This window comes from Amyelois transitella, chromosome 9, assembly GCF_032362555.1.
Source record: "Amyelois transitella isolate CPQ chromosome 9, ilAmyTran1.1, whole genome shotgun sequence".
In the NCBI taxonomy this organism is placed as follows: domain Eukaryota; kingdom Metazoa; phylum Arthropoda; class Insecta; order Lepidoptera; family Pyralidae; genus Amyelois; species Amyelois transitella.
The window spans coordinates 2,374,454-2,446,542 of NC_083512.1; the positions used below are offsets into that span (position 1 = coordinate 2,374,454).

The following is a 72,089-nucleotide window of genomic DNA, read 5'->3' on the forward strand; positions in this document are numbered from 1 at the left end:
CTTTATTTTTATCTCTGACAACTGAAACTACAAATATAAATAAATAAATATATACGGAACATATTAGGTAAACAGATTAAGTTAGCCTCGTAGTAAGGTCGAGACTTGTGTTACGAGATATTAAGTCAACGATACCATATTTAATAATAAATAAACATGCAAGACGAATAGCTGAACGTGGGCTATCAGTCTTTTCAAGACTGTTGGCTCTGTCTACCCCGCAAATGATATATACATGATTATATGTATGTATATAATACTCGCTCGGTGACAATAGATCATTGTAATACGATTTGAAACGTCCGAGACAAAACAAGTAGGTACGTTACGTGCGCGTTTAATACCTGTATTATTGACGAAATTAAAGTCAATGGTTTTGAGAAGTCCCAATAATATGAATGAATAATTTATTATGATGCAAACATAAATTTTGTGAATAGCTTTTGTGCTAAGTAGTCGTCCAGTTTCTGGACAGACTAAGCTGGGTTTAGGTCGAGATAAGGTGCGAAGCCAGGGTCTTATTGCAAGCATTTAGCTTACTCTGTGGTTTGTGAGCTGTCGGCAAAGCTATGAAAATAATTGCACTATAAAACTCACAAAATGGAGGCGACAGGCTAACAACTTTTTTCTATTTGTATCTAAATTCCATCTTTAATAAACCATACAGCTAGACGTCGCCTTTCAGACTTTTTGGTTCTGTCTATCTTCTGAGAGATAAGACGTGAATGTACGTATGTGTGTAATAAATATACATGTTAATGCACATTGTACAATATAAGCTGTCTACGTCGAGACATATCGACTGTACATTGTATATCAGTCACTAATTAATAAAAATTAAAAAAAAAAACCGGCAAAGTGCGAGTCGGTGCACGATGGATTCCGTACCATCAATATGTTAATTACTTAAATATTTATTTTTATTCACGCTCAAAACTGTTTTTTAAAATCATCAGTTTATGGCATGGGGACTTAACATTTTATTTTTTATTATTTCTTGTTATACGCAACAAAATACATAATTTGTGAAAAAAGGAAGGTTTATGATGTACAGTCTGGTGACACATAGCGGAGGCTTACTAATAGGGTTCCGATTATACCTTTTTCAGTACGGAACCCTAAAAAGAATATTACATTTTTGTATTTGTTTGTTGGAAACACAGGTTGTAATTTATTCCACTTTTGTCGCAGCTAAGCCTCAGAAAATGTCAACTGGTCTACTTTTTCTATTAATTTTCCTCGTAGCAACCGCTGGCGACTCAAATTAATTACGATAGCCCAACTTCACCAATTGAACACGGACCCAAAAAGTTTCTCTTTTACTTAGAAAGTATTATACAAGTAATATTTTCTAAGTAAACGTTTTAGCATTCTTTTGTATTTTGTGTCGATAATGTTTTTTTTCTCATATATAAGTACTACTATATTTTATAATTAATACTTTTATAGATATTTATCGTTTAAAGTATCGTTGAGTTAGTATCTCGTAACACAAGTTTTGAACTTACATAGAGGCTAACTCAGTCTGTGTAATTTGTCTTGCATATATTAATTTATTGTAATTATTCAGATATTTATAACATATTGTTGTTATAATGGTGTGTAATTTCTTCCAACAGGTATTTACCTGTTGGAAGAAATTACACACCACACGAAAGGAGATATAGAACACATACAGACCTACATAAAATCTAGTACGAGTACCTACTAAGTGAGCTAACACTGAGTGTGTCAAGTGCGTGTTAAGTATTCAAATTAACACAAAGTTATGTAGTTTCCCTTATACCAAGGGTCAACTTGAACTATAAACCTTCAATATGGAAGTTTTATGTGATAAGTGGCAATTCAGTTAAGTTTATGGTTAACTTGCTTTTGCCAGGATTTAGGTTATGTACTTAAACACTGGTTAAAGTGTTTTTAAAACTATTTTATGGCAACTTCGATATAAAAGCTATGTCTGAGTTAAATGAAAAATATAGTTTACGAGTTATTAAGTTAACTCGCAGTTACGCTTACGCGAATATAGCGCCACCTACACGGGCGAATTTAGCGCGTCCTACATACGCGAATTTAGCGCCACTTTCATAAGAATACTGGTTTTTCGGGACTTGCGAGAAACTTGTATTTTTTACTGGGGTTAAAAGTATCCTACGTTCTTATTCCTTGTCTTCTCTTCGAGCGCTATCTACTTAACCAATCATCATGAAATTTTGCGTATACATAATAAGGAGTTCCATACTCTTCGGCAGACTATTCAAATGCAGATATAGGGTACATACTATTTATCCCGATAAAAACTACAGCGCCCGTGCGAATTTGCGAAAACCCTGTATCCTTTTGTAGGTGGCGCTAAATTTGCGCGGGCGTACTTGCGGGTAATAGCTAGAATAAAAATAAATTACGAATAAATAAATTGAATATAACGTAACATTACACACAGATACATAAAATTCATTACCAGAAAATGGAGGAACACATTTCCAGCGTATTTTTCCCCGACGACGTTAAACTTGCATTTTCACCTTCCACGCCTGATGGAAAAATGAGTACAGATGTAGAAAAGTTCGTGACATCTCGACGCGAGGCAAGATGGATGGCCATAATTTTTTTTGCTGTAAATAATATATTACGGCCAAGATAAAGGAAGGAACTCCCACCTTGTTTTAAGCCGGGCGTCCATAAATCTGCGGGCTGGATCGAGGCACAGAACATAAATTGTACAGAAATAAAACTCACTAAGGGATAGGCTTTGACTTTGATAAACTTGAGATTCTTTTTTCGGCAATGGGCTAGCAACCTGTCGCTATTTGAATCTCAATTCTATCATTAAGCCAAATAGCTGAACGTGGCCATTCAGTCTTTTCAAGACTGTTGGCTCCGTCTACCCCGCAAGGGATATAGACGTGACCATATGTATATAGGTACGTATAAATGTATAAAACTCACACAAACATACGCTATGTTGAGATTTAATCAATAGGTTGTATTTATTTCATCTCAGTACTGATAAAAGTGAGTCAATTCCATCATTAGTCATACATCTGAACGTGGCCTTCGTGTGTTTGCAAGACTCTGTCTACCCCATATGGGATAAAGACGTGATTATATGTATTTATGTATGCATTGATCGTGATCCGTGTCGTCTATGCCTAGTCCTCCGAGTCATAAATCATACTGTAATCGATATTTTGATGACCTTGTTAAATTTTTACGAAATTGCATCTGCTTTAGCAAAATCTTTATTGTAAGGTGCCGTGTGATTTTCGGCACATTACAATATTTTTTATAAATGTCTGTAAAAGCTGTAACAGGAGAGATAGCCTTATAAACTTGTGAGATTTTTGTAGGCGACGGGCTTGCAACCACTGTTTGAATCTTAATGCCAGGTGAACGTAGCCTTTCAGTAATTACAAGACTGTTGGCTCTGTCTACCCCGCAAGGAATAGACTATATGTATGTATAGCAAAATCTTTAAGTATCCAAGCAAGACAGTTCGCAAATTGCCTGCGCTCTAAATAGCTGCTATTCTATACTATTTATAATTTGTAACAGCCGGCTGGATCGAGTTAACTGTAGCAACAAATGGACGCGTCTAAAATTTTCTGCATCAACTTTTTCAGTGTCCAGTGTCTTGGAGTTTAATATTTTTGTTTAGTTTCAATGTTGTTTATCGATATAAGTAAACCAGTATGTATATATTTCACGAAGATATTATTTATGTATGTAATTTTGAACTAAACAAAAATGAGACTTTTTTCAGCTGAACGTGGCGCCTACCAGTCTTTCAAGGCTACTGGCTCTGTCTACCCCGCAAGGGATATAGACGTGATAATTTGAATGAATGAGTATCTGTTTAAAACAATTTTCGCCTCGTTTGCTTATCGGAAAAAAATAAAGATTAAATATAACACGAGAAATGTATGTATGTCTTTACTAAACTATGAACATGACTCCGCCCGAAAATTGTCATATTAATTTCATTTCCCGCGGGAATTACGTATAATCCTATCTTAGTCTAACCTCTTCATTATATACGCTACATTTGGCTGTGCGTTGATAAGTCAATCAGTCAGTCAGTATTCTCTTATGTTTAATACTAGCATTTAGCGCGAATTAAACGCTACCTACTATGTATTTGCGAAATTTCAAGAAGATCGGTTTAGTAGATAACGTGTTAAGAGATGACAAACAAACTAACTTACTTTCGCATTAATAATGTAAATACGGATAGATTTTAGCAGTATTTTAGGTCATCTATATCTACCGGAAAGCAGCTGATTTCTGTAACAACAGCTTAATGGAATATACTAGTCAAGTAGAGCGAATATGCCGATTAATAGTATTGAGGGTGCGTTGTACGAGATATATTGACATATTGGATATATGCAAAATGCAATATTGAGGCAATCAATATAGAATTTAACATACATACATATAATCACGTATATATCCCTTGCGGGGAAGACAGAGCCAATAGTCTTGAAGAGACTGAAAGGCCACGTTTTTTCAGCTGAACGTGGCGTCTTCTTTCAAGACTACTGGCTCTGTCTACACCGCAAGGGATAGAGATGTAATTATATGTATGCAGGTATGTAATTTTTGGACATTAGGATTTAAATAATGTCAATGTTTCTGCCTGTCATTTCTCAATATCAATAAGCTTAATGTTATCATAGTTTTGTAACTATTGTCTTTGATTTTGAAGAAAAAATACAGTTATGTGTGTGTGTGAGTTATTTTGTGCCTTATATGATTAATGAAGCCCTCAAGGAATGAGATCGCTTATACATATATATGTATGTATGTTTAGTGTGGTTTTTAGGTATATATTATGTATAGGTTTAAAGCATATATGGTGTAGTAAGTATGTTTGTTATACATTATTATTATCACCCCCACAAAGGTTCTCCACTTAACTCAATGGTAGACTGTTTTATAATGCTATTAGCATTAAGTCCGCCTATTGTACTTTACAAATTGTAATTGTTACAATAAAGAATAAATAAATAAATAGACCACGAGAGAGAAAAGTAAGTTATATGACATTACACTTAAGCTCTAATTTTCTAGAAGGTTATCAAAAATATCGCAAAGGTATCATTTCAGATTATGATTACTCTCATACATAATTAAAGTATCGTCGAATCGGACGGACTTGAACAGAATAATTAATTTGTTTTGTATTTCACTAAATACACCGGTGACATTCGAAACGAATTAATTTATGATTTATAAATATCAACCTGATTAACTTTATTCATTCGAAACATTAATTAATGCTATTTTGAGGTCTTAACTCACATTTTAATAGGAATGATCTGGTTAGTATCAGTGCCGTGTGGTAAGTTAATTTGGGATTCTTCTTTTAGGCGATGGGCTAGCGACCTGTCACTATTTGAACTCAATTCTATCGTCAAACCAAGTAGCTGACTCTGTCTTCTGACTCTGTCTTCTGACTCTGTCTACCCCGCAAGGTATATAGATGTGATTATATGTATGTATGAAATTTCACGTATATTTAATTAAGAGCCTGGAGATGTACCATACATCCTGGTTAAAATATATAATTAGTTCCCGTGGGAATTTGTGTATTCTTGTATCCTTATGTAGGTGGCGCTAAATTCGTCGCGTTTTGTTAATGGCGTTTAATTCGATGCTTCTTGCTAAGTGGTGCTTTTAAGTTTTTGTTAAATGGCGTTAAATTTGATTTCGTCACTTTTTATAAGTGGCGCTAAATTCACGCGAGCAAAGCTACGGATGAGAGCTAGTTTCAAATAACATTCAAGTCAATTATTGTATCTCAAAACATTAACAGATCAAATTACTAATTGTATCTCTGTTTTTAAGGGCGTATTTAATATTAAGAGGGTAGATATTCAATACTTTAATAATGAAAGCTAAGACGAAGTGTCGCTAATGGCAATTTTATGTCTGTATTCCTTGCCATTGTTCCCTAAAGTAAATATGAATACCAATTCTCGCAAAGTGGATGACGGGGAATGGTATTCTTTTCCCTCTTATACATTTGGCTTGCTAATACATAAGCCTTAGTTTTTACGTCATCCATATGATAGAGTGGTCCTATTATTTTTTCTATTGGTGCCGGGAACCACACGAGACTATTTAAATACATATAATCACGTCAATATCCCTTGCGGGGTAGACAAAGCAAACAGTCTTGAAAAGACTGATAGGCCACGTTCAGCCGCCTTTTACGACATTCATAGGAGAGAGATGGAGTGGTCATATTATTTTTTCTATTGGTGCCGGGAACCACACGGCACGACTATTTACTATAGTCTATTTACTATAGTATAGTACGACGAAGTTATTTATTGTCGAAATTTCAAGAAGATAAATTCCGTTGATAACACGTTAACATTGGTTGGGATTTTTGGGCGATGAGGGAGCGGATGTCGAATGGAGTCAGGAGTGTCTTTATCAAAGATTCAAGCTTGCATGAAAAGATTGATGACTGTGGATGTTGGTATTTGATGATTGGAAGAGATCAATTAATCATTTATCAATTCTATCATTAAACTAAACAGCTGAACGTGGCCTATCAGACTTTTCAAGACTATTGGCTCTGTTTACCCCACAAGGTATATAGATGTGATATATGTTTGTATGGAAGAGATAGAGTTTGGAAGGATCGATTGATTTTGAAAACCGGTACCCTGACGGTAAACTATAATGGTCCAGCTAAACTTAGACTATTGTAGGGACGATGCCTTCACAAAAGGTGATCAGACTGATGATCAATTTCTGATGAAATAATAATTGAAGATCTGGAATACCTGACGCAGAGTCGCTAGTTAGAAATATAGAAATAACTCTTTATCAAAAATCGTTCAGCCGAGCAAAAAAAGTAGTGGGTATAAGAATAGAATAGATTTATTTTCAAAATTGGTTACAAGGTATTATTATTGACGTCACATCACATAAGTCTAATTATAACTACTACCTACCGTTTCCAAAGCGCATGTGTAGAAGAAGCGGCGGAACAAACTACACTGTAGCATTTTCATCGGACGTTAATTTACAAATATATTTATATCTTGTATGTAATGTCCACTTTTCCATTTATTACAGTGTGAACGTATGGATTACAAAAGAAGATATTTATAACCTTAGTATTCTAAGGGACGAGACACCAGGATAATTTAGAAGACAGTTAATTTGTTTGATATATTAACCACGAGAGGCACTTTTGTTGTGGACGTATTATAAATCACCTTAGTACTGGACGCTTATATGTAATTTCTAGCTGATATTATTATTTAGTAGTTATACCTACGTGCCGTGTGGTTCCCGGCGTTTTAGAATAGGACCACTCCATCTCTTTCCCGTGTATGTCATATAAGGCGACTAAGGGATAAGCTAATAAGTAATGATTCACGTGGGATGAACATGGCCTTTCAGTCTTTGCGAAAAATCTGTATTCCATCGCTTTTTTGTAGACGGCGTTAATTGTGTTGTTTTTGTAGATGACGCTAAATTTAACCGAGCGAAGCTTCTGGCAAAAGCTAACCTTAATATAATTACTACAAAATTCTAAATCCTCATTAAATAAGCGAAAATTTCACCGGTACAAATTAAGAACACCGCCTCTAATAATTCACGTGCTCTATTAAAACGGGCGCTGTCTTAAAATAGTCGGGAACATTAAAATTAATGAGTGCACAATTTAAGAGTCCGACCAGATGCTTCCAACTGCAAATTTCACATGCACCAATTTCAACGCTCCTGTGTATTTCAAACTTGCACTTAATTTCGTTATGTTTTTAGAGCGAAACTTTGAAGCTGTTAAACTGCTTTCAAATACAAAAAAAAAACTTTAAATGAACTTTTTATATTATCCTTTGCGGGGTAGACAGAGCCGACAGTCTCGAAAAGACTGAAATGCCCGTTTAGCGTATTGATGGAATTGAGATTCAATCAGTGACAGTTTGCTAGCCTATCACCTACAAGAGATATCTCAAGTTTAGAAACATATTCTTCAGTCTTCTTTTACGACAATTATGGGAAAGATATGGAGTGAGTCTATTTACAAGTGCCGAAAACCACACGGAAATGTAAACAAATAATATAAGGTGTTTTATGGGTGAAGACTTCAGTTTTGCTGTGTGGTTTTTAGCACTTAAGAATAAGACCACTTAGATCACCATTTTTGAAATCAATGAAAGTACTAATTACTCTAACTGCCTACCTAAGTAAATTATAAAGTTCCTTAACTCATGACATTAAGTAATGTACAAATTTAACATAATTTCTTTTTCAAAAAATAAACTTACAGCCAGCCAGTATTAAACGCTATTATTGTAATTACACTTTATGGCTGTCTATAAAAAGCCGCAACATAAAGTTTATTCGAACAGTAATTAAGAAAGTAAACGTAATCCAATGAAACTTTTATAGCGCTTATAGTAAAATGAACGCATAAACCGGGCTTCATAATTTTTGCCGCACGCAATATTTTTTCAGCAATAATTTCTAGTCTGTGACAGTCATATTTTTTGGGATCTTGTGTTGAAAAGGATAAGGGTGAAAATCGAGTGATGTGAGAGGAAAGAATTTAATTGGTCAGTTTTCACTTCGCGTTTGATGTGTCGCGCGTGATGTTCGTGACACACGGATATAATGGATGAAACGAATAAATTTGTATCAGTTCTACCATTTTCTAACATTGATTATTTATCAAACTATTGGTGTTCTTTTTACAAGTCAGTGAGGCTAAATAAGTTTTGTTTTAAGTTAAATTAATTTGGGTATAACTATTTTATTATTATTAGAGTGCCGTGTGGTTCCCGGTACCAATACAAAAAAGAATAGGACCACTCCATCTCTTTCCCATGGATGTCGTAAAAGGCGACTAAGGGATAGGCTTACAAACTTGGGATTCTTATTTAGGCGATGGGCTAGCAACCTGTCACTAGTTGAATCTCAATTCTATCGTTAAGCCAAATAGCTGAACGTGGCCATTCAGTCTTTTCAAGACTTTTGGCTCTGTCTACCCCGCAAGGGATATAGACGTGACCATATGTATGTATGTATGTATTATTATTAGACCCAACTTGTTTAAATAACGTTTTGAATACAGTGTAAAAATAATGACTCATGAAAACTCAAACATTTTAGCTGCAATTTTGGTAAATTCTAAAGTTCGGAAACAAATTTCGGGCAATACCAAATTTTTGAGTGACTTTGTGAGTAGAATTATATTTTTTAGTAGTAGTAATTTTTCGTAATCATTTTTTTTTGCAACGAGCAGATTGAAATGTTCATGGTTTTTACTGAATGTCTGTATCATGTAATATCGCAGCAACCTCCTGTAATGTGTTTTGATATTAAACCTCCGTTTAATAGCTTTAGCAGATGCTCTTTCTTTTTGATTGGATTCTTCACTGGCTCAAATATAATAACTGGCAATCGTAAATTCTATCTTCATTTCGCTATCTCTTGATGGGAATCGACATTTTTGATGTTCAATGGATTTATTTTATCGAAATGCCACCGCTGTGTTTTATTTTTTAAATTAGATTTGTTTGAAACTGAAGATTTCTTTGTTTTAAATTTGATTTTTAAACAACAAGTTTGTTTCTTCTGTGATGTGATGACTGATCAACAGCCAAAACCGCTGAATAAAGTCGTAAAATTTTTCACATAATTAGTGGGTATAAAATAAGAAAAAAAATGGCAATACCCATATTTCGTCGTTATAACGGCAAAGAAATAGTTTATACATCACTAAACATCGTGTTAAAACAAATAGTTATTCAAACATCAAAGTGGTTAATTATATTAATACCTATTCATTACAGAGAAATGAAAATAAAAACGACGTCACAGTAAAAAAAAACATTTTCGTCGTAAAAATGTAAAAAGAACTGATTAAATTAAAATCGAGTGCAGCGGCGGTTTCATATTTAAAAATTCAGAAACTCTATGAAGAGCTTCATTGCTTTCAAGCAAAAAACGCGAACATTATTAATCCGAAAACTTCACTACCCACACTTTTTGTTGTATTTTTAGGGGAAATCAAATTAACTACGAAAACTCAGTGTTGCCGTCAATCTACACGCGTTTCCCAACTTTTGTCCTTGCGTCACCCTGCGCTCGTGATTAATGGTCCGCCATCTTGGATTTCGGTCCGAAAATCCTCCCTGTCATTTCCTGTTCCCGTTGCAAAAACACTTATTATCAGATTCATTTGTTTACGTTGAAAAAACCAACCGTGTTCAAGGTTGCTTTTTTTATCGTGCCATGTCAATTATGTATCCAATAATTTTTCATTGGAACACAACTCATTTAGGTGTCTTATTTTTTTTTGGGTTTTTACATTGTGTTTTTTGTAAGTAATTTATTTGAAATAAGCTTATTGGCTACTTAGCGCGAAGTCTTTATTACATTCTACTTGATAAGAATGATTTTAGTTAATATATTTAATATACCCAGAGGTTTCCTCATTTTCTATAAGGCATTTAAATTAAGCGAGATAGTAGAGAGAGAGAGAAAGAGCGAGAGGTAAAATATATACAATATGTTAAGAAAACCTTATATTTAGTGCAATACGTATAATATTAAATATAATTCCATCATTAAGCCACTCCAGCTGAACGTGGCCTTTAAGTCTTCTAGACTGTTGGTTCTCTTTACCCCATACGTGATAATTATGTATTCTGTATGCAGATTAAATATTTGTACTCAATTAATTCGGACCTTACAACTATTGTGTCCCAAAACTATTCTTCAAATCTTTTCATCGCCACCTGCGTCATGTAAGTCACGCCACTGGAATCCTTAAGATAATCTTTCCCGACCTCGCTTTTACGTTGGATGTCACTTAGATCTCCTTGGAGGAACAGGTCATTTGTCATTAGATTATTGTATACAGGCTTTTTAAGGGCTTTGCGCTAGTGGGATTCTGCCTTTCCTTAGACTTTATGTAATCATATTATAGGGTTAAATATTTTAACTGATTGAAACATTAAAACTAAATTTTAGCGATATTCTTTGAGTAGTTTGGTGTGATATATTAATTCAGTGTCAATTAGTACATTTTTTAAGCTAATTAAAATACATTAAAATTATAAGACATTACACGAAGCTATTTTTGTTTATAAATAAATTTTTTCCATACATTTGATAGAGATTCTTCTGGTTGATCTATTATACATAATATTATACGTAAGTTTTGTTCAAGAGATCTCTCATAAAAATAGTTAATTTATTAATTTTCAATTCACAGAAATAAGAATAATATGTCAGGATATGAAATTGCGTTATAAAGGAATGCTCTGATGTAAAAGTCTTGATCAGCGGAATCAAGTTTACGTTAACTGAATTGGATCACCACATGTGTGTGCTTTAGTACTTGCGAACACATTGCGGGTTTATTCTGAGTGTATCGTATATCTCAGAGAATATCTTTTGGAGACAGGTCACAGTGACACTGAACTGACTGTTACATCGTTTTAATCTATATTTCCGCAATAAAAAGATTCTTATTTGTATATATTTAAGAATAGAGATATATATAAGATAATATATAAGAAGAGAGATTAAATAGATAAATAAATATTAATATATACGGGACAAATTACACAGATACAGTTCGAGGTACGTTCGAAACTTGTGTCACGTATTATCACTTATTTCATACTAACTCATCGATACGATATTTTATAATGAATAATCCAGGCCAATCAGAGAAAGTTCGTTTCTCATCTTGCACTGGTCGAGATTCGAACCCGGGACCTCCGGTGTCACTGCCACTACGCCATATAGGCCGATTTACTATTCGTCCGTTTGTATGTACGGTGTAGCTAAGTTAGTTTGTTTATTGCGACCTCTGCTGTTCAAACTTGAACTGATGCATGGTAAATTTGCTAATCCAACTTGTGTAGTGTATATATTGATAGTTACAGACATCTTGTATCAGTATATTTGTTTATGGTACATCGGAAGTTTAGGGGATATATGTATGTTGGAGCTATGCAAACAAGTTGCTCACTGTTGTTTAATGTAAAGTGAGGGCTATCAAGTACAGTTGATGGCCTCTGTGGCGCAGCGGTAGTACGCTTGTCTGTGACACCGGAGGTCCCGGGTTCTAATCCCGGCCAGGGTATGATGCGAAAAGAACTTTTTCTGATTGGCCTGGGTCTTGGATGTACATCTATATAAATATAGTATCGTTGAGTTAGTATCTCGTAACACACGCCTGGCACTTACTTCGGGGCTAACTCAATCTGTGTAATTTGTCCAGTATATATTTAATTTCATTGTTTTATATTTAGTATGGGTTGTTATGGCAGCAATGTAAATACATAATTTGTGAAAATATCAGCTTTAATTTGTGAAAATATCAGGTTCATAAGATATATCCTCGTGACAGACCGACAGAGAGCGGAGGCTTAGCAATAGGGTTCCGTTTTTAACTTTTCAGTAGGGAACCCTAAAAGTAAAATCTCTTAAGAAAGTATAAAGTCCATCATCAATAAGTCAATCCCATAAGTAACCAAGTTGGAAGTCAATTAGTGTTATCGGAAAGTGCAATTGGTGAAAACCTTCTTTGAAATGTTTCTTTCAGATGCATTTTTAATTAAACTTTAAGCGGATCTCTGAAGAATCTATAGGGAGCGATTGCGCAGAGTTATGAATGAATAGATGTGGCAATTTATTTGAAGAGACACATTTGTGACTGTAATAGTTCTTTTTATATGAACTAGGTATTTCTTGCTTTTGTGGAACCTAACCTATATTGGATCATGTTTGCACATCCAGTTATCTGAATATGCAATTGTTCAAGTTTCTGTTCCTCTCACAATAAGAGCAAATCCATGTGAATAACTTAGAAAAAAGTAACTGTCTTATTCATTCATTCATTCATATAATCACGTCTATATTCCTTGCGGGGTAGACAGTGCCAACAGTCCTGAAAAGACCGAATGGCCACGCTCAGCTATTTGGCTTCATGATAAAATTGAGATTCAAATAGTGACAGGTTGCTAGCCCATCGCCTTAAAGAAGAATCCCAAAAATGGAGCAGCATTACATACATACATAAAACCACGCCTCTTTCCCGTAGGGGTAGGCACAGACGGGTTGAAGAGAGTTATAAATGTGGATGAAGCGAAGGAAGTATGCAGAGATCGTGGCAAGTGGAAAGAGTTAGTCTCTGCCTTATATCATTACCTGCTCCATTTTTATATAATTCCTGTGTAACCCAATAACAGCGCTTTCAGACAGAGTCTGCCTTCTGTACTCATTTAACTTGGACCACTCAGTCTTCATACAATTGTTACATTTAATTTCGTTATAACAATCTTGCAGATTTTGCATAACTTGTTAAATACCATTCGAAAACATTTGTAATTATATTTTACTAGAGGCCGCCCGCGACTTCGTCCGCAATGATCACTTGCGGGGTAGACAGAGCCAACAGTCTTCAAAAGACTTATAGGCCACGTTCAGATGCTTGGCTAAATGATATAATTGAGATTCAAATAGTGACAGGTTGCTAGCCCATCGCCTAAAGAAGAATCCAAATTTAAAAGCCCATCCCTTAGTCATCTTTTATGACATCCATATGAATGAGAGGGAGTGGTTCTATTCATTTTGTTTTATTGGTGCCACACGGCGCATTCCATACAAACCTACATAAATAAAAAAGGTATTTAAGTTCTACAGGAAAAGGTTTGTTTTTAATAATTTTCTCATTAAAAATATACGGTTAGCTTTTATTAACCATAACTGTTAACTACGAGTATGATCAGTTATATATGTGCAATTTCAAAAATACGGCTTTGCAGGTGTTGTAAAACGATAATTCGATTTGAATTTCTTAAGATTATATACATGTGACCATTTTTTTTAAAACAAACGCGTTTATCGTTATAACAAAAATGAAAGCATTCTTTAATTAACTGCCACAATTCTTAATCTTCCTCTCTCATGAAGAACTTCAATCCTTAAAGAAAATTGTTAGTGATGCTTAAATACTTTATCGAAAATAATATTTGATAGTATAATAGTCAACATACATACATACATATAATCACGTCTATATCCCTTGCGGGGTAGACAGAGCCAATAGTCTTGAAAAGACTGATAGGCCATAATCAGCTGTTTGGCTTAATGATAGAATTGAGTTCATCGCCTAAAATAAGAATTCCAAGTTTAAAAGCGATAGGGTTAATCACCTTTTACGATATCTATGGGAACGAGATGGAGTGGTCCTATAATAGTCTAGTCGTAATATTATAATAGTGGTTATATTCTAGTCTAGTTTATTAGTCTTCTCTGCGTCACATCAACTTACCAGAACAATAGAGAAATCTGATTACCTGTAATACAAGAAAACAAAATATCAATTCATATAAAGCATTTTCTAAGTTAGTTATATTGAAATAATGAACAATACGCTTATTGTCTCTTTAGCCTGTAAATTATGTTTAGTCTTTCAAAACTGTTGTCTTTGTCTACCGAGCGATAAGGGATATAGATGTGACTATATGTAGGTATGTATGTTAGCCTATAAAAGAGCACTACATAAGTACCTTGCACTTTTCGTTCCGTGTATATCCTCTTAATTTTTTACGATGATGAAAATTCATAATTCAGTAGGTAATATATTATTACAGTCATATTTATGATTTAATAAGGGCTTATGAATTAAATCTAAATGATTAATTCTTCTTTTTAGTAGTTGTAATTGTCAGAAAATCAGTTTAATGGACAAGTAATATAGGGATACGAGCAATTATTTATATTAAAAAGTATAAAAAATTGTAAAAACAAACAAAAAGGAACGGTTCATAAAAGGCGAGTGATATTTTAATTGTTTTTCTGTGTCTTCTATCGACGGAATAGTCTTAAACTTGGGATTCCTCTTGAAGGCTAGCAACCTGTCACTATTGGAATCTAAGTTCCATCGTAATACATGATTTTAAACAGCTGAACGCGGACTTTCAGTCTTTTTAAGAGTGTTGTCTCTGTCTAATACGTAAGAGATATAGACGTGACTACATGAGTATTTAGTCAAAAGCTCTCCAAAATCACCCAAAAATACTTAAATCTTTTCAACATAGAAAAACAACACACTATGTGTGTATTTATTGTTCTCAGCGCGAATAATAGTAACATGTTTCCAAGTAAACTTGTCCGCAGACCATTAGTAATTAAATAAAACAAGGTGCGGGCCGATTTATGGAGCCCTAGGGCGCCATTGGCCGGGTCGTCGCCTTTCAGTAAACAGATAGAAAACCGCTGAAGAAAAACTTAAGTTTCTGGTACATTAGTCTGTTCTTTTTGGGGTTAACCCTTTAAAATTACGTTCTGGTTATTCTACGATTTATTTAAGTACGTATTTGGTATTTCAATTGGTGGTTGATGGCCTGTGTGGCATAGATGCGTTTGTTTATGACACCATAGGTCCCGAGTTCGAATCCCGGCCAAGACAATGAGAAACGTACTTTCTCTAATTGGCCTGGGTCTTGGATGTTTATCTATATAAGTATTTATTATAAAATATAGTATCGTTGAGTTAGTATCTCGTAACACAAGTTTCGAACTTACTTCGAGGCTAACTCAATCAGTGTAATTTGTCCCGTATATATTTATTTTATTTATTTATTTATCTAATTGGCCCGAGTCTCGAATGTTTATCTATATAAATATTTCTAATCAAATATAGAATCGTTGAGTTATTATCTCGTAACACAGTCTTGACATTACTTCGAGGCTAACACAATCTGTCTAATCAGTCCCGTATATATTTATTTATTTGATTTACATTATCTCTACTCCGCCACAACTCTAAAATCCCACGACATGACTGTCTAAAAGATCTTATTATCTAGGTATATGACAATATGCTTCATTAACTGTTTGCACACAGTTTGAATCTTAATTAATGCAGGCTGCATATACGTGGTGCACCTTTGAAGGCTCCAGAGTTCATCATTTGCTGACTAATTGATTAAAGATAGCGCGTCTTGGCTAAAGCCTAAATGGTATTAGGTATTCACTATTTGAATCTCAATTCCATTTAGCCAAACAGTTGAATGAGGCCAATCAGCCTTTTTAAGTCTGTTGGCTCTGTCTACCCCGCATGGGATATAGACGTGAGTATAAGATGAGACATTGCAACAGACTAGCTTTTAACCGCAGCTTCGCCCGCGCGAATAAAGCGCCACCTACAAAAGAATACAGGTTTTTCGCAAATCCCGCGGGAACTTTAGTTTCAGTGCCAGGATTAAAGATACGTCCTCCTCCAGATTGTTAATTATTAATGTACAAAATTCCAAGAAAATCGGTTAAGTAGATAACGCGTGAAGAGACCAATAGTCAAACAAAGAAATAAACTTACATTCGCATATAAAATATTAGTTAATATGTTTATAGGTGATTCTGTAAATTGGTTCCTTGTTAAGCTTCCATTAAGCTGTACTTAAAGCTAATGGGAACTCACCACCACAATTTTTTTATGAAAATAAAAAGAAATATATTGAAAAAGAAAAATCGGACTTTAAAAAAATACTTTTATTTATTTCTGTTTTTTATAAATAGAAATAATCTTTATGCAGCAATCAGAATAACTTTGGTAGGCATGCTGCATGCACCTTTACCAGAAAATCGTACTCAGGACAACATTGCTTAAAATCGAGCATAATTTCACCACACCGCAAGAACGAACAAAGAGTAGGTATAAGTAGAATGAAGTAAATGTTTAAGTTTAAAACAACGTAAGTTTCAACGCAGGTGTAACCTAGTCTGCCGTAGGCGTTAACTTGTGACCTAACTTTAACTTACTTTATTTATAATACCTGAAGTTAAACGCTGAAGTTCTCTTTTTGGTTTTATGTAAAAAAGAAGCACGAATTTACTTATTTTGCTTCAAACTTTAGAATTATATCTATTTAGTTAATCATCTTTTTTTAGTTGCTAGCTTTGTCCGAGGCTTCGTTCGCGTGTGAATTTCTTCAACCATGCCTGTTTCCTGAAGGGCTAGGTAGAGACTACATCACTCTTTCACTTGCTACAATTTCTGCATATTATCAATTGACCGTTAATCTTAATGTTAATTGAAAATGAATCGTTATTTAAAGTAAAGCTAAAAATGGTACCGTGTGGTTCCCGGCTCTAATAAAAAAAAGAATAGGGCCACACCATCTCTCTCCCATGGATGTCGTAAAAGGCGATAAAGGGTTAGGCTTTAACTTCTTCTAGGTGACGGGCTAGCAACCTGTCACTATTTGAATCTCAATTCTATCATCAAGCCAAACAGCCAAACGTGGCTTATCAGTCTTTCAAGACTTCTGTCTACACCGCAAGGGATATAGACGTGATCGTGACGTATGTATGTATAAAAATATCGACAAACACCATTATTTTGGGAATCTTGATCATTAATCAAAAGAAATAACATGAAAGCAATAACTAAATTTGTCACCCTAGTCCTGCTGCAAACTTCGGGGGATTTATCTGAGTCTGGACTCCAAGTTGGGATCGCTGAGACAGCTCCCAGGTGCAATCTCTGTAACTATTGTAAGGAATAGAAATTTATAGTCCGGCCAAACTGCGGACTTAATTACACCGTTGTGTTCGGTAAAACAACTTACGTACTACATTTTATGCAAGAGAAATACTGTTATTAAGGTTAACTGAATATTTCAGAAAATAACCATACATGCATACATATGGTCACATCTATATCCCTTGTGGGGTAGATAGAGCCAACAGTCTTGAAAATACTGATAGGCCACGCTCAGCTAATTGGCTTAATGATAGAATTGAGATTCAAATAGTGACAGGTTGCTAGCCCATCGTCTAAAACAGAGTCCCAAGTTTGAAAGTCTATCCCTTAGTCGCGTTTTACGAAATCCATGGGAAAGAGATGGAGTGGCCCTATTCTTTTTTGTACTGGTGCCGGGAACCACACGGCAGAAAATAACCACAAATTATAATTTAAATGCTGACAAAATTTTCTTAACGTTTCGCGTACACAATATTGCAAAACTGACTGTTGAAACTTAGGGGGAGAGTATAATTGGGAATAGCGTCGGTGGTCGAAAGGTAAGGTTTAAATGCGTGTGGCGCAAAAAGGCACATGTACATTAGTTTGAATACTAACCGATGCTCCTACAGTGAGGGAAAATATCGTGAGAAAACCTGCACATTCAGGCAACTGGATGTGTAACCATGATCGATCCAATACGGGTTGGGTTTCCCTTAGTGTAAAAACCTGTCTCATGTAATTCAGGATCCACGGCATACCCCGGGCTCCTCTCCAGAGTGGTGAGGATGCAATTGGGACTAGAGCCAGGAGGAAGAAGGTACATTGGGAACACGTAATAAGGAGAGAGAGATCTTATTTATTTCATAAGTAAATTTTAACTTTATTGCACCTAAAATAACGTGAAATACGAGTAGATGGACTTAATGTCATAAGGTATTCTCGTCTCGTACGTAGTACAAATAACACGTATATTACTAGTTTTCGATATGTATACTCGTATAGTACAGGTCTCCTATTTTATGTCAACGCTTCGAATCATCCACCACCACTCCATCTCGTTCCTATGGATGTCGTAAAAGGCGACTAAGGGATAGGCTTATAAACTTGGGATTATTCTTCTAGACGATGGGCTAGCAACCTGTCACTATTTGAATCTCAATTCTATCATAAAGCCAAACAGCTGAACGTGGCCTATCAGTCTTTTCAAGATTGTTGGCTCTGTCTACCCAGCAAGGGATATAGACGTGATTATATATGTATGTATGCTTCGAATCATCGTACGTTACGTGCGCGTTTAATATCTGCAATTTCTTTATGTTACTGAACGGTGTGAACGCGTTCAGTTCAGACGTAGCATGTCAATTGGAGAATTTGGAATGCAAATCCTAGGTCTGTCGGACCGGCCTTACCACGTATTTGTTGGTGTACATCGATTTCTGGACTGTGTTGCTTATTCCTTGTTTTGAGGATCTATATTTTTAAATCGAATCAATGACGCACTAGCGAATGATCAGGTCAAGAGTACCCGAAATGCGACGAGCTTGCATAAATGAGTTATGAATGTGGATGAAGCGATAGAAGTAATGCAAGTGGAAAGATGAACTGAGACGTGATTTTATGTATACATACATACATACATATAATCACGTCTATATCTCTTGCGGGGTAGACAGAGGCAACAGTCTTAAAAAGACTGATAGGCCACGTTCAGCTGTTTGGCTTTATGATAGAATTGAGATTCAAATAGTGACAGGTTGCAAGCATGTCGCCAAAAAGAAGAATCCCAAGATTATAAGCACATCCCTTAGTCGCCTTTTACGACGTCCATGGGAAAGAGTGGTCCTATTCTTTTTTCTAATGGTGCCGGGAACCACACGGCACAATTTGTGTATGTTTGTATGTACCTATCCCTTCTTAAGTTGAAAAGATAACTGAAATACTATTTCAGATACAGACTATGATCGTGAATAAACATAGTAAATTGGGTCAGATTGATGAAGGATTTAAGTCGGCAGTTTTTTACTTAAGGTTCCTAAGTTGACCCCAAATCCTTCTCATAAAGATAACTAATTTGTATGTTGAAACCCATTTAGTTTTAAATGTGACATAAACAAATTATCCATGTATATATCGTCGGCCGACCATCACATACAATCATCAAAAAAATACATACATACATAAGTACTTGTAAAAACATAAAGTCATCTTAGGCAATTGAATAAATGGGAAAACATTTAAAACAACTCGAGAAAAACAATCACAAAAACAAGAGGCGGTATCGAAGCTCTTCTCAGATCTCATTAATTTCGCTTATCATTGCTCGCTCACAGTACCTACCTATCGTCAACACGACGCTCATTTCTTACGAAGGGCCACTAAATGAGAGAATTCTAAATGAAAAACAAAAACAAATTATTGCAACGAAAATACATTGATGAAAGAACAATTTCAATTTCACCATTAGCCATCTTGATTTAACATACATACCATACTTTATGTATCACGCCTCTTTCCCGGAGGGGTAGGCAGAGACTACATCTTTCCACTTGCCACGATCTCTGCATACTTCCTTCGCTTCATCCACATTCATAACTCTCTTCATGTAAGTCACGGCGATGTCGGGTACTCTTGACCTGACCCTTTGCCAGGACGTCCTTAATTTGATAAAGATAAGTTCGTCTTGATTTAAAAAATAATCATTTACCGTAGCAACATTAACATTTGCCGATTTTCATTGTCATTGCCAACTTCAGTCTTAAACTAGCTATTAATATAGGTTAATGATTATTTTTTTTATGTTTCGGTCATGAGAATAAAGAACACCTTTACTACATATGTGCGAAAATACAGAATTACTGAGTGTGAACTTTTATAGTTATCATGTAACTTAGAAAAAAGAATAGGACCACTCCATCTCTTTCCCATGGATATCGTAAAAGGCGACTAAGGGATAGGCTTACAAACTTGGGATTCTTTTTTTAGGCGATTGGTTAGCAACCTGTCACTATTTCAATCTCAATTCTATCATTAAGCCAAATAGCTGAACGTGGCCATTCAGTCTTTTCAAGACTGCTGGCCCTGTCTACCCCGCAAGGGATATACTTAGAGTTATATAAGGGTACGTATGTATAATGAATATGTAAACATAAAATGGTTCGTCACTTTATGCCGTACAATTACCTATCACTTTTCGCTACAGCTTCGCTTCTTCTCAAAAGATGGGTAGTGTTTTGGGAAACATTGGGCTACAAAATTATTAAATAATTATGAAATTGAGATTCAAATTGTGACAGCTTGCTAGCCTATCGCCTACAAGAAGAATCCCAAGTTTATTAGCCTATCCTTTAGTCGCCTTTAACGACATCTGTGGGAAACAAATGGAGTAGTAGGACTACTCCAATCTAAAGTGCTGGGAACCACACGGCACATCCTAGCCAACGAAAAAATACAAAAAATTACTACTACAATACCAACTTTGTCAAAAGAATAAATTTTTGACAGTAACTTACAATTGCAACACTAACTCGTGCCGAGTTTCTTTGTCTCGACTATTAGTCTCGAACTTACGATTAATATAGGTTAATGATTATTTATTTAAAGGTTCGGTCACGGCCCTCGTATACAGAGGAATTTAGAGTTATGAAAATATATAGGTATATATTATTTTGTAACGCTATATAAGAAAGAAATAGAATAAAGTACAAAACCATAGCAAAACTCAAACAACAATTATTAACTTAAAATTATAACATACATACATACATATAATCACGTCTATATCCCTTGCTGGGTAGACAGAGCCAATAGTCTTGGAAAGACTGATAGGCCACATTAAGCTATTTGGTAAAATTGTTTACCATGTAAATTCATATTTTGCAATTGTTACACTACCTATTTGATAGAAGGAACTAGAATACATAAAAAAGGCTTTTCTTAATGATTAATCACGTAGTATATTACATACGAGTAGGTACTTAAACTCTGACTTAATTGTTATTTATGCGTAATCTTCAAACTCTCTTCAATTTGCGCATATGAAACAGTTAGAAAGTTTTGCCACAAAATAGAAAAAACACAGAGCTAAAGCTTCCCATATTTTGGATTAATTTATTACTTATTTGGGACGAGAAAATAAAAACAATTATGATGCATATGTTAACGCTACATCAGGTACAAGTGTGTTTTTTCTTTTTATTTAAAGTAGCCAGTCACTTTTTAAAATATAGATCTCATATATTGTTTAATTATGCAAAACGACTCATAGTTAGTAGGTACTCCGACGTTATGTCGGATGAGATGCAATTTAAGTTATTAAAGAAAGCGTTTAAGTATTGTTTCTCTTTTGTATTATTTATTTTTTATTAATTAATTAAAATTAACTAAAATTAAAACTTAAACTAAAACTACTTATAAAAAAGAAAGAATAAAAGATGATTAAAAAACTAAAATTTAATTTACAAATTGTACATTCCCTGCATAGCATCAACTTGCATAATAATTTTTTAAAATAATAAATAATAATTTTATTAATTTTTTATTTTGCTTTCTACCTCATTATCATCTCAGTTACTGGATAACGTATAAAAACCTTTTTTGAAAAATTTATGAAAATATTTAATTTATTATTCCAAGTGTTCGGTATTAAGTTATTTTAAAACTAAACAAATAAATAATTCGCACATCATATTTTATTAAATTTTATTTTAAAACTCCTGAATGTTTACTTTTATTATTTCTCTGGTTTGTGACCGGAAGGGCTTGTCCCTAACACTGGTAACAAATGGGGTCAAATTGGGCCAATAAAGTCGGCTATGGTCCCAGAATGACTATTAGCTTGTGACCGCAGCCGCCCGGTCATTCGCGCATTAATTATTTAAATGGCTCCTCCCTTTGAGGCATTGTGCCCTTTTTTTTGTACGTTCTTAAGTTTTATATTTCTTTTTTTTTATTACATTTAATCTTACTCTTCTCATCTATATACATATAATAAATCTGTAGAAGGGTCAATTCTGTACATTGAAAAAATTGAAAAAATTAATAGCGGGGGGTGTTACTGGATCGATACCAAACACAAATATGTGATTAAAAAAATTTTTGTCTGTTTGTCTGTATGTTCAGGCATCACATGAAAACTAACGGTTCGATTTTGATGAAACTTGGTATAATTATACCTTATTATCCTGGGCATAAAATAGGATACTTTTTATCCTGGAAAAATACGAAGAAAAAAAAATCTTAATTTTTCAGTTTATCCATAGACGTTGTTCGGTAGAACCGCGAACACACGTTACGTTACCCGCAGTGGATTCAGCGCTTATAGCGCTGAAAGTCGGAATTAGCTTGAACCGTTTGCGGCACACGCGGGCCGCTACTAATTACTATGAAAAAAATACTTTAGTCCGGTCCATCTAGACATTCGAAGCTACATTAATTACCATCAAGCTGAAAATGAGTATAATCGTTTAAAACACAATCAAAAGTATTATTTCAAAATTCCCCATGATTCCGGTTTAAGGAAAAAACTTACCCAAGGCCAAAGGTAAAAAATGGTAAGTAGGTAAGTTTTTCAAATCGGAAAATTACCTCAGACATAAATTGTAGATCATAAAGTTATCTATAAAAAAGGTATCAATATATTTTTTTCAATAAAGCTATCGTTTCTGAGATATAACGATGCAAAAAGTTGCAAGCGTCATAATATGCACACGTTTCCACGCCACCTCTGAGGTTATGTACTATTAGCGCGTTTTTTTTAACATTTTTATTATTAAACTTGAAAAAGTCTGAAATAGGTTAAAATAAACACGTCTTTTCACTACGCAGTGGCACTCAAGACAAACTTTCGCATTTATTATTTTAAAAAATTAGAATAACCCTAAGTGAAAATAATCATCTTAGGGCAATAATAGAGATTACAATTAAATCAAATTAAAACTAAAACTACTTATAAAAAGAAAGAAAAAAGATGACTACAAACCAAAATTTAATTTATAAATTGTACAGTCCCTGCATAGTATCAACATGCGGGAGTGTGCCCAGAAGGCTGGCAGCATTGTCAATTTGAATGGCAATGCTGATTCTCTGAGCCAGATAATTTCCAGCCCTCCGGTCAAGAGATACCTCAATCAGCTTTTTCGACAATTGTCAGAAAAGCTGATGGGCAGATAGGCCCCCCGGTCCCAGAGTTTCCCAAAAGGTTCAAAAGTATAGGTATTACCGATACCTACATATTTGCGCTTTTTGAGGTTGTTTGCCTCATTTGAAGCAGAACCGGCCTTAGATTTAGTAACCTGAAGATGAGACGGTGCAAGTGTGTCGAAACAAGTAGCATCCCACACCAAAGGCCGCCCCAATCTCCAGGGTACCAAAGTCATACCATCAGGTCTCTTGGTATCATCCCGAGCCAGACCGTTTGGTTCTAGAACGACTGGAACATGGATGGTGGCAAGAGCACGGAGGATTATATTATTTAGGGCGACATGGAGCTTTATTGAAAAAAAATATTGATTCCTTTTTATAGATAACTTTATGATCTACAATCTATGTCTAAGGTAATTTTCCGATAAAACTTACCGTTTTGAAGAAAATCGTGAAAAACCCATTTTTTTACCTTTGACCTTGGGTAATTTTTTTTCCTTAATCCGAAATGCTTTTGATTGTGTTTTAAACAAATTTTACTCATTTTCAGCTTGATGGGAATTAATGTAGCTTCATTCTTATTTTTTGGTCTAAATTGACCGGACTACTTACTACAGAACGCGAACTCAACAGCAGTAGCTCAATAGAGGGGGCTCCTTAATTATTATAGGCCTAGCCGTAATTGGGTCCAATAGATATTTATAAGATGTCATTATCAGAGTTACTCAAAATGAAGAAATAACTATCCACGCGATGACCGACATCCGCGCGGACGGAGTCGCGGGGGGAAGCTAGTATATACATATATCACGTTCATATTTACCGAATCGTACGGTAGACAGTATAATATATATATATAGAAAATGCTTATTATGCAATAAACATACATACATATGGTCACGTCTATATTCCTTTTGGAGTAGACAGAGCCAACAGTCTTGATCGGCCACGTGTAGCTATTTGGCTTTATGGTAGAATTGAGATTCAAATAGTGACAGGTTGCTAGCCCATCGCCTACAAAAAGAATCCCAAGTTTGTAAGCCTATCCCTTAGTCGCCTTTTACGACGTCCATGGGAAAGAGTTGGAGGGGACTTATTCTTTTTTTGTATTGGTGCCGGGAACCACACGGCACTGCCGGTAACCACACCAATAAAAATTATAAAAGTTATAAAAACAAAAATTATAAAAATTCTAATAATGTCCAACAGTTCGCCAATACTTTTAGAAGTACTTACATCCGACTAATTCTTATCACTAATTACAGCTATACATAAATTATTTGGGAGTAGGGCATGTCATTATAAGGCAACATTCATGAATCAGATATTCCCCATGAGAACGTAACCAGGAAAAGTGCTAGTTTGTTTATATTTGAATCTTAATTCTATCATTAAGCCAAATAGCTAAACGTGGCTAAACGTGGCTCTGTCTACCGCACAAGGGATATGACCATAGACGTGACCATATGTATGTTTATATGTATTATTTATATTTCCACAGACAATTAAAAAAAAAAAAAAAAAAAAAAATTAAGTTTTATGTTCCATTTGGCGGCATGGTTCATTTGCTTGCATGCATATTTATGAAGATCCAAACGTGAATGCATAGAAAATTATTAATTCACTTAGTGTACAGTGTTTCTTTCAGTGGGATGTTTTGTAAAGTATAATGAATGAGTTTTAATCATAGAAATCGGAATATTGTACATATTTTTGATGCTGCGCCGTGTGGTTCCCGGCACCAACACAAAAAAGAATAGAACCACTCCATCTCTTTCCCATGGATGTCGTAAAAGGCGACTAAGGGATAGGCTTACAAACTTGGGATTCTTTTTTAGGCGTTGGGTTAGCAACCTGTCACTATTTGAATCTCAATTCTATCATTAAGCCAAATAGCTGAACGTGGCCATTCAGTCTTTTCAAGACTGTTAGCTCTGTTTACCCCGCAAGGGATATAGACGTGACCATATGTATGTACATATGTATGTATTTTTGATGCTGGCCTCGCAACAAAGAAAAACATACTTAGTGTGTGCTAGCTGTTTTTCTTCCCGTGCATATTGTAAGAGCCAATAAAGGGAAAGTCTTATAAACTTGGGATTCTTCTTTTAGGTAACGGGCTAGCAACCTGTCACTATTCGAATTCCATCAAACGGCTGAACGTTGCATTTTGTTTTTTCAATACTGTTGGCTCTATCCACCCTGTAAAGTATAAAGACGTGATTATATATATGTGTAATAAAAAGTTTCAACGCTTCCAGATTTGTACTGCAGGAATGGTAGCGAAGAAAAAACAGGCTGTATGTCAGCTTTTATCTTCCCGTATCGATTGTAAAAGACTATCAAGGAAATAACTTTGTATCCTTTTAAGCGGTGAGCTAGTAACTTTTCCAGGAGAATCTAACCCCCATCGGATCATAGTAATAACGGTGAGCCTTTATGCAAAGTCTAATACCTAAAATATCATCCCAATAATAACAAAATCATGGTCCAGCCATCAGACTTTAATCAGTAACATTAAGCATTCGGCAAGGGAGTAAACGACGCGCATTAAAATAATTTATTAATTAAAAGGAAAGTATCGAATTAATTATTGCCGGCTTGGGTCGGCAGCCTCGCAACCGGAAGGTATGAAAGAGCTGTGGCTAAGATTTATACCTTGCGCAGGAGCTGGGTTTGTGTGGTCCAAGTTGTAGTTTGAAGCGGATTTTAAATCAAAAATATATTTTTATTTTTTGTATTATATCTGTCAGCTCCATACAATTAATTTGGTTGGGAGAGTGGGGTTGTTTATTTGTTACTTATTTGTGTTTGTTTGATTGAACAAATCATAACAAATTTCGCTTACAGTTAGGAGTAATAAGAAAGACATTAAGTTATCCTTCATTACGGAAAAAATCCACAATTTCCGTGTAATTTAAGATGACGTTGAGTGGCATGCTATAACTAGAATGTGTATCTATACATAATTATTTTTTAAAGTACATTTTCTGCCAGGAAATAAGTAATGCAACAATCTTTCTTCATCCAAGTTCCTTTGTTTACAGGGTCACAGATTAGACGTAGGTAGAAGGAATTTTGCCAAGTGTAGTGGGAGCGATGATTCGGCTCGACCACCACCAAAGGGAAGATCTTCCGCCAGGCTAGTTCTTATGCCTGGGTAATCGCGGCTTCAACGATGTTATCCGGTGGTTGTATTTATGCTCCAATCCGTGAAATCTTTGTTTGCGCTATTTAGATTCTTCGCAGGTATTAGCTGAGCGCGTTAATTTCGGCGTGATGACAGTTTGTGTGTCATATTAGTAATGCCGATAATGATCGGGATAAATGTTAGGAGGATGGTGTCATGATAAGATCTTAGTTTAATGATTTTCTCCACAAATTCTCTAAGTCGTGTACTGTAGTAGTCGATAGAGCAGTTGTGATTTTATGGGGCGCGTGGCACAGTTTCTTGCCATAACTGATACTTGGAGGGCAACTTGACTGACCGGGACGTTGGTTAGAGCTTTTATTTGGTCGGTCCAGCGTAGAGGAGATCTTCATGTATCAGGTTAAAGAAATAAAAAAATTTTTGCTAACTTTTCATTTTAGTTTCACAAAAACGCCATTTCTTATTACTTGTCACTCAGAAAGCACAAGCCCGTACTCATTAATTAATTCGCACGTTAAACACACGGCTTCCTGATGTGTTTACGAATAAACAGGTGGTGACAAGACACTTACATTATATAGTTACTAGCGTTTGCCTGGGGTTTCTCTTACGTGAGTATTGCTGGGAATTAAAACACCATGTTATTCAAGAAGACCTAGCCAATTTCAGTACCCAAATTTGATTTTTATCTAGTTATTTCAAATTCCCTCAGCTTACAACCAAAATCACCTTTAAAACAAGAAATAAAAATCATAAAAAAAACATGATCATTTTTGTAAACCGCAAAATGATAAGGGTAACATCGGTAGAACAAGTCCGGAGTTTGACCAAGTTCATTTCCTTTCGGCTAACTTTTCGGGGAATCTCACAGATAAATCTCATCAATTTGTTAGGTATGACTGCAGGGCATCGCTCCCTCAGGGAGTGTGGCCCATTCTTATTCAATTACGAGACGAACCCTCGGGCAGGCGATTTTTTTCCGGACGTGACACACCCGCGGATAATGTATTTATAGTCCTTGATTTTTGGATGCGACCTCATCTTGCCTAAGTCCACGTCAAATAGGTGAAAATAGCAAGGATTCTTCTTTCTCCTTATTGATAGTTCGTTGGACTATAGAAACATACATACCTACATACAGTCATGTACATATATACCCCTTATGGGACAGACAGAGCCCACCGTCTTGAAAAGACTGAAAGGCCGTGTTCAGCTGGATGTCTTTATGATGGAAGTGAGATTCAAATAGTGACAAGTTGCTCGCCCATGGCCTACAAGAGGAATCCCAAGTTTTTAAGTTAAGTAGTCGCCTTTTACGACATCCATGGGAATGATATGGAATGAATTTAATCTTAAGGGCCGGTAACCACACGACACACAGAAACATGTACAGATCGAAATGACTCTCTAAAGGTGTACTTAGTAAGGTCAAAAGTCATTAAGAACAGACCTAAAATGTTATTAAGATAAATAGTGATAGATACTAACTAAGAAAAAAAAATAAAAAATAGAGCAAATGATGCTGATATAAGCTGTTTATAAAATAATAAAAAGTTTATCATACTTCTGTGACAGAAATAATGCATTTTTTTATAGTCATATTTAGTAAAAGTGAAATGGTCTACACTGGACAAAATTTAATATGCGCCCCAAATATTTATGTAACATAAAACGTGCATTTTATACCTAACTTTTAAGCGAAAAATTAAACAATTTATTAACTAAAACAAGGAAAAGCACTTGGAACTTGGCGAAATGCAAATAATCTCAATAATCTTTTTTGCAATCCTGATGGAAAATATGAAACGACTTTCAATTTCAAACATCCCGTAAGAAAAACTTGGCGGATTTCTTTAATCCATTTTAAATTGAATGAAATTAATTCGGATTATAATAACAGTGCAGCTTTAGAGAGGTTTAAATATATAAAAAAAACGTGGCCTATCAGTCTTTTCAAGACTGTTGGCTCTGTCTACCCCCTAAGGGATATAGACGTGATTATATGTATGTATGTATGTAAATAAATAATGAAGAATTAGATGTTACCCGCGACTTTGTCCCTAAAAGTTCACTGATAATTTAAAAAATGTTGGTTCAGTGGGTAACGCGTGAAAAAGTAACAAACAAACAAATAGATTGGTTATTAATGTAAGTATATATACCTACATGTTTATATATGTAACTTTTTTATATATATATATATACATATATATATATATATATATAATTGTTTAAGTCACCCTTGCCTCAGTTTTGTATGCGATCCTCTTATTGTCAGGTTGGCTGGAAGAGATCCCACTTAGGGATAAGCCCGCCTTTGTACTGTACTATTGTTTAATATAAAATTTGTAATGTACTCCTTTAGTGAACAATAAAGCACCCATTTACTTGCTTATTTTATTAAACTTTCATATTTGGAATAGAATAGATTTATTTTCAAAATTGGATACAATCACTTATTGACGTCGCATCACTTAAATTTAATTATAACTACTACCGCTTCCAAAGCGCATGTGTGGAAGAAGCGGCGGAACAAACTGCACTGCAGCATTTTCACCGGACGTCAATTTACAAATAAGATCTCTTTAATCTTAATCGTGAACGTGAGTTTAGTAGAATAGGGTAGGATATAAATAGTTGTGAAAAATGATTGCGACTTTGCCAATGTTTCATTTCTGCTTTATTCTTTATTTTTATTAAACTTAAGCCTTTTATATGGCGATGAGTATATTTTCATGTTACTATTGTTAGGCTACCACAAACTTGGGTAAGTATAATTTGGACATGGCAAATAAAAAAGTTCGAAATACTCGTATACCTCTAACTTTCGGCAGTGTTTAGTGACATTCGTAAATTTTGTAAATTAACGATTATAAGATAGATATATACTTAAACTTTAAATTTCACCAAGAATAAGATGTGTCACGTGATCACGTCTTTATCCCTTGCGGGGTAGACAGAGCCAACAGTCTTAAAAAGACTGATAGGCCAGGTTCAGCTGTTTGGCTTTATGATAGAATTGAGATTCAAATAGTGACAGGTTGCTAGCCTGTCGACTAAAAGAAGAATCCTAAGTTTATGAGCCTATCCATTATTCGCCTTTTATCACATCATTAAACAAAAAATAATTATTTATTCTGGGATAGCATTAATATATAACTATAATGATACCATTGTTCGTTGTCACATCCACATTGTACATCGTTGTAGATATTTGAGACTCGATATAAATTGGCACTGTCCTCTGCCAAACTTGGTGTACAATTTGTGTGAAGTAAATAAAATCCCACAGAATTTTCAATGAAGACTTTGTGTTAAATGAAACTTGCTTTTTCCCGAAGCTTTGCTTGCATAATCGTTCGAAAAATAAAATTTAAATGAAAAATTCCTTGCACATCTATTTCTTAAGCTTCGTTTACATTCACTAGATTTCTACTCTCATTAAACATACTCTTTGGAGAAAGGCATATGTCCTCCAAATAACTCCTATTTATGTTTATATGTGTATTTGTTTATGTTTCATTATGACTTAAGGTTTCTCTAATCTAAACCTAATTCAACATCCCAGTTCGTGTGCGCAAGTTAGTAAGTTAAATGGAAGAATCAGAATTATGAACAAGTTGTTTAGATAAAATAATTTATTAAGTAACTGTATTGGTAAACATAACAAACAAAAATAATGTAATAAAGAGGGTGTTGATATAAAAATAAGGATTTAAGATTTTCTTAATACATTTTTACTTTATATGTATAATTAGGTAGATCCTATCAAAATCGATTTACATTGTTTTGTATCAGAACAGTTACAGATCAGTAATGATTTAAAAATAAGACTTCTATAACACGGAATTTAGGTATATAAATAATGTATAATATAAAACTAAAATAATTGCTAAATAACTTTAATTTAAAGTATTTATCTAATGCATGTACTATTTTTTCCAATATGTTTTTAAGATATACATGCTTTTACGGTTTACGGCCTCAGTGGCGCAGCAGTAGTGCGCTTGTCTGTGACATTGGAGGTCACGGGTTCGAATCCCGGCCAGGGCATGATGAGAAACGATCTTTTTCTAATTGACCTGGGTATTGGATGTTTATATCTCTTATGACAAGTTTCGAATTTACTTCGAGGCTAACTCAATCGGTGTAATTTGTCCCGTAAACATTTAATTTATTTTGTTACCAACATTCAATAAATATTATTTCACTTAAATTTAACAATTTAAACTTTAATTTATATAATTAAAAACAACGATGTAATGTAATTTTTGGCGTTTTAATTGAACGCTGTAATGTAATTAAATTTAATCGACTAGTCACACAAATATATTTTCTAGTTATATAAATAACCATATCATTAATTATTTCATACAAATATAATAAAAAAAAAATACGTTCTCAACCATTACGACTTGCAAATCACACAAAAACGACAAAGTCAAAGGAAATGAGGAATTTGTTGAAATGATTTGATAGATAGATAGATAAATAATTTATTAAAGTTGAGCATGGTAAGAAAGCGCAGAAAGCAAATTTAATTACTTATGTATAAGTTATACTGGTGAAAAATACACAAGACCATTGTACAGAAGTGAATACCCATGTGTATGTGTATTGACTTCTTACTTTTTTTACATACAAGTAAACACTGATTTTCAGCCAACCCTGTCAACACAATTGATACCATTATTTCAATAGGAAAAACAAAATGACCGACATTATAACCTTGACAGTGACAGTGACAGTGACACTTGTGACACTGTGAATGACAAAAGAAATTCGACAATTCCTCCTTTTACTTTGACGTTGACTATTTTTGTGTTATTTGAATGTGTAAGTCGTGGTGGTTGAGACCGTAGATTTTTTTTTTAATTAATAAATAACCTATAATAATAAATGATGCCTAATGCCTTGGTCTTGTCCACTTTTTTATAAGACAAATGTATACAATACAATTAACCAGCCTTTGTGAAATGAGGTAAATCCACAGATTTAAAAACATTATTTGTCTGTGATTTGAAGGGTAAATCTTTGAATCGTCGGCTTTTGGACTAAAATTTCATTTAATGCTGAAATTATTCACCAGTATATATGAAGTTTGATGTAAAATCAAACCTATATAATGACTATCACATAATATAGCCGACGTTATCGTATGGCCCTTCTGACTGGGCTGATTCCATTGTCATGACGGAATCAGATCTTGGCGCATTGAGGGTCTTCACAGCAGGTCGCCATGCTTGCGTCGGTGTAAATAGACTTTTTCCGCGCTGAAAACATAATGACGTTATAAGTTCTTATAGATAGAATTGGTAAAATTAAGATTTCCTATCTATGAAAATAAAAACTTTTTAATTTCTTTTTTACAATAATTTAAAAGGTTTTCATAAATGAAAATTAACTGTTATTTTAATAACGACGTATAATTTGTACCACTTTAGTTATCTTGAATTCTGATTGTATAAATCTACTTGTATAAATTTTTTTGAAGTGCATTTAGTTATTTTACTTTAGTCATTCTATAAATTATATAAAATATGTCAGATCAGAAGATTTTACTTTATGAATTTCAAAAATACTTACATATCCCTGATACAATGCCCAACACAATCCAACTGGGAACAAAATGAGAGTGGACAGGCCTACAGCCCAGCCAAGCAGATCTGCGAATAGCGGGAACACATAGTCTTCGTACGAGGGTGGCGTCCAGTCTGTGAAGATGAAGATCAGGATACCCTGGAAACAACGGGAACAATGTGAATTGGAAGTAAAGTTTGTCTTTCCTTCGTATTTTGTATTTTAATTATAACCGTACTGTTATAATAGTACAAATATTGTACTCTACCTCGAACATCTACGGCTATAGCCAGCTCCAGCGCAACACTGACTGGCGCTAGTATCAGATTCTCTATACAAACATAACGGTTAACGCCGTAGGTACTGCCACGTGTATGACACTCCGGTGTTTGCGTTTAGGTATGTTAAATTTGACAGTAGCGAAAGTTGAGTAGATCACAGATTGCCAGTAAATCTTGGCCTATACGATGATTCCATAGTCATGTTAAACTGTATTTAAAACTTTTTCAGATCTATGAAGATATTCATTCATAGAAAAATTAAATACCACAACTGAGGCCCTATTAATTATAAATCAGTATTTTCAAGAATGTTGGCTCTACCCCGCAAGGAATAAAGACGTGATTATATGTATGTATGTGAAATCGCCAAAAAGAAGTTATAATACCTACGTAATGTAATGCAATTTCAAAGTTAAATTATAGCATAACTTTATTAATTTTGGAACGTGTTATCAATATTGACGGCCTCTGTGGCTCAGCGGTACTACGCTTGTCTGTGACACCGGAGGTCCCGGGTTCGAATCCCGGTCAGGGCATGATGAGAAAAGAACTTTTTCTGATTGTCTTGGGTCTTGGATGTTTATCTATATAAGTATTTATTATAAAATATAGTATCGTTGAGTTAGTATCTCGTAACACAAGTTTAGAACTTACTTCGAGGCTAACTCAATCAGTGTAATTTGTCCCGTATATATTTATTTATTTATTTTATTTGTTATCAATATCTTATTTTACATGGATAACATTAGTAGTCAGATTAACCTTTAAGTAAATAATTAATCTAGCATTATCATGTAATTAATACATCTTGAATTGACTTATAGTACAGTGGCGACATCTCTACGCCACAATTCACAACAACCAATCATGGGACGCTGTCGGTAAAAACAGTGAAAACTCTAATCGCGCAAGCAAAGATTTCACGGATTGGAGCATATATACAACCTCCGACACAACATCGTCGGAGCCGCGGTTCCCCAGGCATAACACCTAGCCTGGCGGATGATCTTCCCTTTGGTGGCGGTCGATACGAATCATCGCTCCTGTTACAGACTACATAGTTTCAATGATAACAGTATAAAGTTTTATATACTTCTACACGTGCGTTTTGGAAGCGGTAGTAGATATAATTAGATTTAAATGATGTGACGCCAATAAGTGGTAACTTGTATCTTATTTCGAAGTTTTAAAAAAAGATAATTGTTTATCAACATTGATTTATCATAGCAAAAATTTCCTCAGTTAGTCATCTAGGGGAAAAACCGGCCTAGTGAGTGAGGCGAGAAGATTCGCATGCGAAAGATTCCGTACCATTATATTTCTGTATCGTAATTACCAATTAATATCGTAATTGATTTTGTTGAAACCAATTTTCTTTTGAGTTTCTATTGAATGTAAGTATATGAGTGATAAGCTTATAAGCTTACGAACGAGATAAAATAAAGGCACGTTACGCGCGCGTTTAAACTTGTAATATTTAAAAACAGTATAATGCAACGCAAAACTTTAGAATCAACTAGTATCCTTATTGACAGGCCTAAGTTTCTGGTCAAACTTTAAAAGTGATATTTAACTCAACAGGCCTTTGTAGTCCATTCATTCATATGGTCTCGTCTATACCCCTTGCGGGGTAGGCAGGGCCAACAGTATTGAAGAGACTGATAGGCTACGTACTACTATCAGCTATTTGACTTAGAATTGAGATTCAAATCGTGACAGGTTGTTAGCCCATCACCTAAAATAAGAATCTCAAGCCTATCCCCTAGTCGCCTCTTACGACATCCATGGGAAATGAGATGGAGTGGTCCCATTCTTTTTTATATTGGTGTCGGGAACCACACGGCACGGCTTTAGTAGTAATGAGTCAAATCCAGTTATTTGCCGACAAATGGCATTAAATGCATTCCGGCCATCATTTATGCTTGGCTTAGTTTCTGCTAAAGCATAATCCGTTCAGCCGGTCCGGTGCCTCGGAGAAAATCAGCAATTATGCAACTGGTTAGCACTGGTTTGAACTGGTTTGAACTGGTTTCATGTTAAGGGGAATATAGAGGTTTGAAGGAATTACTAAAACACATAATTGTGAAACGCGAACTGCTTGTTTAAAATTTCAATTTGTACGAAATATTGCAAACGCTTGTATGAAGTCTATCTATCTCTCTCAAATTTTTGCGTATTCCCAGTTGCACCTTCCACCATTATAGAACCTGGGAAGTCCTCACTACGGCGTCTTCATAATTAAGTCTTATACATCTTATACTTCAGTGGAATATGATGTATGAGTTATATATTTGATTCATTAAAGAATTATCAGATCAATATCAATTAATATTATTTTTGATCTTTATCTGGAATTTTTTAGAGATATTAATTTTCCCAATATTATGCGTGCGTCATAGTTTTTATATTTTTCTGATTTATCGCCCAGGTGTTGTCTTTAACGCTTAGAAATCTGATAAAAAATATACATACCTATTAAAAGTAATTACTAGGTAGTACTGTTAAGTATGATTTATGACACAAAAATAATCAGTAAGTACATTTATTCAGCTCTCTGCCTGGTATCTACATTGACCATGTTACCAAAACCATCACCATTCTCATATATGTCGTTAAAGGTAACTAAGGGAATAGGCACATTTATCTATAAAAACTTACATAAATACATACATATAATCACGTCTATATCCCTTGCGAGGTAGACAGAGCCAACAGTCCTGAGCGGACTGATAGGCCACGTTCAGCTATTTGGCTTTAAGATAGAATTGAGATTCGAATAGTGACAAGTTGCTAGCCTATCGCCTAAAAAAAGAATCTCAAGTTTGTAAGCCTATCCCTTAGTCGCCTTTTACGACATCCATGGGAAAGAGATGGAGTGGTCCTATTCTTTTTTGTATTGGTGCCGGGAACCACACGGCACTAAAAAAAAAAAAAAAAAACTTACATTCGTGTTAAAATTTAACTTACACAATCGAGTAACACGAACAAAAGGCGCGCCTTAGCCCGAGCTTAGGATTTAACCTGGATTTACGCCAAGATAAACGTCGTCGTCTTGCCGTGTGGTTCCCGGCACCAATACAAAAAAAGGAATAGGACCACTCCATCTCTTTCCGCGACTAAGGGATAGGCTTACAAACTTGGGATTATTTTTTTATATGGTCACGATATCCCTTGCAAGGTAGACAGAGCCAACAGTCTTGAAAAGACTAAATGGCCACGTTCAGCTATTTGGCTTAATGATAGAATTCAGTTTCAAATAGTGACAGGTTGCTAGCCCATCGCCTTAAAAAAGAATTTTAATTATTAATATAATTCTATTCTATATTGTTCAACTTAATAGGTTTATCTCAATAAACGCCAATTATCAGTATTGTCACTTTAAATGAGCCTTAACTCAGTGCAAATTCGAAACTCTAAGGCCGCAAATTAGTTAATTCAATGTAAATGTACCCACTTGTACAATTGTACACTAATATACAATTCTTGGTATGTAAACCACATTAATCAATTCCATTTTGTAGCGTATAAACTTTATGCAAATCGGTTTCATTGAGTTGTACCGTAATTAACAATTTTACGATCTAAATGGTATAATAGGATTTTGGAGATTAAGAAAAAAGTCTAAACAGCTGAACATGGCTTATCAAGTTATCAGTCTTTTGAATACTGTCGTCTCTGTCTACCCCGCAAGAGACATATTCGTAATTATATGTATGTATAAAAGGCATACTCTTGCCTTACAAAGACGGGAAGTATGTGTTGTTGTAGTTCAAAATCTGAAGATATCCACACAATCAGTAACCTGGAATTCCCATTGACATTTTGTAAGGAGTTTATCTATACATATAATAAATCTGTAGAAGGGTCAATTCTGTACATTGAAAATATTGAAAAAATAAATAGCAGGAGGTGTTACTGGATCGATACCAAAACCAAATATGTGATTAATAAATTTTATGTCTGTCTGTATGTCCAGGCATCACTCGAAAACTAACGGTTCGATTTCGATGAAACTTAGAATAATTATACCTTATTATCCTGGGCATAAAATGGGATACTTTTTATCCTGGAAAAATACTTAGAAAAAAATAAATCTTAATTTTTCAGTTTAAGCGATCTTCTCTTACTAAAACATCGAAACATGCTATAGCCGTATTTGGGTCCAATAGATATCTATAAGATGTCATTGTCAGAGTTACTCAAAATGGTATTTCTCCATCCACGCGAAGACCGACATCCGCGCGGACGGAGTCGTGGGCGGAAGCTAGTACAAAGTAAATACTTACAATACTTCCTATAGGACATATGACGGTCCAGACAGCCTTCCAGTAGAAACTAACAACTTTATTCAGCTTCATGCCCATAGTGCCGAGATCCTTCATCGCCCGGTTGATGCCGTAGCTCCAGGAGACTGCACTGCACTAAAAATGAAACGACATCATACACATCGTTAATTTATTTGCAACCCTTTATACCTTTATCAAAACTTAATTAATTTTAATTGTGTTCCATTTTAGGCCCAAATAGAACAAGAAACGATTATGTCTAGGATTTGTTGGATACAAATAACACAATAAAAAAAATTTAAATCTGCTAAGTTTTTCATAGTGTTTTCATAGTTTCGAAACAGTAATGTCAGATAGATAGCGAAATTCTTATATATAACTGGAATCAAGACAAAGTATTAAGTATAAGGCATTCGTAGTAAAGATATAAAATAAAATTACGTAAATTCTTGTATTTATTTACAACGAAAAAAAAGTAAAAAAAATAAAGTAGAATTTATATTTTATACCTTTAAAAAATCCAAGCAAAAAAAGGACAGAATCAGAAGAATTTAACATTAAAAAAGAGTCATCAAAGTTTAAAAAAAAAAAAGAATGCTGGCCGAAAAAAATAAATAAATAAAACGGCACGTCACCGTACCTCGGCCATGCCAATTAACAGTATAGCCCAGGAGGCGGTGTTCCAATCGAGCAGAGTAAACAAGTACACGCCGCCGCTGAAACACATAGGGATCCCCAGGACGAAGCACGCTGTACATGTGAATGCGGTCACCTGGAGAAAAAAATAATATTACACGTACATATATTATGATGTGCCGTGTGGTTCCCAGCATCAATACAAAAAAGAATAGGACCACTCCATCTCTTTCCCATGGGTGTCGTAAAAGGCGACTGAGGGATAGGCTTACAAACTTGGAATTCTTCTTTAGGCGATGGGGTGGCAACCTGTCACTATTTGAATCTCAATTCTATCATCAAGCCAATAAGCTGAACGTGGCCTATCAGTCTTTTCAAGACTGTTGGCTGTCTACCCCGCAAGGGTTATAGACGTGACCATATGTATATATGATCAAGTCTCAGCCGGCAAGAATCGACAGATTGAAAGCCACGTTCAGTTGTATTGCTAAATGATGGAATTGAGATTCAAATAGTGACAGGTTGATAGCTTATCGGCTTAAAGAAGAATCTTAAGTTTAGAAGTACTTCCATTGATTGACTTTAATATGCTGCACAAAATGACGTGAAGCAGTACATATTCTTCAGTTCTAGACCAGCATAGATGTTTGCACTAGATTGATGTGCGTTTATTCCCTTAGTCGCCTTTTACGACATCCATGGAAAAAAATGGATGGAAAAGATGGAGTGGTCCTATTATAAATTGCCGGGAACCACACGGCACACTGAATCATAATAAAATATGACATTCCTTGAGAAATATTATAAAATTGATCCGAATCAAATGATTGATAATGTAACATTGCATAGATTAAAAGGTTTCTCATTTAGTAGCTTTAATAGTACAAAAATATTAATTTCACACAAACGAAGTTGTGAACAAAATTCAATATTATCTATGCACACAAAATATCTTCATCGAAGTGAACTAACGAACTCACCCTCCAATAATTCTTTCTCAGATGAGGCCACTGGTCAACTATGGCCGTGTTAATAGCTTCGATTCCAGCGAACTGGCTCCCGAGACCCAGGATGAACAGCATGAGGAAGAACATGATGCACCAGAACTGAGGTATGGGCATCTGGAGCAAGGCTTCTGGGTACGCGACGAAGGCTAGCCCTGGACCTTGTTCGGCGACGTCTGTAGAGGAATTCAAATTGAATACATACATACATATGGTCACGTCTATATCCCTTGCGGGGTAGACAGAGCTAACAGTCTTGAAAAGACTGAATGGCCACGTTCAGCTATTTGGCTTAATGATAGAATTGAGATTCAAATAGTGACAGGTAGCTAGCCCATCGCCCAAAAAAGAATCCCAAGTTTGTAAGCCTATCCCTTAGTCGCCTTTTACGACATCCATGGGAAAGAGATGGAGTGGTCCTATTCTTTTTAGGAGGAGGAGGGAACCACACGGCACAAATTGAATTGATGATTCATTATGATGGAACAATTCAAACATCACTTAATAATTGTCATATCTTTTGGTTTGACTGGAAGAGATTACATTAGCGATTAGTCCAGTGACAGACCGAGATGGTACAAAGGCGTTGTACCATCTCTGTTTGTTTTGTGCTGTTTTGTATGTTCAGCTCTTATGGTGCAATAAAGAGTTTTATCTATGTATCTTTTGATTTCACAACATTGGTTGACGTCAAATAAATTACTTAAAAGTTAAGTTCACCGCCGCTTCCAAAGCGTCAGTGCGGAAGAAGCGGTAAGAAAATGCCCTGCTTTTTTTATTGACATCAACATCAATTAAATTTAAAAAAAGTGTAAATAACATAAGACATGGCAGACGGAGCAGTAGCCCGCTGGTTTTCAGTCACCTACATCCAAATCTCTTGAAAAATCGGTGATAATTTTATCGGGAAAATGTTTGCCACTAAGTACTTAATTTGTTGACATTTAGCATAAAATATTATGTCTCTTAAAATATTTTCCGAGTCCGAAGTTCGATTATAGGGTAGGTCAGGAGTGGTACCATAAATGTATTATGATAAGTTATAATAAACTCGTTACTTGTCCCACGCATAAAACCTTATCGGTTGGTTTATTGCTAGTTTTATCATAAACTATTATGTATGGCGTGATCTTTACGGCGTCTGCGCCACGCCTACATTCTATCCGAGGTAGCTCGCACGTATTAGATTAATTGATTTTTTTTTATACGTTGTACTGACCGATATGCACGTAAAAATATTAACAGTGATATTTATTATCTTTTCTTAAATATTAGGGTCCGCTTAAAAAAAAGTCGCTTTGATGTTCGTCTAATAAAACCTTTATTTTTGCAACGCGTAGAGATGTCAATTTTAAAACAAGTACGAGTAAAACCTTAGGTTAACAATATCTTTCGTTTGTTATAAGATATCAACCCTATCAAGGAATATGGCCTATTCCAAAATGGCGGGAATCAAAATGACAATAATATCGAATTCGTAATTTATGTTCGCGATGTTGATTAAAAATGAAACTGAAATCAGTTTGGATTCAAAAGCACACAGAAATCGGAGTAATTGTCTAAGATAAGAAGATGTGTCAGAAATGAGATGGAATATGGAAACTTTATAATTTGACAAAACATTACTTATTAGTCACATTTCACCAGTAATTGCCACTTCTGTAGACTTACAATATTCCAAATTCTACAACAGTATTGTATTAGCGCAAAAATATTTGCTATTTTTAAACAAAATCTAATAATTTAATAGTCATTATCCCATAGAATTCTTCATATCTTCGTAGTTATCTGTTAAACTTGTAAACAAATCTTTACATTGATTTTCTATTGAACACTCATAAAACTCCATTCAAATTATGTAGTGCAATATTTCACAAGTGCTGTCAACATGATGTTTAATATTTGATAAGCGAGCTTATTGAAATACTATCAGCTGTATCAAGTGTTATCGACAGACGAAAAATAATTAACATTGTGTATCAGTGACAAAAACAAAAAAAGACCACTTAATTTGGTTGGGGAAAATGCGTAGTTAACGATGACACATTCAGTGGTATTTTTTGTACTTATATTTATGTTTCATTTTCTATAAGATTTTGGACTTGAGAGCTGTTAGAAATCAGTTAAAATCATTAATTTTAATTAAGTTCGACTTAATATCTAACTAAAAAGCAATAAATTTTGACGGGAAACCAAACGTCATGTAAATAAATATTTTCTTTATTTTATATTTTTTTAAAATCATAGCCAACAGCAGAACAAAATACATTTTTAATTTCGAATATTATTGAAATAACAAGAAAAATATCTATCAGCATTACCAATCAATATGTATTAGAAATTAGAACCAATCTACTTTAATCAAATATTTAATGATCGATCCAATTATCTCATAAATCAAACATTGTGATTTTAATTCAAAATTGTATTGACATAGGACTGTTCATTTCGAAATATCTATCTGGAAAAGTATAGCTTTATTTGATATAGACAGCTTCCAAGCTTCTGACAACTGCTTCTCTTCTGGAAGACTTGTAAATTTGGCATTCCTTTTCAGAAGATGGGCCTGAATAACCTGCCACTATTTGAATTTCAATTCCAGCATTGAGCCATACAATTGAACATAGTCTTCCGGTCTTTTCAAGATTGCTGGCTCGGTCTACCCCGTAAGGGTTAGAAGTGAAAATATGAATGTTATTATGTAAATTTATGAGAGATAAAAATAATTAAATGAAGCATATATACATACCTCTTTTAGGCGATGGATTAGCAACCTGTCACTACTTGAATCTCAATTCTATCATTAAGCCAAAAAGCTGAACATGGCCGATCAGTCTTTTAAAGACTGTTGGCTCTGTCTACTCCGAAAGGGATAAAGACCTGATTATATGTTATGTTATGTTCTAAAAATAATTCGTCAAATCACATTTTCAAACGCATTTTAAATTAAATTGATTTAGCCATGTACGGAAATTACGATTTCTTATCGCAACGTACAATAGCCAGTGAGCCTTTTGTTGGAGGATCATTCAAAACATTCATTGTTTCTGTTATAATATTATTTTATGAAGCGATCATACCTCACTTTGTACATGAGTAATCAGACAGTCTATTTAAGTTTGTATCTTATTATGTATATAAGCTTACGCCTTTCTTTACATTTTCCTTTCTTGGGACACTGGAAGAAATTTCTTTGGAAATAAGTAGTGCCTTTGTATAAAAACTCTCATAAGTCAAAGATCTAGTTGTATTTTTTTAAATTGATGTACATAAATAAATAAATAATAAAATTAGTATTATTTTTTTTCTTGTTGTGTTGTCAAGTATAAAAACTGTTTTTTTTTTGTTACATAAGTAGTTTAAATTGACAATTTGTCCGAAAAATCGTGGCGAAGTCCAAGGGAAAGAGTTGGAGTGGTTCTATTCTTTTTTATATTGGTGCCGGGAACCACACGACATTTTTGAGTACCTGTGTTATTTAGACACAACCAGACAATACTTACCATCCTAAAGTTATCTGTGGCAATAATGTGGTTGTGTAATAATATTAGCAATTCTGTGGTTGATATTTTGTTTGTTAATCCGATGTTGGAACGACGCATTCATTATTGAGAGAGCTGGCTGTTGGTAAATTCAAGTGTGTGCATGATTTTGGATTAATTAGCCAGGTATGAGTCGCTAACTAAATGAGGCTATTGAAATATGTGTCCTGAATGAAAGAGTTAGGGTTGATTTCTGCTTATGAGATATTTAGTAAGGTAAGTGTTATAGTTCCACGTTGTGAAGTTATATTTGTGCTCAATAACATTATAAAGAATAGCGGAAATTGTGTTTTCAAACATAGTTGCTATGGATTAAATATAGTATGTAGTATTCGATAGATATAAATTAAGGAAAGAAAAGTACATGCAATGTTTAAAAATAAAAAAACGAGAAAATTAATTCAAATTCAGAAAGAATTAACTCACAAAATTCGTAATGAAACTACTAAGTCTATGGAGAGAAATTTTTACAAGAAAATGGAAGACTACAACAAATAAAATAAAGAGATTAAAATGATGCTTACCATCAACACTGACCCCCATTTGCTGAGCCTGGAAGCCAAGCACTGAGAACACGGCAAACCCAGCGTAGATTGAGGTCAAGAAGTTGGCGAAACTGACGAAGACCGCGTCAAAATGGCAGTTGTTGTAGAAGTTGTTGTACGAAGCGAGGGTCACCAGGGAACCGCAGCCGACGCCGAAAGAGTAGAAGATCTTGGCGAAAAGTAAATAAAGCTTATAAACAAATGAAAAGAGATTGACTCTTATCTTAAAGATTATGAGTTGGGTACTGTCAAACAAATGAAAAAAGTTATTGAAATTTGATACATACCTATTTATATTGTGCCGTGTGGTTCCAAGTACTTTAGAATAGGACCACTCCATATCGTTTCCATGAATGTCGTAAGTAGCTACTAAGGGAAAGGCTAATAAACTTGAAATTCCTCTTGTAGGCGATGGGCTAGCAACCTGTCAATATTTTAATCTCAATTCCGTCATTTAGCCATACAGCTGAACGTGCCAAGATCGTTAACTCTGTCTACCCGACAAGAGATATAGATGTGACTATTTATAGTATCTATATTGACTGATTGATTTATTTATCAACGCCCATTCCAAATCGCTTGGTCTAGTGACTTGAAATTTGTACCTGACCTTTCCTTTTGATGTCTAGTAGTGCAATTAAAGATTTCCCGAAGTTCTTCGTAATACGCGGGCTGATCTACAGGTGTAATACATTTAACACTCGTAATTCAAAAGATGACAGAAGAACACCAATAATAATTAATACTGAATCATACTGAACATTTGTTATAAGTTCTCAAGATTAAGAAGATTCCCCGAAATCGATACCCGTTGAACGAACTTAAATCAGACTTTTCATCGACTAAATCTCTCTAATCTTCAAACTTCCTAATGAAAACAACCAAGTCTATTGGAAGGGAATAATTTTATTTATCGAGCCAATCCAAACTTAGGGATAATTACATGGTTAATCGCATTGACCAGATATCTAGGTAGATGACAAAATAATTGTCAATGTTTCGTGTTGTATGTTGTACACGAGTAATATCGCTGATGCTGTATGCTGCATAATATATAAACATATAATAGTCACGTCTATATTTAACAGTCTTGAGCCAACAGTCTTGAATAACTGAAAGGCCACGATCACATGCTTTATGATAGAATTGAGAATTAAATTAAAATAAAATAAAAATACCCATGTCAAGATTTATACCAGTAAACTTTCCATTATAAGTGCAATAATTATCTTAAAGTAAAAGTAATCGTGAAATGATACATATACACTTTTAGATATGATTTTACGAGTACTTTCATGAGTAGTCTTTATTTCTTTCGTGGGTCTAGATAATGGTAACTTCTACGTACAGATCATTTTATAAATTTGATTTCAGCTTACATGTATTTTAATACACATGACATGTATCGCGTTCCACAGTAATGTGTCATCTATTTAATTTATTCTTCTTCCTCCTGGCTTTAGTCCCGGTTGAATCCTCACATCTCTGGCGGGGAGGCCGCGGTATGCCGTCTATTTGATTATTTGTCTGTGCTTAATCTATTTATCGAAATACCATTACTGGCCACCACACTGTTAAGATTGATGTCGGTTGTAAAAATTTAATGAGACCCTAAATTACTTTTGTGACTTCATTTAAGTGGTTTTCCCTTTTTTTCGCTTCTATCACATTATCAGAGGGAATCTTGAAGTTAAATAAATTATGAGCGTCGTTCCTCAACCGGAAACTTTTATTTTCAATTAGTTAAATACTTTTGCGCTTAAGGGATTTTTCTGTCTGTCTGGACTTTATTAAAATGGCGGGATCTGGAGACTTAAAAGTTATATTTTGTCAGAATCCCGGTTTGATACTTAGTGATATAATAAGAAGTTTAATGAAAGCCTTATCAGGGTTTTATAAAGTTGGTGGGGTACTGGCTTGGACTTTAGATATTAAAGTAGATAGTCGCTTGGGTTAAAGTCACAAGGCTCGTAAGACTACAGTTAAGCATCTGCTGGTCTATATTTTTTGACAGCAATATTAACAACTCAAAGCCAGGAGACGAATTTTCAGACAAAATATTAATACTTCTTTTTCGGTTTTAATTCTTGGTTTAGAAATAAATAAACTGCACTTAATAAGGGTGGTATAGCCGTATAGAATGTGTATGTACGGTAATAATTTTTAGCAAGCAATCATTATTCGATGAATTTTATTTCTGTCACAAAATTAAATGGATTGTTGTTAAAAATGTAGCAATACCATATTCTATCATAAACCTTATTGTTGAAGCAAAATATAGTATAAAATCAAATGACAATATTACCTGAGAAGCTGCATCCCCCCACACTTTCGCTTCAAGCAGCGTCCCCCAGTCCGGTTGTAGGTAAAACAGTATGCCATCCGAAGCGCCATCTAACGTCACTCCCCGAATTAATAGCGCAGTCAACATCACGTACGGGAATAAAGCAGTAAAATATACCACTTTTCCGGCCGATTGGACACCCTGAAAATTAACAGTCAGTTAGTCAGGTTTAAATACAAAAAGAAGAACCCGAGCTTGGGATGTAACCGGGTCTTATGCCAAGAGAAAGAGGCAGGTAGCAATACCAAATAGATGAGTATTGCTGGTCAGAAAGTGAAGGTGTCTGGATAAAAAAGCATGCTTTATAGGTTATCACAAGTTCAAATACTACCGCGGCTATGCACCAATGAATCTTAATTGAGTTTCCTACATTAGTTTGAGCGCTTACCGATACTCTCACGGTGATGTAAAAAATAATGAGAAATCCTGCACATTCAGGAAACTGGGTGTTCAATAATGATCCAATATTTTGGGGTTCCTTGCAAAGTGTGCGAAGATGAGACAGGCTTCGATAAACAATCTGATTTATCCTATTTCAAAGACACACTTTAACGAAGGTGAAAGCAATCATCTGGGCCTATAACGATAGGCCTTCACCTTTTTTGACCTTCAGACGAGAAGGTGAAATACCAGTATTTTTGAGAATCTATCCCCGGGGATTATCTGGTATTGTTAAGGTAATTTGTTTTAAACTAACATGGAACCAAGAGAAATGAATAACCGTGTCTCACAGAAACTTAACATCGTTGATAACATTTTTCAACATTACTACTTCATTATTATAACATCGAAATGAAATAGGAGATTTTAAAGGAAAAATGTTAAACATACATACATATGGTCACGTCTATATATTTTACGACATCCATGGGAAAGAGACGGAGTGGTCCTATTCTTTTTTGTATTGGTGCCGGGAACCACACGGCAAAAAAAATGTTAAAATGTGTAAATATTCATTGAATGTTTCATAGAAATCAATCAATCGGCGGAATGATTTCTATATGAATGTAAACGTTGTTTTAATAAGTACTTCAATTTCTGTTTGAGTGAAAAATATAGAGGTATTTAGTGAGATTTCGTTTGGGAACTCAAAGCTTCATAATAAATATTTTTAGATTTATTCTTTGAGTAATTTTGTTCTCATTCATTCTATTTTAGTTTATAAGATAGTATCTGTTTATTTTAGGAAAATAGGAACACTGAAAAGGCGAATGATGTATAAGGCGAGTGAACGAAAGAATGGACTGTTTTAGAACGTTCACTCAAAAGAGAATAGTCCTATTAAAACTGATGGGAACCACACAGCTTGATATAAGATTTCTGCATCGAGTGGGTAATCAACCCAAGAAGCAAAGAGTGTGCCGACGATGTGCTATTGCATGCTTTCCCAGTTTTTTCTATATGGCGTTTAAGATATCTGTATTATATTACAGTCCTCTGTATAAAACTGTAGTTACCTTGGTACCCTGAACGTTCAGGCAACTGGATGTGTAACCATGATCCATTATATTAAAGGTTTCCCCACGAAGTTTACGCTGGTTAGATGAAAGTTGCTTGGCGTAAAAACTTGGCTTACCCAAGCCAGGATCGTCGTCAAACTGTGTACCACAAACTCTTTACGACAGAGGTGAAGTTGTGACCAGAACTATTGCCAAGACAAAGGAGCTACCCTTAGCATTATTATAAAAGAGAAAAATGGTCTTACAACATTTGAAAGCCAAGCGGTACAATAACATACCTACATACATATAGTCACGTGTTTATCCCTTGCGGGATAGACAGAGCCAACAGTGTTGAAAATAATAAAGATTTAGTTATCATATTACCTTGATAACGCAAAAGAACGCGATCACCCAAGAAGCAAAGAGTGTGCCGACTATGTGCCATTGTATGCTTCCCCAGCTCTCCCAAGTGGCGTCGCCTCTGCCCAGCACTCTCTCACTGAAATATGAATCTTAATGATTACATTGAATAGAGACACTTTTTCTAATATTTATGGATTCGTTCTTGTCAGTGAAGTTAAGTGGAACGTCCATTTTTATTTAATAAACATACATATATACATACATACAGTTTGCATGAAGAGAGTTATGAATGTGGATGAAGCGAAGGAAGTATGCTGAGATCGTGGCAAGTAGAAAGATGTAGTCTTTGCCTACCCCTGCGGGAAAAACGCGTGATTTTATGTATGTATATATACATACAGGGCCAAACAATCTTAACAAGACTGATAGGCCGAGTTCGGCTGTTTGGTTTAATGATAGAGATTAAAATAGTGACAGGTTGCTAGTCCATCGCTTACGAGAGGAATCCCTAGTTTCCCAAAAGTCTATCACTAAGTCGCCTTTTACGACACCCATGGGAAAGAGATGGAGTAGTTCTACTCCATTTTCTATTTGTGCCGGGAACCACACGGCTTAACGTCATTACAAATACAGGAACACAGAAGATTTAAAGCCTTTTCCTCTGTAAGTACATATAATCACTTAGAGACACCATTTGGAAGCAATGTCTTGAAAAAACTGAAAGGCTACGTCAAGTATGGCTTAATGATGGACTTGAAATTCAAAAAGTGACATGTTGCTAGCCTACCGTCTACAAGAAGAATCCTAAGTTTATAAGCTTTTTCTCTTAATCTTCTATATCTATATCTATCTATACTTATAATAAATCTGTAGAGAGGTCAATTCTGTACATAGAATATATTTTCAAAATAACTATTAGGGGGTGATTAGTGATCGATACTGATGCCAAAAATGCAATCAGTAAAATTTTTGTCTGTCTGTCTGTCTGTCTGTATGTTCTTTATAGAAACAAAAACTACTTGACGGATTTTAACGAAACTTGGTACAGTTATTCTTCATACTCCTGAGCAGGTTATAGTATACTTTTCATTACGCTACAATCACTAGGAGAAGAGCAGTGAAAGGAAATGTTGGGAAAACGGGAGAAGCTACTTGATTTTTTAAGCTTCCGTCGCGTGTGCAGCCTTAATGGTTAAAGATTCAGCAAAACCATGTATAACGGAAATATTCTACATAAAATTATGAAAAAAATATCCCAAGACAGCATAAGTCTATCTTTTATGGTTGACTCACAATAACACATGTAATTCCTAATAGCTTAGCAGTTCGGAGATTTCTGATTATATTTCTTTACTCTGATGTTTATAATACCAATAACACTCACACTCATTCATAATTCTTAAAACTTAATATAAGTACCTATTCAATAAAAAAAGAATCATCGAAATCGGTATAGAAACACCAAACTTATACATGAAATAAAATACCCTAACAAGCCATCGCGCGTAAATACTGAATCATGCTATAAGGATTATTTTTGCGTAACGGTTGCCGCGCTCGACGCGGCTAGCGGAAGCAGGGTATAAAAGGGGCAGGAGGCGAGCGCAAGCTTCATGACCAAGGCAGCCAGGGGGAGACTTCACACAGTTCTCTCTTCCAGCCTCCCCCTGAGGAAGAAGCTCGGGATCTACCAAACGTACGTCAGATCCCGCCTCACGTTCGCGGCCCCGGCGTGGTACGCATTCTGCTCTGAGACCAACAGGAGAAGACTCAGAGCCCAAGAGAACCATAGTCTCAGAGCAGTCGTCGGAGCCCCGCGCTACGTGAGGAACTCGACGATCCTCAGGGACCTGAAGTGGGAGAACCTAGATATTCGAGAGGGCGGACGCGTCATCACACAGCCACCTGCGCGGCATCTCGCCGCTCCACGCCCGCCCTCCGGGCCGTCGGGTGAAACCCTCCCCTCGCTGCCTTGCGGCAGAAGTCGTCGACCAGTGACAACGCCGCCGCCGATGGGAACTCCCAGTGTATGAAGACGTGAAGACCCAGACCGTCACGGCCGCCCCATCGACCTGCCTACAGTCGTAGGCAGCGATGATGCAATTGAAGAGGGCCAAAAGCCCTGACCAATCTACTCCGACTCCCCTAAGGGAGTGTGGGAAGACCCGACGACGGCAAGATAGTATTGCACAGGCGTTTCAACTTTATTTTCATTCCTTTTTCTTTTGTAAGTTGTAGGTACCTACATATTTCTGGTTATAATTCTATTAGAATATTTTTTTTAGTATAAATAGGCACTTCGATTAATCTATACTTAATATTATAAAACTGAAGAGTTTGTTTGTTTGTTTGAATGCGCTAATCTCAAGAACTACTGGTTCGAATTGAAAAATTATTTTTGTGTTTTTTTTCTTTTCATTTATCGAGCAATGCTTTAGGCTATATAACGTCTAGCTGCAACTATTAGGAGCGAAGAAGTAATGAAAAATGTAAAAAAAATCGGGGAAGGAGCATCCCTGAGGGCTTCAATGATGTCCAAAATAACTATTCCACGCGGACGAAGTCGCAGGCACAGCTAGTTAAACAATAAAAAAGGCTCAGTGCATAGCAATGTCATGCATCCAATTATAAAATAAATAAATTAGTTCCGTTTTAATGCAGCTAACAACAAAGATGAAATTATGAAGATTTTAGTGGGTATATCAGAATAATCTCCACGGACACAACGTTTTCGTAATCTTCTGTACGTGACATTAATTAATTACTTTATATTAACACAATATCATAAGAGTTATTTATTAATTTCTCATAATCAAGAATGAAATATTACTCATTAATAAATCCGATACGGCATTCCTTTATCGTGAATTAAGAAATCTACCTAATGTTGGGGCGCTGTGACTGATAAAAACTGTTATCAAATCTATTCCACTTGTGTTATCTACTCTTAAGAATCAATTTCCAACATTCCTTTTTATACTTGTGCCAGATTTGTAGGTGTTGAGAAAATGACTCACAATAGTTGGCTCCGTCTACCCCACAAGGGTCATAGACGAGACTATATGTATCTTTACCTGAATCAAATCGCAGGTACCCATCACCGCTAATCTTCCGTCAATTAAATTTAGAAGACTTATCATATCTATTTCTTTTGCCCACAAAACACATTTGCATATATATATTAAAAAAAACTAAATGTATGTATGTACTGTATGTATGTATACTGTATGTATGTATCAATAAAAAGTATTTCCCAATCAATATTTTAAACATAAATCTTCTAGGTCAATAGATTAAACCTTCATCTCGGATAGCGTCACGTTGTGTCCATAAAAGTGTTCCCGGCGCTCGTACGTGCTTAGAAGTTAAAATGAACAGCTAAACATTGCAAATTGAAAGATTCTGTGGGAGTCATTAAAACTTGATAGGTAAAAATCGTGAGAAAATCAGCATATTCATATTGAAAATAGCCCTGGCCGGGTTCGAATCCCGGTCAGGCATGATGAGAAACAACACATACATACATATAATCACGCCTATATCCCTTGCGGGGAAGACAGAGCCAACAGTCATAAAAAGGCTGATAGGCCACGTTCAGCTGTTCCGCTTAATGATAGAATTGAGATTCAAATAGTGACACGTTGCTAGCCTGTCGCCTAAATGAAGAATCCCAAGTTTATAAGCCTATCCCTTAGTCGCCTTTTACGACATCCATGAGAAAGAGATGGAGTGGTCTTATTCGTTTTTCTAATGGTCGGAAACCACACGGCAGAAACAATCTTTTTCTGATTAGCTTGGGTATTGGCTAATCTACAATGCTAAATAAAATGTACTATCGTTGGGCTAGTATCTCGTAACATAAGTCTTGAACTAACTTCGAGGCAAACTCAATCTGGATAATCTGTCCCGTAAAAACATTCGATTCCCGTAAAAATGTTTTACCAGAACGAAATTTAAGCTTCACTACGCTGGGACTATTGAACGAAAGCATCAGACGCTGATGAGTTAAAAAAAAATAGTTCATTGATTGTTTAGCATACGAACGTTTCGACGAAAAAATCTTTCGGTTTTTTCTTCTTCAAACCATTCGTCGAATAGTCTTCTTTTATTTTCTGTCGACGAACCGTCCAATGATAAGAAGTTCTGTAGCCCAATCTTCCGACCACGAATTTTTCGTCGAACTATTCGTAGGTCAAAAGACCTTCGGAGAACAGTTTCTCGAATTCCTCGGTACTAATGCGGTAGTGTTGACACCGTGTGGTTTTAGTGATTCGACATAACTGTCCGGCTTAAGGAATAAGGGTGAAAGTTTTGTGTGAATTACATACATACATAATATCACGCCTCTTTCCCGGAGGGGTAGGCAGAGACTACCTTTTTCCATTTGCCACAATCTCTGCATACTTCCTTCGCTTCATCCACATTCATAACTCTCTTCATGCAAGCTCGGCTGTTTCGGGTACTTTTGACCGGACCCTTTACCAGGACGTCCTTAATTTGATCAAGATACGTTCGTCTAGGTCTTCCCACTTCGACCTTTCCCTCCACACTCTCCTTGTATATCTGCTTAGTCAACCTGCTTTCATTCATCCTCTCCACATGACCGAACCATCTTAACATACCCTTTTCTATTCCTGTAACCACATCTTCTTTCACATCACAACATTCCATTGAATTACACAATAAAGAAATTTCTGATCTAAATGAAATAATTATTAGAACAAATAAAAAAAATTGAGCCGTAGATTTTTATCGTAAGTAAAGGTTAAAGGCACACGAGAGTGAAGTAACTTTGCTTTTGTTGAAATTAAATCATAAATCATTGCTTGAAAATAGACCGATCTTAACATTGTCAAAGTTTTTCAATTTAGTGCAATATTCTCACTTGCATGCAAAAACTGACACGCGATGTAATCGAATTGTTATTGAAGTTGCAATTTCGGGAAATCCTTTCGTGATGCATTAAAATTTACTGCTTTCTAAATTATTAAATGATTAAGTGACAGAATGGATATTTATTGAAATGAAAACCAGTTTTTAACATACAGTTGTGTCCTTTACAGGGTAGACAAAGTCCACAATCTCGAAAGGCTAGAATGCTACGTTCAACTGGCTGTACCTTAATAAATTTAACTCTTAAAATTAAAACAAAAAGAATACCTCGTAATTACAAAATTGAATTAGGTTAACTGCTATAGATACTAATATTCCTCTTTTCAACAAGAAGCGAAGGTGTGTAAGACTAACCAATAATAATACTCTAAGTTCTTCACAAGTTTTCTTATTGGTCGATGTCTGTGCTCGATCTCTACGTCTTTGTAATCCATTATCCAACTTTAAAAAATCTCCAAGCATCAAAATTCACACGTATCAGCTTAATGAGCTGCTAGTGTGTTTAAAGTATATAACAATAATAATAATTATTTTATTAAATCATAACATGACTATGAGTATCCTTTGAACTCATTTTTGTAGTATTGATGTTGCAAACAACAGTATTTATTTATTTAAAAAATATGTACTCAAGGGGGACTTAATGCCATTTGGCATTCTCTCCAATCAACCAGCTGACCAAAAAAACTTTAAGTTGGTGGTGCGATAAGGTGCACATGCATACTGAAAAATACATACATTACAAAAAACAATGCATAAATACATACAAGATACATAATATACAATTTACATACATAAAATATCAACAGTACTAAAAATTAAGAATTTAAATTCCAACTCACTTATAATACTCTTCAGATGCCAATACCCTAGTTACGTTAGTATACCAGAGTATAGGTTGCCCGCCGTCCAGACAATGTGTTTCATTCCCAGGCTGAAACCCGGTGATAGTGCAGATCTCTCCGATGCTAACACACTGTCTCATAAAGAAAGTCTGAGTTTCTACGCCTGTGTAGTTCCTGCTTCTGCAGTCTTTGTCATAGGTGCCGCTGTAGCAGACTGAATTTGAAAAAAAAAAGATGTTCTAAAGTTGGTTTTTCAAAAAAGGTGCGATGTTAGAGGAACGAATTTTCAAGTAAGACGTATTGGAACTGGATTTATCAATGGTCTATTACGAAATATATCTTTTTTTATCTGTTTTCATTTAATTATTTATATATTAATGTACGTCGAGGTAAAATGCAACTAGAATTTAAGCTAATAAGAAACTTTGTACAAGGGGACTACTTATTTCAAAAGAAATTTCTTGTTACACACTTACACACATCTCGTCTCTATCCCTTATAGGGTAGACAGAACCAATATTGTCTAGCCCTAAATGCGTTTTTAACATTCCTGGTAAGGAGCCCGGAATCTCAGTGATTTGTGAACTCTATCATATAAAACATAAAATATAAATTACCTATAATTATTCAGCGTTAATAGATATATGTCTCGAAGGTCGCGTTTAGGATTGTTTAGTCATGCAATTGAGATACAGAGGTACATACATACATATGGTCACGTCTATATCATATCCCTTGCGGTGTAGGCAGAACCAGCAATCTTGAAAAGACTGAATGGCCACGTTCAGCTATTTGGTTTAATGATAGAATTGAGATACAAATAGTGACAGGTTGCTAGCCCATCGCCTAAAAAGAATCCCAAGTTAGTAAACCTATCTCTTAGTCGCCTTTTACGACATCCATGGGAAAGAGATGGAGTGGTCCTATTCTTTTTATATTATGCCGGGAACCACACGGTCAATTGAGATTCAGAGGTAGTAAATGAAAAATAGATACTTACAATCAGTGTTATATTCATTATCACACGATCCCCAGTCTAACCTTCCGGCTATCGAAACGCACGTATAAAATAGAGTCCACGCAACAATGATCATGTAGTATATACATATGATGGTGATCACGACGAGAGTACAGTAGCCGAGACCACTGAAGAAAGGAGATATGGCACTGAATGCTTTTAGCGGTCCCAACCCGGTGTATTGGCCGACGTATAACTCCAAGTAGAATAATGGCATCCCAATAAATAGCAGCATAATGAAGAAAGGGATGAGAAATGCACCTGAAATAAAAAAACAATATGTAATTTGCAGTTTAAATAAAATCCGTTCGATTTTTTATACAGATCGATCCAGCGGTTTAGCCATGAAAGCGTAACAGACAGACAGATAAGGCATTTCCTTGATAATTTTTCCATGTTCAATGTCAAATTATTGATCACAACATACCTCCGCCATTTCTGTATGCCAGATATGGGAATCTCCATATATTTCCTATACCAACTGCATAGCCTAGGCAGGCTAGGATAAACTCTAAAGGTCTACCCCATGACGCTCTTTCAGGGGTGGAATCACTTTCTGAAGAATTTCTCGACGGTAACTTGCCGTTTGTTTCTGGCTGTGAAGAAAGATAGAAATCCTATACAAACATACAACAAATCAAGCCTTTTCCCGGAGGGGTAGGGAGAGACGGCAGAGATCATTCCACTTACCACGATCTCTGCATAATTCTTAGAAATCCTATAATAAATATAAATATATACTCAATCTGTGTATTTAGATTGAGTTAACTTCCAAGTACGTTCGAGACTTGGGTTACGGGATACAAACTAATCGATACTATATTTTATAATAAATGTATATATAGATAAACATCCAACACCCAGGCCAATCGGAAACGGAACGGAAGACCTTTCATACCGGTAAAAACAACAGTTCCCGTGGTATTTCCAAAAACCTGTATTCTTTGGTATGTGACGCCAAATTCGCGGGCAGACGTATTCTTATATATAAATAAGTGCGGGCGGAGCCGTTGATCAAAGCTAGTATTGTTATAAATCTAAGTAACAAACTTTACCCCTTTATAAAATTGTTATTAGAGAATCGGGGATATAGTCGGGGAGGCAACAATTCACATCGTAATTGTTTTGGTGAAATCGACAATGACTATGAAAAATCAAACTGGAAATTGATAAAAATTCTAAATAACAATAAAAATAATATCAAATGAATTGATTTTGGAATTTACGCGGTTAATCAGATTTATATATCGAGATAAATTTCCAATAGATTTTATCGTTCATTGATGTCATTAATTACTTGCTTAAAGCATACTTCCGGGAGTGGAAATTCTCACATTTTATTTCTTTCTCAATTTACATTTCAATGTTTTTTTGTTTATTAAAAAAAATTAAAAAAGTACACCCAGTTATCAGCAATATTTTCCATCAAATGTCAACAGAAATTGCTTAAATTTTCATTATGAATTTTATAAAAAATCAGATTTTTTTAAAGGCAGTATAAAATTTGTAGAACCCAAGTATAGTAAACCTATAAATTATTAAACAGTGGTTATAGCTATTATAATTCACAAGAAATATACCCGAGTAAAAGTTAGTCCATAATGAAATCATCCGAATAAAACAACTTTGTACCTAGTTATACTACGAATCCTACCCGCATATTCCCGCCCATTAGCTAACATATTCCAACCCGCAGTAATTCGCCAATAAAGTAATTAGCAAACTTTCAGCGGACACGAAAATCTGCTGAACAGTTCTAAACGGGATCCCTTCAAACAAGGGAATAATCGTTCTCATTTGTATGTTAATTCCTACAGGATTGTGATGAGAACACAATGGAGTCGCCAAGTTTTCGTTCGATTCGCTTTCCCGCTATTCAAATAATATTATGGAGAAGTTCGTCTCGCTAACTCGAACTAGTAGCTAAGTTGCGCATACTTTATGTTTATTACTAGAAATATGGAAGGAATGGAGTCGCATTGTGTTGTGATTAAACGAAAGGAATACTTTTTTTTGTTATTTTTGCAACTGACTGGGTTAAGATTTTAATAGGTTTAATTTTTTAGTACATGATAATTTGATACACACATTCATAAAATCACGCCTTTTTTTTCCAGAGGGGTAGGCAGAGACTAAGTACATCTTTCCACTTGCCACGATCTCTGCATGCTTCACTTCATGCAAGCTCGGATGTTTTGAGTACTCCTGACCTGACCCTATACCTTGATAAACACATTATAGAACATTTCCAAGTAAATAACGTATTCTAGCAAATATTATTCAACGCATTAAGTGAAAGTGATCCACGTATCCATAATAACCTTTTTGCTCTTTATTAATTTTTTTCCACATAATTTAAGGAATGGGAAATCGATTTGATAGTTTTCAAAACTGTTACGCATTTTCATATCATCGCGTCGCTGGACACTGTCCATGACGATCAAAGGGTAAATAAGATTAATTGCTACTCCATTACACTCCCTACTCCGCACATACAGTCTTAAGCACTGCCGTAGAGTGAGTTGGATAAAACTTGCCTGATTTCTGCAAACGTATGCGGGGCAACGCACCTGCGGCCAACTTCTGTGTAAGTCATGCTCTGGCCAAGTTTTAAATTGCTTCGGAACTACAGGCTAGTGGTGGAGTTATCGGCTCTAGACTTTGGGTTTTGGCTGTTTGGGAGGGCCTGCTCTTGAAACCCGTATTGTTTAAGATCGACCGCCTGTATTGGGAACAGATGCGAAGTTTGTTGAAGATTTTGACAGTGTAGTAGTAAATAATATACAACAAATTACACAGATTGAGTTAGCCTTGAAGTAAGTTCGAAATTTGTGTTACGAGATACAAACTCAACGATATTTTATTTTATAATAAATACTTAGATAGATAAACATACAAGACTCAGACCAATCGGAGAAAGTTCGTTTCTCATCATGATTTTCGGGATTCGAACCGACCTCCGATGTCAGAGACAAGCGTACGAGTATTACCGCTGCGCCACTGAGGCCGTAGTAAGGCAATGAATAGCAGCTAAACTGTGTAACATACAAACTGATGTTTATATTTAAATTTGAGAATATTTGGTATTTTGCACATTTGTTTTGTAATTAAATTTGAAACAGATCTAACATAGAAATAGATGTAGCATTGTAGGTTTTAAAAAAATAATTATTTACCATCAAAAAATGTAATCGTGATCAAATCCCGTGTGAAAATCGATAAATTCATTGCTAGACTTAGGATTTTTATTTGAGGAAAAACATGTACTGCCTAGCTTCCTAGACGTTAACTCGCCAATAAAATTAAGATATTTATAAATTACTTATGTACAATCAAATCCAAAGTACATATACTGCATAAATACGTGCAGATAAATAGGAAATGGAAAAATTTACTCCACTTTGACGTGAAAACGATTGAAAGTAAACAATTTATTTGCTTTGTATCTTCAAATCATGATCGAGCGATAAATAATCATAAATAGATATGGAAAATAGAAACTGATTTTTATTATTTGAAACGATTGTGGCCTACAATCGATCATTATTATTGTCTGCTAAATATCTATAGTATAGAGATTATTAAATTTTTATATGTTAGGTTAGGCTGTATAATTAAAAGGCACAGAAATGGTTGCTATGTTGCATTTAACGTATAGTCAGCAGCGAAAATAAATGAAAGAAAGGCACTTACATCCACTGATACCCGTTAGCTCTTAAATATATTAGGAAGAAGAAATCTTCGTGATTGCCTCGCACTTATTCGTACTGTTTATATTTAATCCTCACTTTAAATAATTTTAGTACAGACGGTATCTTGCCGTGTGGTTCCCGGCACCAATAGAAAACAGAATAGGACCGCTTCTTCTCTTTCCCATGGATGTCGTAAGGCGACTAAGGGGTAGGCTTTTAACATGGCATTCTTATTTTAGACGATGGGCTAGCAACCTGTCACTATTTGAATCTCAATTCTATCATCATGCTTAAAAGCTGCATGCCGCTTATCAGTCTTTTCAAGACTGTCGGGTCTGTCCACCCCGCAGGGATATAGACGTGACTATATGTATGTATAGAGACGATATCTTACTGTATCCGCGACTTAGTCTTAATTTCGCAACACTTATTGGCTCAAGTTGGCTGGAAGAGATCCCACTTAGGGATAAGCCCGCCATTGTTTTTATTAGTAATGTACTCCTTTAGTGAACTTTCCTCAAAATATGGCAAAAATTTTTTTTTCTGAAATAGTATTTTATTATATATGTTTTATTGTATATTAATTGTTACTGAGATTAACACGTACAAATAAAATCATAAACTTTATTTTACGAGTATTTAGTGTAGATATGGCGGATGTATCTTGATAAAATAATTATTTTAATTCTTTTTCCTGTAGAGTTTAAAGTATGTATATAAACAATGTTTTATCTATATATTTTGCGAGATAAACTGAGATTATACGACTAGAGGAAATATTTACGATGACGCATTGGACACTAATTATATTTATCATGTTAATAATGTGAATCTCAATTCTATCATTAAGCCAAATAGCTGAGCGTGGCCTATCAGTCTTTTCAAGACTGTTGGCTCTGTCTACCCCACAAGGGATATAGACGTGACCATATGTATGTATGTATCATGTTAATGATTAAAGATGCGTGTGGGGTTGCAGGTCTAACCTAACCTAGCCAATTTTTTTTTCTTTAGTCGTTCTTTACCTCAAACGACGTCTGGGATCCTTATCATTATTTAACCACAATATAGCATCTGTTTAATTACGTGCCGTGTGGTTCCCGGAACCAATAAAAAAAAGAATAGGACCACTCCTTCTTTTTCCCTTGGATGTCGTAAAACGCGACTAAGGGATGGGTGTATAAATTTGGGATTCTTCTTTTAGGCGATGGGCTAGCAACCTTTCACGATTTGAATCTCAATTCTATCATCAAGCCAATAAGCTAAACGAGGCCTATCAGTCTTTTCAAGACTGTTGGCTCTGTCTACCCCGCAAGGGATATAGACGTGACTACATGTATATATGTATTTCAATAACATAAAGAGGTTACTTAAAGGCAAAACCAACTGTAACTAGTCAAGAAATTCCAAGAAAGGTCGGCAGAGGTTTAAAAAATTTTTGCCAATTCCTGACATCATACTGTCTCACTTGGAAAGAAAGAAAACCTTAAACTAATGAATTATTATCAATAGGTACGTTCTTTGTATTAATAAAATAAAGAGGCATTTTTTTTGTAACGTTCATTGGTTAGGTTCGTTTGTAAAATCTTTGGAATTTTTTGGTGTACCGAATTTGAAAGTACTTTAACAGTTATAAAGTTACACTTTCTGCAGAATTTATATGATATTTATTAGAAACCGTGGCAAACCGTTACTTTTACGTTAATTTAAACTTAGAGCTACAGTAAAAATTTTAAAGAAAACACTTATAAAATAGAAATAAATTAACAACATTTTTTACGTTGTTTACGAAAAATAAAGTTGCTAATTGTGACTTAATTGTATTTTGAGTATAGTATTTGAGGTTTGTATTAAGATCAATTGGCATTTACTGTATTAAAATTGTGCTAAAAATGTTTTAATTTTTAAAAATTTGAACCCATATTACAGTTTTAAGACTAAAAACGGTTAATTTATAAAAAAATATTTTAGAAATTTCAAACAGAAAATAAATTTAGAATAACACGGAAAAAGTAATTCCATTCCCAAAATCAATTTAATAAAAAACAAAAATAAAATTACATTGATATGAAATTAAATACGTACGCTATCACTCGCCTTATTCATAGTGTAATTTCCTCCAGCCAGCGTGGTTACTTATAATCAGATCCTTGATTTAAATTATTTCATACAGAAAACTCGTTCATATACACTACACCACACGACTTAATGTTACCAACCGCAAACATGGAGGAGTATTTCGTACTAGTAATACTCAGAGACTGAAATTTAATCGGAGATTTTATCAGAACAGTATCGCCAGATAACATTTTTTATTGGCAAAAATATAGGTATTTCATAATTGATATTTCGTCGTGTTCGGTTTTAACCCACAATGAAAATGAGTGATTTTATAATTATATAAGATCTTTGTTGTCGGAATCAGACTTTGAGTTGTAACAATGAAATTGGAAATGTAATTAAAAATAAATAAACAACAAATGGAAAAGTATTTGTTTTCATAATTTTAATGGTACAATAAATTATTGTTATCTTATCGTGAATGATAATTGCATTATTAAATGTACAGTTATTATAAGATAATTGAAGGGGTCTCTGCTGTGTTGGAAATTTAATTTAGGAGGTTTCAACTTAGAATCCATCGTTGAAAATTGGCTTAAAACTTTAATCATTAGAACGAAATTATTTATTTTCTGTATAGATAGGCTGAAAATATAAAAGGTAGGTTAAACAATTGACTAACTTGGTTATAAATTGTATGGAAAATATTTTTGAAAATTATCACCTTAGCTCGATAAACAAATAAGGTTACTAATAACAAAAAAAAACTTACTTAACCTCTTTTAAATTTAGTTTTATTAAATGAATCAATATGTTGCATAATAAAAAACAGATTCCAATCATGTATTGACAAATAACGACTCATTAGCAAAGATAATTTTCGGTAAAAAAAGTAAATCTATTCAAAAGATCAAATGGATATATTTTTATCAATATTTTATTGTTACTGAGCATTGATAAATTTTGGTTTACCTGATAAGTAAAACATTGCACTTAAAACGTGTAAAATTTATCATAGATTTGATGAATTTATTGATGTAATGGTAATTGTGTTTTTTTTTTTACTCCAAGAAGGGTTAAGTATTTTTCGCTAGTATTTACCTACTTATAGAAAGTAAGTATAACACATGTTGTATATAATCTTTTTTATATAAAATTGTTATTATTTAAAGTGTTGTCTTACAGAAACTGTTTAAAAAACCGTTTCTGTCTAGAAAAATGCGATCACAGATATTGAGTGTCAAACAGTCGAGAAGTTTTTGTAACTTTGGTAAGATATGAATCTACGAGCCGGCAAACTTGCTTTATTCGTTTTCTTCATTGGGCCTTGTAAGAGTATTCTTAATTAAAAAAAAAATGTCATTTTTTGCTCTCTTTTTTTCAAATGCCTTGATTTTGTTACATGAAAAATTTAATTAAGCAATATACATATCATCACATACATACATACATAAAATCACGCCTCTTTCCCGGAGGGGTAGGTAGAGACTACCTCTTTCCACTTGCCACGAACTCTGCATACTTCCTTCGCTTCATCCACATTCATCACATCTCTTCATCATATGCCTTAATGATGAAATAAATGAAAGTATGCGAAAAATTACTAGATATAAATTGAAAAATGAAACTAAATTAACAGAAAACTTCCGATTTCTGACACAGTTTAAAAAAAAACATTAAACTCTAGCATTAATTGCGTTTAACATTTTAAAACGAATAAAATTCCACGAACGCAATATTTATACGGTAGAACAAGTTTTATTTGAATAGCGACATTACATTTCTCAATTCGAGAATAAAGTTGGTACAATAAAAATAAACGTGTCTAGTTTGTGTAACTCTCCTTCCTCCTGGCTTTAGTCCCGACGCATCCACACCAACCTGGAAAATATCCCGGGGAATGCCTTTGACCATGGATCCTGAATGGGCTGAGTCAGGTTTTAAAACGAAGCGACTCCCATCCCTATGTAGGGGAACCTAACCCATATTGGATCGATCATGGTTACACATCCAGTTGCCTGCAGGATTCCTCACGATGTTTTCCCTCACCGTAAGGGCATCGGTTAGTATATAAACTAATGTTGTGTTTGTGTAACTCTTAAAGTACCTTACTTATTCCTGCTAATTCTTTTATATGATTCTTTCCGGTACCTGGTTGACTAGTAGAAATCACCACGTAAGCGAATCCCTGGAATAGAATAGATTTATTTTCAAAATTGGATACAAGGTATCACTTATTGACGTCACATCACTTAAATCGAATTATAACTACTACCGCTTCCAAAGCGCAGTAAGTAATACTTGTATATCATTCGATTATTTATTTGTCAAAATTTTTTAAACATACATATAGTGACGTCTATACCCCTTGCGGGGTTGACAGAGCCCATAGTCTTTTAAAAGACTGAAAGGCTGCGTTCAGCTGTATAGCTAAATGAAGGAATTGTGATTCCCAAGAAATAATCCCAAGTTTATTCGCCTTTCCCTTAATCGCCATTTACGTCACTCATGGGAAAGATATGGAGTGGTCTTATTACAAAGTGCCGGCAACCACACGGTACAATTTATACAGTAAAGAATTCATAAGTAAACACACAATTTAAAAATATATTTTTCAATTCGTCGTATAATTTACAGCAAAACGAAATATCTTTAGTTCGCAGAACACAATTCCGTTACAATTGAATTTTGTTATCTTTTGCAAGGGAGCGATAACGTAGCGACGTTATTTTCAATGTTTTTAGTTAAATTATTGTTGAACACTGGAGAATACAAGAGCTACATTTATGAACCCACTTCACAAACGTATGGTTCAGTGTTTGTAGGTGAACGTAGGGGATCCCACGATATAACTTAGGATAAGCACATCTTAGCGGGAGCGATGATTCGGCTCGACCGCCACCAAAGGGAAGATCTTCCGCCAGGCTAGGTGTTATGCCTGGGGAACCGCGGCTCCGACGATATTGTGTCGGAGGTTGTATATATAGCTCCAATCCGTGAAATCTTTGAAATCGCGTTCTAGATACTTCGCTGCTATTGGTTGAGCGCGTCAATTTCTTCGCGATGATTGACAGTTGTTGTGAGATTGGATGATGTGACGAGTGGCGTAGAGATGTCGCCACAATGCAACTTAATGATAATGGAAAATAAAACAGATTTCAACTAAGTTTGTATATACATATGTATATAATCACGTTTATATCCCATGCGGGGTAGACAGTGCTAACAGTCTTTAAAAGACTTATAGGCCACGTTCAAATGTATGGCTTAATGATGGAATTGAGATTTTTCTTTTTTGAATAGATTGACAGGTTACTAACCCATCTTCTACAAAAAGAATCCCAAGTCAATTAGACTTTCCCTTAGTCGCCTTTTATGACATCCTCAGGAAAAGATATGGAGTTGTCCTATTTCAAAACGCCAGGAACCACACGACACGATTCTTTGAATACAGTTTCCAAAACTATCCTCGCGGAAATACCATACGGCACGGACGGATACAAAACCAACAGCGTCAATCCCAGCTTTACAATAATTAAAAAAAAAAAAAAACATCGAGATCGAAGCGCGTCCAGTGCCGCTGGACTAAGCCAGTTAGTTATACCCGGCGTACGAAAAAACGTTGAAAAATACCGACAAAGAATAACCCATCAAAGTGAGCATCGGTTGGTTTACCACGCAATCTGTTTAGATTCTCTTTTTGAATATTTTTTCAGGACCTCGCTTCGGATTTGAGTTCTGCGTTGATATTTTGACATTCACGTCATGTAATAGGTATGTCATAGTTAACACTACTTACTTATTAAATATATGAGTAACCAGTAACGACTTGTATTTTTATCTTCTTTTCATCCTTTTGACTAAATTTTTCGGAAAATCTTCATGAAATTATTTAAAATCGACAATTCTTCTTAATAAAATATGTCGTCTCTACCTTCCCATCCCGGAATTGTATGAAGATAGGCCGGGTAGATGTAGGTATGTATTAAAATAAACAATCAACAAAAATGAAAGGCATTCAAAACATACGAAAGAAAAGAAAAAATCGTCGTAACAATAAATGAGCGTAAAACACAACCATTGTGCGTAAAATAGACGAACAAATTTTTGCGATTATCCGCGCGTCGCGAAACTCAAATCCCATTGAACAGGAATAAGAATCAAGAAATACTGTCATTCCACTGAGAACGACAAAGGGGGACTCATTGAAAAAAATGAAGTGAAGTTACAAAAGTGCCTCTCGTTATGCAAATGAAAACATCTTTTGTCCATCCCCATTAGACGTTGTACGAAGAATTATTTGTAATTTGCCAACAAGATCTTTTCCAATTTGTCTGTTAAGGTCGGCTGCCTCCACTATGCTGTCTTTTTTCCATACTAATGAGCGGATATATTTTTGCATTAGCCTCCCCGTTGTTTCTAAGGTCGTTTGAAAAATGGCAAGCGATTTAATAAGTTTCAAATGAAACCGGAGTGCCGCTGGAGTCAAATTACGAAACACGAGGCTTGGCATTCATTACATTAATCTGCCTTTTGATGATATTCTATATTTTGTTAAGATACTCTTTCTGTTTCCTATAATTTAATTGCTAATAATGATTATTCATTAGCACGTTCCTAAACGTTCTTCGATCTTTTATAGTACTAAATTTTGTTACTTGACTTGTAAGGCTGAGATAAAAGTCACTTTGAAAATGGACAATTAAGTACATGCACATCATCACATGTCTATACACTTTACGAAAAAGTTAATAGTCCATAAAAACCCTAAAACATTTAGCTAAGAAGCAGTTTGATAGCTTATCTGATTATAGTTACCAGAAATGTTTAACATTCGTCTTGGGAAGAGACACAGCTAGTACACACTGTATTTTATTAGCTACTAAACAATATTATTTATAATTCAACAATTTTATATATATATTAAACGCGCCTTTATACTAAAGGGGTAGGCAGTAAACAATTTACTGTTTACAAAATACAACAGAAAGACACCAAACCACGAAAAGAGCCAATAAATGCCAAGCAGAACATCTTACAATTCCAAAGAAAAGCAAATGGTTGCGAAATGGACCCGATAAAATAAGTTTCCCACCGAGATTCCGATCGCGGGCGACCCTTCCACTCGCTTTTTGACACTCAATATCGATTGTAAGATAAATTTGAGTCCAATTTCAAGCGATTGCCGGCGAAAATAGGAAGATTCCAACTAATCTTTATTGGGTATCATGAAATAAGAGTCGCTTAGATGCCTTTTACAGGGCGTCCGATCGTTTCGTGTAAATACGCTTTTTGATAACGAATCGTTGGAGGAACAAATTTAAATCGCTTTTTGACAGTCATTATAGATTTTCAGTCGAGATTGAGCGGGCCAAAGCTTTAAGATGTGCTGAATTGTTTACCTAACTGCTTAATAGGGTTTTCAAAGTTTATCTTTATTTATAATCTGTTTATGTTTAATCTATGATATAGTTTTATGTCTAAATATCTCTCCTAGATTATTAATTTTGTCAGGCTTGGTTTAGAACAAATTGGTATTTAATAATTAAATTTTGGAGTAGGGCTTCGCTTCTGTAGAAATTCAAAATTATTTTCCTCTCAAAATCAATATTACTCCTTTGATAATTTTTCAGTCTTTAGTTCATTTCTAATACATATAATTTGTGCCGTATGGTTCCCGGCACCAGTACAAAAAGGAATAGGACCACTCCATCTCTTTCCTATGGATGTCGTAAAAGGCGGCTTAGGGATATGCTTACAAACTTGGGATTCTTTTTTTAGGGCGATGGGCTAGCAACCTGTCACTATTTGAATCTCAATTCTATCATTAAGCCAAATAGCTGAGCGTGGCCTATCAGTCTTTTCAAGACTGTTGGCTCGTCTACCCCACAAGGGATATAGACGTGACCTATGTATGTATTTACAAATAATTTCTCGTGACAATTATTTGTACATCGTCAGTTAAAATGCGTGATGCGCATGAAAGGCACAGGTTCATATCGTTCACCTCGGCATTGTAGGTACCAATTACTATTTTCGAACTTTATACGCTTATAACTTAGTCACCTTTTACGACATCTATGGAAAACAAATAAAGTGGTCCCATTCTTAATTCCTATTGGTGCCGGGAACCACACGGCTCTGTATGTATAATTTTGTAGTTTTATTTTGTTATTGTGAACAGAAAATACTATCGCTTCGCTTTGTTACTTTGCAAACATAAGAATTAAGTAGGTAGTGGTTATATGTAAGCTAGGTGAAAATTGCTAATAAAACTTGTAGTTTTCGCGCTCAAGAAAATAACTGTGAAATACATTAAAATAAATGGCAGTGGCATACAATGTTAGTGGCACGAAATAAGATCGTTAAATTTTATTTATTTTTGAGAAAGAAAGGCGAGAACGTGTATAAGTATTTTGTGGTTGAATGTTAAAATACATATATTTGGTTACTTGCTTATTATGTGGATACATATATACATATAATCACGTCTATATCCCTTGCGGGGTAGACAGAGCCAACAGTCTTAAAAAGACTGATAAGCCACGTTCAGCTGTTTGGCTTAATGATAGAATTGAGATTCAAATAGTGACAGGTTGTTAGCCCATCGCCTAAAAAAGAATCCTAAGTTTATAAGCCTATCCCTTAGTCGCCTTTTACGACATCCACGGGGAAAGAGATGGAGTTGTTCTATTCTTTTATAATGTAGATAGATCTTTTTATTATGTAGATACATACTACATTAATACATAAATCACGCCTCTTTCTTGGAGGCGTAGGCAGCAGAGACCACTTTTTTCCACTTGCCACGATCCCTTCATACTTCTTTCGCTTCGTCCACGGTCTTAACTCTCTGCATGCAAGGTCGTCGGTTTCGGATACTCTTGACCAGACCTTTTGCTAGAACGTCTCCGATTTATCAAGGTACATCTTTATCTTTTGCTTTGAAAGAAGATGTGCGTGTACTTTAAGATTTTTGGAATATAACATGATTAAAAATTAGGAATAAGATACAATTAAATTAATTAATAATAAAAAAAAAAATAAAAAAATTACAGACTAAAAATATTATATTCTTGTTGCTCTAATTTGTTTAGGTATGTGTAAATTGTTAATGCCAATTATTCTTTTCTGAATTACATATATACACATTTGATTGTGAACACATTTACAGAGGAAACTTATCTTTATCTATCTATCTATAATTATATTCCTCCACTAATAATATATGTGCCGTGTGGTTCCCGGCACCAGTACAAAAATGAATAGGACCACTCCATCTTTCCTTCTCACTTCACACTTTCCCACTCCGACTTCCCATGGATGTCGTAAAAGGCGACTAAGGGCCTATCCCTACCAAACTTGGTATTCTTTTTTAGGCGATGGGCTAGCAACCTGTCACTATTTGAATCTCAATTCTATCATTAAGCCAAATAGCTGAACGTGACCATTCAGTCTTTTCAAGACTGTTGGCTCTATCTACCCCGCAAGGGATACAGACGTGACCATATGTATGTATGTATGTAATAAATAAACAATTTGTATCTATATTGATGCAGTGGTTGCATCTGCAAGCTGCAATGAATGCTTCAAGCCAATTTCCATTAATGATTTGATTAGATTTGCCGCTGCAACAGATTGCATAAACTATGTTACGGTTTTGTGAATAATTGAATAGAAAATGTAGAAATATAAACCTTTGATGCCTTGTATTTGAACAAATGCCGTGTGGTTCCCGGCTTCAACAGGAAAAAAAGAATAGGATCACTCCACGTCTTCCTCATGGATGTCGTAAAACGCGACTGAGGCAAGGTATATAGACGTAACTATATGTATGTATGTCTGTTAACCTGTGAATAGTTGTATAGAATAGAAATTGAAGTCGATAAGTGATACCTTGCAAGTTTGAAAATTAATCTATTATAAATTAATACATAATGTCACGTTTATATCCCTTGCGGGGTAGACGGAGTCAACAGGCTTGGAAAGACTGTAAGGCCACGTTCAGCTGTATGGCTTAATGATGGAATTGAGATTCAAATAGTGATAAGTTGCTAGCCCATAGCCTACAAGAGGAAGCCCAAGTTTTTTAGCCTTTCCCTTAGTCGTTTTTTACGACATCCAAGGGAAAGTTATGGAGTGCTCCTATTATATAGTGCTAGGAACCACACGGTCTTCGAAGATGAACCTATAAACAGTTAAAGTGGCAACTTTCACCTTTTTATATTTATTAAAAGTCATAGACAATGCACACAGATGCACAGGAGATTTATACATACATAAATAAATTACGCCTCTTTCCCGGAGGGGTAGGCAGAGACCACATCATTCCACTTGCCACGATCCCTGCATACTTCTTTCGCTTCATCCACATTCATAACTCTCTTCGTCGGTTTCGGGTACTCTTGACCTGACCTTACGCTAGAACTGGTGATTATGATGTACAAAAGTGTAGTTTCCATACCGTAAGTTAGATAACAAAACTTAACGTTACTCATCTCCTATTTCATCCAAAACCGCACGGAACTATTTTCCATTCGCTTTTCATTTTCGGTCACAGCAGAAGTTTGGACTCAGCTTTGTTAAGAGAAATTTTGCATTCGAATAGGTACTGACTTTTCTCAGTTTCCAACAGAACTTTTGCTGAATTTTATTTTTTTCGGTTCAACACCGGTATGCGCGCTGCGTAATTTATTTGACCTGCTTTTCGCTGCATTGTAATTTCATTTCGCTGTCTTTGCTTATATTTTTTTTATATGCGGGAGTAATGACATAGATTGAGTAAGCTTCGAAGTAAATTCGAAACTTGTGTTACGAGATACTAATTCAACGATATTATAATTAATAATAAATACATATAGGTATAAATAAAAATCCAAGACCCAGGCCAGTTAGAAAAAGTTCGTTTCTTATCATGCTCTGCCTGGGATTCGAACCAATATACAATCAATATAACGTGAGCGCATTATTTTAATACCTAGAAGCATTAAACAAAAAAGTTAGTGCGGGTGGTGCTACTTAATCAATAGAAATTTCTTCCAGTATTCTTTTAGAGGAATAATGAGTGTTGGGGCAGATTGTTGTTTGCATAATAACCGTAAAATTTTACATAGATACATAAATCACGCTTCTTTCCCGAAGGGGTAAGCAGAGACCACATCCTTCCATTTGCCACGATCTCTGCATACTTGTTTCGCTTCAACCACATTCATTACTCTCTTCATGCAAGCTCGTCGGTTTTCGGACCTTTTGCTAGAACGTCACCCATTTGATCAAGGTACGTTCGTCTAGACCTTCCCACTCTGACAGTTCCATTCTTATATCATAGATTAATTATTATGAAGAAATTAAGAGACAGACATTGATGAGTAGCTAACTTATCATCTCCATCATCCAGGCGGATTACTTTCGATTAAAAAAAAATAAGTTTTTTATTTATACATACATAAAATTAGATAATTTGTTATTTGTTTTTATTTTAGCTGTTGCCTCCTACTTTGTATGCACGTAGTATATATGACAATATTCCTATATTTATTTATATTAATAAAGAAAGGAAACCAAGTTAAGTTTAATTTTAGTCTTCTAAATAGCCACTATAAGATGGCATAAAACTTTATTAAATTGTAAGACGTCAGTCTTCATAATTAAAAATATAAAATGGACTGTAAGATCACAAGGATTAATAAATAAATGGAGAAAGCGGATTACTTCAAAGTTAAAAATAAATGTTTAAATAGTTGTTAGTGGAAAAATTATTGAGATATTTATCTTTATGTGAAATTTATAAGCGTTAAATTTCATGTTGATCTTACAAATACTATAACTTGGGATAAAGTTATAATATTTGTAAGATCAACATTTGGAATTTACGGGGCAAACAGATCTGTCTGATAGTCAAAGACCGATAGTTTGGTACGTGATGGAGGCTGACGAAACGCTGCTCCGAAATATCTGTAATCTTTTGGTATGTGTGCTTTACAAGGAGTGCATACATACATACATACATATGATCACGTCTTTATAAGACTTGTAGGTAAGACTTGTGTCTTTATAGTCTTGAAAAGACTGATAGGCCACGTTCAGCTGTTTGACTTACTGATAGAATTGAGATTCAAATAGTGACGGGTTGCTAGCCCATCGCCTAAAAGAAGAATCCCAAGTATATAAGCATATCCCTTAGTCGCCTTTTACGACATCCATGGGAACGAGATGGAGTGGTCCTATTCTTTTTTGTATTGGTGCCGGGGACCACACGGCACTGCCGGGAACCACACGGCACTGCCGGGAACCACACGGCACCAAGGAGTGAATCAAGTTTAAACGTATACATGGCTACAGGAATTCATTGAACACTCTAAAATTTCTTAGCTCACTGTCCGTATTACGTGATAGACTGACTCGCCTCGTAAACTACTGAACCGCGGCTTTATTGTACTGTACTCATATTATATAGGTTAGTATAGTTTTATTCTTTGATAATCTATCACGAGCCTTTGACTTTTTTCGCGTAAAATATTTTTTATTTCCGTTCCGATGAGTATTTAGCAGAATTCTTTCTTATTGCTTTCTTACTAAATTTCTGTATTTCGAAATATTAATTAGAGGTTACAAAAACTTTACTTAATTATTGTTCGACATTAACCTATATTTAAATATTTTTTTTAATCATGAAATTGGGAATGTCCTGGAGAAAGATGTATGGCTTTTTGATTGAATTGAGATTGAAATAGTGACACGTTGCTTGCCCATCGCCTACAAGAGCTATCCCAAGTTTATAAGCCTATCCCTTAGTCACCATTTACGACGTCCAGTATAATAAATGCATCATTTAATTGCAACGCAGCCAGTAATACTTCCTAGTATTATCAGATTTTTATATTGAAATGCAACGTTGATAACAAAACGTTTCTTTGATGTCGTTTCTCACATTTTTATCGCAATTTTACAAGGTTCCTTTACGTTTTGCCTTTCCGACTCATCGGTTTTAATAAAACTTTTACTTTGTGATGTGCAAAAGAACTCAATGTACTCGAAATTAAAAACGTGTCTAGAATGAGAATCGCTTATTTGTGTTAATATGTATTTTTATATTTGTAGGTACGTTACAATCAGGTGTTCAATACCAATATCCTTATATCATAAATGCGAATTTGTTTATTGCCTCTTCATAGATGACCAATGAAACGATTTTGATGAAAATAGAACGGGAAATTCTTGCGGGCTAGACACAGCCAACTGTTTTGAAAGGACGGATAGGCCACGTTCAGCTGTTTGGCTTAGTGATAGAGGTGAGATCCAAATAGTGACAGGTTGCTAGCCCATCACCTACAAGTAGAATCTCTAGTTTATAATCCTTAGTCGCTTTTTAAGACATTCATGGGATAAAGTGGTCCTTATCTTTTTCTATTGGTGCCAGGAAGGAAGTTGTTTAGGAAGGAACGACTTAGAATCTATCCTGTTTTGTTAAGAGATATGGAGGTCAGAGAATAGTCACTTTGTGTGAAAACAATACGACTAGGTGTAGGAAGGTCAATTCGAACAATTACCTAAATTTATTACGAAATTAGGTAGGTTAAAAAAAGCACTAATAATACCCGAAATTTCCACGTGATTGGGAAATAAATATGATGTTTTGTATCACGTGAATGATGCTGCGGACATAGTTTACTTATTGATAAGTAAAAAAAATTAAACACAATCTCTGAGCTATTATATTTTAAAAAATGAATAACGGATGTAAATTCTCCTTCTAAGCAACCCTCATTATAATTTAAAACAGTTTTTCCGCCCTCATAAACCAGAGGGGTGGTCTGACCCGTTTAGGCGATCAGGTGTCGTTTATGACCAACCTTTTATAGTTACTCGTATGAATATGTAATAGATTTCTTGACTTTTACATATATATTTTAACTAGCTGTGCCCGGAACTTTGTCCGCATGGAATAGTTATTTTGGGCATCATTAAAGCCCTCTAGCTCTGTCTACCCTGCAAGGGATATTGACGTGACCATATGTGTGTATGTATGTATGTTGAAGCCCTCAAGGATGAATAATTTTCCCCGTTCTTTTTTCACATTTTCCATTATTTCTTTGTTCCTTATAGTTGCAGCGTGATGTTATTTAGCTTGCAGCCTTCCTCGGAAAATTGTCTATTCAATGCAAGAATTGTTCAATTCGAAGTTCCTGATATTAGTGCGTTAACTTAAACTTAAACTGCTAGAAAAATAATGGACTGACTTTTCTTCCCCACACAGCTTACTTTCTTCTTTATTTTGTCTACTGTAACAATATGTAGACAAAATAAAACGTCATTTAAAACATAACACTTACCACAACGAGCCTACATTTCTGTCTAGGCTTTAACAATGGTCCACACTTGGTCTTGGAATAACTCCAAGACCAAGTGTGGATTTAATGTGATAAACAGAAAATCGTAAAGAATGGTTTAGATGTAATAAGCACTTGGCAAGTACAGTGGGTGTGACTGCCAAAGTGCAATCTTGGTTTGAAATTGGGAGTTTTTAACCGAGTTGTTATTATAATTACACAGTGTAATTACATTACTTGAACTGTTGAAACTTTATTTGTCGATTTGTTTGTGGAAGTTTTGTCTATTTTATTGGAACAGTAACATGTGCAGCTGCGTACGAGTTGTTGTGTAGTACGTCTGCTGTCTGTTGGTACTAGTGATTGGCCGTTAGCGGAGCACGACTGCCATACTCGCGATAAGGTCGCTTTATTTTGCTGC

General features: G+C 35.0%; 1 protein-coding gene across 3 annotated transcripts; it reads right to left on the bottom strand.

Annotated features, from left to right (window-relative positions):
• Window positions 1-31,603: 31,603 nt before the first annotated feature.
• LOC106130369 (sodium- and chloride-dependent glycine transporter 1) lies at window positions 31,604-59,553 on the bottom strand. Of its 3 annotated transcripts, none has more exons than XM_013329199.2 (12): window positions 59,376-59,553; window positions 54,014-54,182; window positions 53,569-53,847; window positions 52,566-52,782; window positions 46,852-46,966; window positions 44,987-45,166; window positions 42,661-42,850; window positions 38,571-38,770; window positions 37,595-37,726; window positions 36,955-37,089; window positions 32,394-32,546; window positions 31,604-32,080 (listed from the first exon to the last, which is right to left on the bottom strand). In XM_013329199.2, exons 1-12 carry the CDS (start codon window positions 59,382-59,384, stop codon window positions 31,940-31,942), a joined length of 1,920 nt encoding a protein of 639 aa, XP_013184653.2. In that variant the 5' UTR covers window positions 59,385-59,553; the 3' UTR covers window positions 31,604-31,939. The 3 variants fall into 3 exon arrangements, with proteins under 3 accessions (XP_013184653.2, XP_013184652.2, XP_060801742.1); XM_013329198.2 differs by having other exon boundaries at window positions 59,364-59,552; XM_060945759.1 differs by lacking the exon at window positions 54,014-54,182 and having other exon boundaries at window positions 59,364-59,553.
• Window positions 59,554-72,089: the final 12,536 nt, after the last annotated feature.

What these genes read in the sequence shown, in the direction of transcription:
- LOC106130369 (XM_013329198.2), bottom strand. Translation starts at nt 59,384, where the DNA reads ATGAATAAGGCGAGTGATAGC. An exon ending in GCATCTGAAGAGTATTATAA is followed by an intron (nt 46,967 to 52,565) that starts GTGAGTTGGAAT and finishes TTCATATTTCAG; the next exon opens with TGAGAGAGTGCTGGGCAGAG. An exon ending in TGTTAATTGGCATGGCCGAG is followed by an intron (nt 37,090 to 37,594) that starts GTACGGTGACGT and finishes TTTCATTTTTAG; the next exon opens with TGCAGTGCAGTCTCCTGGAG.